Raw genomic sequence first — 60,948 nt, forward strand, 5'->3', positions numbered from 1 at the left:
GCAAAAAGTGAAAGCTTGACTTCATCTTTGCCAATTTTGATACCTTTGATTTCATTTTGTTGTCTGATGGCTGATGCTACAACTTCCAACACTGTGTTAAACAACAGCGGTGAGAGTGGACATCCCTGTCGTGTTCCTGATCTCAGGGGGAAAGCTCTCAGTTTTTCCCCATTGAGGATGATCTTAGCTGTGGGCTTTTCATAAACGGCTTTTATGATGTTTAAGTATGTTCCTTCTATCCCGACTTTCTCGAGGGTTTTTATTAAGAAAGGATGCTGAATTTTGTCAAATGCTTTTTCTGCATCGATTGACAGGATCATATGGTTCTTATCTTTTCTTTTACTAATGTGATGTATCACATTGATTGTTAAAATGTCAATACTACCCAAAACTATCTACACATTCAATGCAATCCCAATCAAAATTGCACCAGCATTCTTCTCGAAGCTAGAACAAGCAATCCTAAAATTTGTATGGAACCACAAAAGACCCTGAATAACCAAAGTAATTTTGAAGAAGAAGACCAAAGTGGGAAGCATCACAATCCCAGACTTTAGCCTCTACTACAAAGCTGTAATAATCAAGACAGCATGGTATTGGCACGAAAACAGACACATAGACCAATGGAATAGAATAGAAACCCCAGAATTAGACCCACAGAAGTATGGCCAACTAATCTTTGACAAAGCAGGAAAGAATATCCAATGGAAAAAAAGACAGTCTCTTTAACAAATGGTGCTGGGACAACTGGACAGCAATATGCAGAAGGATGAAACTAGACCACTTTCTCACACCATTCACAAAAATAAACTCAAAATGGATAAAGGACCTGAATGTGAGACAGGAAACTATCAAAACCCTAGAGGAGAAAGCAGGAAAAAACCTCTCTGACCTCAGCTGCAGCAATTTCTTACTTGACACATCCCCAAAGGCAAGGGAATTAAAAGCAAAAATGAACTATTGGGACCTCATGAAGATAAAAAGCTTCTGCACTGCAAAGGAAACAATCAACAACACTGAAAGGCAATCAATGGAATGGGAAAAGACATTTGCAAATGACATATCAGACAAAGAGCTAGTATCCAAAATCTATAAAGAGCTCACCAAACTCCACAACCGAAAAACAAATAATCCAGTGAAGAAATGGGCAGAAAACATGAATAGACACTTCTCTAAAGAAGACATCCAGATGGCCAACAGGCACATGAAAAGATGCTCAACGTTGCTCCTCATCAGGGAAATACAAATCAAAACCACACTGAGATATCACCTCACACCAGTCAGAGTGAATAAAATGAACCAATCAGGAGACTATAGATGCTGGCAAGGGTGTGGAGAAACGGGAACCCTCTTGCACTGCTGGTGGGAATGCAAACTGGTGCAGCCACTCTGGAAAACAGTGTGGAGGTTCCTCAAAAAATTAAAAATAGATCTACCCTATTACCCAGCAATAGCACTGCTAGGAATTGACCCAAGGGATACAGGAGTGCTGATGCATAGGGGCACTTGTACCCCAATGTTTATAGCAGCACTTTCAGCAATAGCCAAATTATGGAAAGAGACTAAATGTCCATCAACTGATGAATGGATAAAGAAATCGTGGTTTATATACACAATGGAATACTACTTGGCAATGAGAAAGAATGAAATATGGCCTTTTGTAGCAATGTGGATGGAAGTGGAGAGTGTTATGCTAAGTGAAATAAGTCATACAGAGAAAGACAGATACCATGTTTTCACTCTGATGTGGATCCTGAGAAACTTACCAGAAGACCATGGGGGAGAGGAAGGAAAAGAAAAGAAGAAAGGTTAGAGAGGGAAGGAGCCAAAGAGACTCTTAAAAAACTGAGAACAAACTGAGGGTTGATGGGGGGTGGGAGGGAGGGGAAAGTGGGTGATGGGCATTGAGGAAGGCACCTGTTGGGATGAGCACTGGGTGTTGGATGGAAACCAATTTGACAATAAATTCCATATTAAAAAAAAAAAAAAAGAAATGGTTCTAAATTATAATCTCATCAATAAGCATTTAACGAATGTCTAATATGCATCTACCTCTCTCTATTGTCCTCTCCATAACATTAATGGATTCTTACTCCAATCGCTAATGATTTCACGGAGGTTGTCAGGGCCTTTGTAACGGACACCAGTTTTCTAGAACTAGAAATTAGAGAAGTGGGAGAGGAGGAGGAATGAGAATCTATGCCATTGGTGTATCATAGTTTTTGGCCAACACTTTGTCATATGTCATCTCATGTGGTTCTTACAACACTGGGAATATTATTACCGTAAATATTTTCTTGTGACCAAGGAAGAAACCGAGTGTCTGACCGATACGGCTCCTCACCTGGCACCACGTGGCTAGTGAGTGGCAGAACAGACCTTCTACCAGGGTCTCTCTCCCTCTTCCTTGCGTAGTTTCTGTGGTGTGGGAAACACCTGGGCTGCTTTTGTTTCATTTGTCCCAACAAAATCAGAATACCTTTTTAATCATCTTTTCCCCACACTGAGGGCTGACCCCCAAATAACTCTAAGACATTGAAGAGAGAGAGAGAGGGAGAGAGAGAGAGAGAGAAGTGCTAGGGAGCTCTGGGATGTGTGTGGATATATGACAAAGGCCTATTTAAATGCATTTTTTTAAGTTTATTTATTTACTTTGAGAGAGAGAGAGAGAGAGAGAGAGAGAATCCCAGGCTGTCTCTGGGCTCCACGCTGAGCCCAATGCAGGGCTCGATGTCATGAATGTGAGATCACGACCAGAGCTGAAATCAAAAGTTGGGCGCTTAACCAACTGAGCCACCTAAGTGCCCCTAAATGCACTTAATTGGTAACTATTTGTTCAAGTCTCAATTGTGTGCCCACCATGGGACAAACAAGTCACAAAAGTGGGCTCCCTATTGCCCTCAGCTGCCTCAGTGAGTCCTGAGGCCTGTGTGTGACCCGCCCAAGGACAGACCCTGGTGACCACATGTCTGTCAGAGGACCAAGTCATGCCTGAGCTCCGCCAGGTTTCGGCCTGCCCTTGAGGCGCTCCTTGTCCTTTGCTAGCAGACGGATGGGCAGGTGGGCTGTGAACCCATCTGCCAACAAAGCAGTGTGAGCTCAGTGTGGTCAAGTTGCTGCCCAAGCTCAGAGGAAGGCTCTCAGGAATCTGCGAGTGGAGAAGGGGCAGAGGGTGGGGTCAGTATTGGGAGGAGAGCTGTATCACTGAGGAGGTGACATTTAAGCCACTCTGTGAAGGATGAAAGAAATTCACCAGGTGGGTGGAGGGCATTCCTGGCAAGGGAACAGCAGGAGCAAAGCTCAAAGGCTTGGGAGTACTTAGCACAGAGAGGATGGTATGGGTATGAAAGTCTGTGTGTGTGTGTGTGTGAGAGAGAGAGAGAGACAGAGACAGAGACAGAGACAGAGAGAGGCAGGCTCCTATTTGTGTCCACGTGTCTTTCCTTAGCCTCTGGCTTCTGGGACACCCTCCCTAGGGCTCTCGGCCTGGCCCTGAACTCCGTGGGCCTCTCTCTGTTCGCCTCTGGGCTCAGAGCTTCTGCTCTTCAGCCCCACAAGTGCTTCCCTGCTCCCTCAGGAGCTCCCCGCCTGGACTTTGTTCTTCCAAAGCCTGCCCTAGGCTTGGCCTCTAGAAGGACACTTGATCCCCTCTCATGGCTGGCAGTGGCGCACAGCCCTCGGAGCAGCTGCAAGGATGGCGTTGACTCCAGATGGAAAGTGTTTCGAGAATTCTGACCTGACATCATACCATCCTGACACTGAGCTGACAGTAACTGATCTGGGCGTGGCCAGGTGAAGCCATTCCCTTTGGCTCCCCTCAAGGGCTGGCTCAGATCAAAGAGCCGGGCTTGGGAGGTGGTAATCTAGAACTGAGGGGCCGCGTACACAGGGAGAGGCCTTCTGGGTGTCCAGACCGTCGCTGAGAGCAACCTGGAGGCAAAGAGTCTCCCTGCATCCGTCCCCTGTGACTTGAGCCCAGCAGAGGCCCCACACTCATGCCACTGTAGGCTCTCCTACCCCATCCTGGGGTTCAGGCAGGCCAGGCCTTTGCTCCCAGGGGGCCGCTGGAGCCCAGCCCGCGTGTGGCGTCTTGCAGCTCGGCCCTCCCAGCCCCGCTAAGCCCTGCTTAGCCAGGTGAAGAGCTGGGACTGCCCCAGCCGCACGCCGCAGGATGAAAGGGGAGTGCCCCTGCCACAGCTGACATCCGCACCCCGGGCTCAGACCCAGGACTTGTCTTCAAGGCACCATCTGTCGCCCGCCAGGGCTGAGCGGGGACAGCAGGCTGGCACTGGGGCTCAGAGGGCAGAGCTGGGAGGGGAAGTCACAGGGACCTGTGCTACAGGTTTTGAGGGCCCCCGGGTGAGAGAGCCCCCTCGCTGCCCCTTCTGCCAGCATTACCCACCGTACAGTTTGAACCCAGGGCTGGAGAATAAACGGGTTAGAAGGGGTCAGCCCCCATCTCGGGCTGGCTTCAGCTGCCATCTAAGAGCATTCCCTTCTGGGGAAGCCAGAGGGCACAGCCAGATGGTCTCCAGCACAGGCAAGCATCCAGTTCCAGGCATCAGAGCGGTCACCGTGGAATCATGAGACAGGCATCGGGCACTGGGCATCAGGCCACGGGATGGGCTGCCTGTGGTTGGTGCCCTGGCTGGCCCTCTGCCCCTCCCTGGGAGCGGGCCATCCTCAGAGAACAGAACTGGACATGGCGGGGAGTCCTCTGGACGGGGACAAAAACCCCTGCTGGGCAGGGCCCTCGGGACAGGGACACGTTCACAGGGACTGGGAAGAGAGAGGGCTGCCGACTCCTGCCCCTTTGGAAGGGGTCAGTAGGTTGGAGAGAAGACAGAAGAGGGGAAGGTGAGCGGATTGAAAGATCAGGAAGGAAAGGGAAAAGGAAGAGAAAAATGTGAGAGGGGAGAGGGGAAAGAAGGGGAGGAGAGGCGAAAGGAAGGGCTGGACTCCAGGTTACAGAGACCCGGAAATAAGAGTGGCTCAAGCAGAGTGGCAGTTTCTCTTACACAAAGCTGTAGGTGTTGGTCTAGGGCCAGCGTGGGAACCCAGGCTCCTTCCCTTTCCACCATTCCCCCCAGTGCAAGCCGCAGTGTAGAGGAGGGGTGGGGGAGGGCATGCCTGTCATTGTTGGACCCAAGTGGTTGTTGCACACATCGTTTCCCTCGCTGTGTCACTGATCAGAATGTAGTCACAGGGCTGCCTCTAGCTGCAAGAGAGGTTCTGGAAGGCAGTCTTTGTTTTGAGCATGATGTGTCCAGAGTAAGAAGCCCCACGAGAAAGGAGACAATGGGTGTTGGGACAGAGAGAAATAAAGAGGAAGAGAGGCTCTTGGAGGGAGGAGGAAGGAAACAAGAAGGAGGGAAAGACTCTTAGGAGCAACTTGTACCTATGGCCAGACCTGACCTCCCAGCACGCCTGGACCCATCCCCAGGGGTTTGTCATAGGCAGGCTCTGTTGGAATTGGGGGTGGTCTTCCCTTTCCCCAGAGATGGATTAACCACCTGCCACATGGGCCCAGACTTCATGTGGGTCGGGGATACCTTGGCAAGGGTCTCTGGAGAGGGTCTGCATCTAACAAAAGGGAAGAAGTTGAAGTGCAGGGTTTTACTTTCCTACTTAGGCAAGAAGAGGTTCCAAGGTGCACTCTGGTCATGAAGGAAGATGTGATGTCATACCGAGCAATATTCTTTCGGGATGTAAGGAAGGAACTTCTCCAGTTTTCTTCAAGATACATGAAAGTTCATAAAATTGGGATCATTTCACATATCAGTTAGGTCACTCGGGGCCACATGTAACAGAAAACTCGACCAAAATGCTCAATGAGAGCATTTCTTATCTCTCCGAACAAGAAGTCCGGAGGAGGGCTGTTCTGGAATTGATTAAGTCAAGACGATGTCTGGGTTCTAGTTCCATTTCCCGGAAATTCTCACAGCTTTTCCTTTTGGTTGTAACATGGTAGCTAGACGCCCAAGCATTATATTCTCCTAAATCTGCTTTCAAAGGAAGAAAGCATTCTCCTCACCAGGGCCATTTTACCCACAAGGGAAACCGTTTCCAAAACCTCTTCATCAGAATTGTTTGGAATCAGAATCCTTTCTTGGCTAGACTAGGTTACATCTCTATCTTTCAACCAACCATTGGCAAGAGTGAACAGGGTCACCCCTTCCCATGGGATGGTTGATTTAGGCCAATCATGGGTCATCATCGGGGGCCCACTTTCTCTCAGCACATTGTGGCTGGATCCTGAACAAAGACAGATTCTGTTATCAGAGAAATAGGGTGCCACGGCTGCTGGTTAGTCTCAGGGCAGATATTAGTAATCAATTATACCTCTTTTTCTTACACAGTCATTACCAACCAGACAAAGTTGGCACAGGAGATAAAGTATACATGTCATCTCAGCCTTAGATAACGGGAAGGAAGGAAGCCATAATTCAGGGCACCTTTAGTGACTCAGTCATCTTGTCATTGCTTCATGTGGGGTCTTTAAGTACGTCTAAAAATTCTTTTACAGTCCACCCTTCAAAGGGTGGCAGGTAGTTCCCTCCCTTTGACCACGATCTGGATCTGATAATTCATTTCTAGTGAATAGAAAATGGCAGAAGTGATGGTGTGTGAATACTGAATGGTGCTATGAAAGGCAATGTTGCTTTCCCCTTGCTCTTTCTTGGATCACGTATTCTGCGGAAGGCCAGCCACCATGTCATGAGGATGTTCCAGCAGCCCTACGGAGGGAAGTCCACACGGGAAGGAGCTGAGATTTTCTGCCAAAAGCCATGTAAGGAAGTCATTTCGGAAGTGGGTCTTCAGGCCCCAGTCAAGTCTTCCTATGACTGGAGTCCTTGCCGACATCTTGATGGCAACCTCAGGAACCACCCAAGCCAGAGCACCCCAGCAAAGCCACTTTCAAATTCCTGATCCCAGAAACCATGATATAATAAGTGTTTATTGTTTGAAGCTACCGACTTTTGGGGTAACCTGTGATGCAGCCAGGGCTGGGACTAGGGTGAAGTAAGTGAGGAACCCAGGGCACAAAACTTGAGGCCCAACCCTGAGAGTGAGCTTCTCCTTAAATTTTGTGCCCTGGGTTTCTCACTTGCTTCACCCTAGTCCCGACCTTGTGTCTAGCAGCACATAACCTTCCATGCCTCTTTCCATTTCCCAACATTCTTCAGCTTGCCCTTGGGGCTCCTTGGGTTTCTGAAGAAGCTGACTCCATCTCCGGTTCCAAGGGTGGAGTGTGTGACTAAGTCTGTCAGCACATTCCAGTACCCTTAGGTCTCAGCGACTGGATCAATCGGGGCACGTGACCTGGTCCTGTCCAATCAGAGGAGATATCAAGCCTTTTGCTAGGGATGCTGAGACAGATATGATTCCACTCTTGTCATTAAACAAGACACGTGTAACTGTGGGGGCTTCTGGCAGTCTTTTGGGGACCCCTGAGGACAGCCAGTTTGGGGATAACACTCCCGGCAGGATACAAAGAAGCTGAGTCCTTGGAGATACTGTTCAGCTGCTAGTGCTTACCTGAAGCCGGCCTCGTCTCTGGACTTTTTCAGCCCAGTGAGCTAGTAATGTCCTTTTAAAAAATTTAAACCAGTTTGAGTCTGGTGTTCTGTTACAGGCAAAGGAAAGCACAAATGTGATGTTAAACACACAGAGGAGACCCCACATCAGTGACTCTGGCAGATGCTGCCAGGGATCCAGCTGTTTCACACTGTGCAGAGTGAGTATCCAGATGTTCCGTGAAAGTGTTCTTGTTTCAGCCAGATGTTGAGTATCTCGTAGATGGAAGGTTAACATGATTTAATGCTTAAAAGCAAACTTCCTTCCCTTCCCCACCTCCAACCCCCCACCCCCACCCCGTCTGATGCCTGCTCCCTTACAGTCCTTCCAGATAGCCATGCCCTGCCTCCCCCGCACTCAGGGTGGTGCCCTGTTTTGTATCCTGGTACAACCTCCAGTCCACTTGTCCTCTTTTTCCACAGCTCTTTGGGCCAGAGATTGGTATGTAGACCAGAGAGCCAGTCTAGAAGCTGGACAACCTCCCACGTGTGGCCCGGCTTGAAGAGATGAGCTAGGGAAATCGATCTTTCTTTGCCTCTCCAAACTAAGACGGTCTGAAGAAGGGAGCAGTTACAGGCAGAGCCATGAAGCAGAGACAGGGCCGTGCAAGAATGATAGGCAAGCAAAAGTTATGTGGGAGCAGAAAAGAGGAGCAGGTAAAGCTACAAGGAAAGAACTACCCCAGAGTCCAGGGCAAGAAGAAGTCGGTTGGCAGGGAGAAGAGGGTGGAATTGATTCACAGAAAGAACAGACTCCCTGAGTGGGGAAGAGTGCTACTGAGAAGGAAAGAGAGAGCAGTTAGTCAGGATAGGCTAGACTCAGCTGTGGAAACAAACAGTCCCAGATGCCAGTGGCTGACCCGGCAAGAGTTTATTCTTGACCACACACTACCTGTCCATCGCAGGTGAGCCAGGAAGTCGCCGCACGTTCTCGTGCTGCAACTCAGACCTACAAGCACCTCCACGGTTGCAGAGGCAGCGGAAGGAAATTCAGCCAATTGCTCATCAGCTCTTAAGGCTTCTGCTCAGAGGTGACATGTGACCCTTCCGCTTACAATATGGCTGTGCCTAATTTTAAAGGTAGAAGAGTCATGTGATGCTCCCGTGCACACGAAAAGAGGAGAAACAAGAATGTCTGTGGCCAGCCTTATTGATGTCCAGGGAGAAGGGAGCTGGTCCCCAGAGCTGCTTCAGATTGCAGAGGTCCAGATTTCACAAGGCCCTGCCATACTGCGGTCCTGGTTTGTACTCACACGAGATCTTCATCCCCTTATTGCCCCATGCATGCCTTGCAAGGCCCACCACCCTCCACACACACATTGCTCATTTCTTTTAACCTAAGACCTCATTCCAGGGACTTCTTATTTCCTTTGAGTGCTCCTTTCTCCACTGGGCACTCCCCTCTCAAAAGCCTAAAGCCAGCACAAACCACCTTTGTGTCCCCGTTTTACAGCAAGATGGGGATCTACAGGCCTGCCTGCCTCAGGAGAGTCAGAGGAGACTGCTGGAAACTCTATTTGCACACACCAAAACTTTGTAGGTTCCCCTGGCAGGTAATAATACAAAGCCATAAAGTTTTCTAGTGCTTACTGTTAGCTAAGCACTGTGCTGAGAACTTCCTTTGAATTCCCTCATTTAAAATACTTTCAACCTCACTTTTCAGGTGAAGAAACTATGGCATGGAGAGGTGAGCAACTTCCTTGGGGTCTGATTTTTGTATCTGTGTCCCTCACATTATAGAACACACCCAAGAGAGATGGTGAGGAGGGCTTTGGGGCTGACGGGCCAGCCCTGGGGGACAGAGATCGATCTTTGGAGAGGGAAGAAAGACAGAGGCTTCCTCAGGTGGGTAGAGAGCTTACTTCCAAGGAGGAGACAGCCTGGGATTCGGGAGAAACACACTTAAGGGGGCAAGGTGTCATATCCTTCAGATGCCCTTGGGCCCAGACTCAAGGCCCTCTTGGAGAAGATTAAGAAACTCAAACAAAATAAGCTGTCTTTGAGCATATATAGTGATCACATTGTGGTCTCTAAACATCTTTTCTCACGAAAAAAACCAAGGCTTCTTGGAGAATTGGCTGTTTCCAGGTCTGGAGCAGGAAACATATAAAAGGAGCCCAGAACATCTTGTACCAGAAGCCAAGAAAGCTATCAAACACCACCGGAGTCATGTCAAAAGGACACAGGTGCCAACTTGAAGGAGCTCCTGCTGGACAGAAGGGGATCATTTGTGCATCAAAATCAAAGCTAAACAAACAAAAACCTTGCAGTGAATTGCAACATATCAAATATTTTAAAAATCTGTAAATTCAAAATGATAATAATAATAAAAAGACATTCCGCAGGATGTTTACAGAAAACTCACTCTTCTGAGAACTGATAAGTAAAGGGAAAGAAGTTCTGTAAAGCTAACTTTGGGGCCTCCCAATAATATAGTGAGCTTGAGGCCTAGTTGGAAGACTGCTCACGTATTCCCAAAACTCTCCCTCTGGCTTTCTCTGGGCCTGAATTTCCACCATTAGAGACTCATTTTCTTTGGGTTAAGAGATGTTCTGAGTCAAAGCCAAAATCCCCTTGGGAAAAGTTTGTTAACTTCTACCCTCATAGATTGTGATGGTCCTATGATTCCTGGGTCTGGACAGATAGGGGTACAGCTAGACAGGAGGGGCTGGGAGGGTCAGAGAACTTGGCCACATCATCTAGGGGAGGAATTCAACTTGAATGTGCACAAGAACCCCCTGAGCTGCCTCTCCAAAATTCAGCTCCTCAGTAGCCTAATCAGATGGCATCTGTTCCAGCAGGTGGAAAAGATGGCAGAAATGCATAGATTATTATATGTCACAGGTGATTTGGACACAGGTGGTTCTGTCACCATTTTCTGGGAGACACTAGACCAGGGGTCCTGGATCTCTTCTATTGGCCCATGTGACTTTCTGCTCCAGCAGTGCTGGTCTGTCTCAGCTGAGCACTTCCAGCCTCTGCAGACTTTAGCAGGCCCCTCTCCCTGGGACCTCTTTACTACTGCCAGGTCCCTCGAAGATGCCAGGCCTTTCCTTGTGTGGGGCAGCTGGCACCATGGAGAAGGGACCCAGTCACACGGGTCCCGGTGTGAGCTCTGAGCTCCCCTCTCTTGTGGTTTCCTGAGCTGTCCTGACATGCCCAGCATCTCATGTGACAGCCCACTCACTCCTGATGACACTTCTTAGGCTCTACTGGGCCTGGGACCCTGCATCTCAGCTGAGGGATTCCTCTCTCCTCTCTGGTGCCCTCATGGGACCCTTGTCCCTGGGTGGGAGGTTCTTTATAGCCCCGCTGATCAGCTCCGTGTCTCAGCGGGATTAATGGTTGATCTGCCGTCACTCTGGAGTCTGTTAACCACCTCTCGCTGTCGTCTTTCCCACCCTATCACCTCACCAGCCCCTTCCTATCCCTTGGACCTCTCTCAATCCCTCCCTCCTGCTTCACGGCCCTCCCCTCCTCAAAGGGGCATCTATATTCCAGGCCTGAGCCCATCCTTCTAGTGACGCCCCTTGGTCCACCTCTTCCCCAGGGACTGAGCACTCGATTTGAGATTGACCTTCTGAGTCCCCACGCCCCGGCCCTTGACTAATGGCCCCAGCTGAGGTCTCCTCTTTAGACACCTGGCCTTTGCCTGACCCCAGGGGCAGGCCTCGGCACCAGCCCTGGCCCTCCCTGGCTGGCCTGTCCCCCTGCCACCCAAGCCTGGGTTATGACATCTTTCCACCGAGCAGCTCCTATTCGAGAAGGCAAACACGGGGGTGCCCACAGGCATGTGCACACGCTAGCACACGCGCACACACACCCCCTCCTCGCCCTGATGCCTCACCCGTTGCCGTGAAAATCCGGCTGGCCGTGTTTATTTTTCTTCCTTTCATTTCCCCTTTAGAACAAACACCAGCCCTGTACCAGCGACCACCCTCTCCTCGCAGATCCGCAGCCTCCCCACCCTCGCCCTGTCCTCCCTCGCAGCTGTGAATGAGAACAGAGTGAGTCTTTTAGCAGGAGGCAGTGGCCTGAATGAATTGATCACAGCCTCCAAGCCAGCAGGGGAGGGGTGGCGAGCATGTGCGTTTGCTTCTTAGAAACTCTTTGCACATCCCGAAGCTCATATTTTTCCATGCGCCTCAGAGCAAACGCCTCCCCACCTCACCCTCCTCCTTTCAGATTTTAATTCATTTTTGGTCCCATGCATTTTGTTTTCTGTTTTCTACAAGGGAGCCTGAATCAGGGCCTCAGAAAAACAAGGCCGAGCTGCCAACTGGAAATGTTTGCTCTGGGGGCGAGTTCGGAGGCTGGCGTCAGGCGGGGCAAGATCCGTGCCAGTGGAATGTGATTTGGGGGGGAAGCTTCAGGTCACTCAATCGCTGGCAGCCTGCCCAGGAGCAACTGGATGCTTTCTGGGCTGTGTGTGTGTGTGTGTAGACTTTTCTCCCTCATGCAAACAGAGCCCTGGAGATGTGGAGACAGAAGCATTAGGAAGAAACTAGACAGGGGGTTGGAAAATCAGGCAACCAGGAGATTAGGTGGGTGGGGGTGGGAGGCTGGTGCCAGGATCTGTGCAGCCACTTTATCTAGCACCCATTGTGTTCCCAGCCCAGAGCTGGGGGCTCTCGGGAGGGAGGGGAGATGCAGACCACCCCGGCTCCCCATGACCCACTCATAGGCTCTTATGGGGAAACAAGTCTCCCAGTACAGAACACAGTCGGGCCAGCCTGGAAGTTCCCCAGAGTGGGATGCATGAATGACTGATGGTGTTCAGGGAAGGCTTCCCGGAGGAGGTTTCATAGGGTCTGAGCCCTGAAGCATGAAGTATTTCATTGAAAGGAGAGGAGAGGCGTTCAGGATACTGTTCGGGGTTACCATGTGCCGAGCCCCGGGCTAAGCGCTTTACGTTGACAATCCCCTTCAGTCTTCCCAGCAACCCTACAAGGGTCACCGATCTCTCTATTTGACTTGACAAACAAGGAACCTGAGGCCCAGAGAGATGAAGGAACTTTGCCAAGCTCCCAGCTTGTAAGTGGCAAGCTAGTGTTCAACTAAGAGTTGTCCCACTGTAAAGACCGATTTCTCCCCACCACAAGGAGGGGCCTTTTCCATTTAGCCAAGTTGCCCAGGTAAGGGCCTATTTTTGTTTGTTGATTTTTTTTTGCCCTGGAAAGAAAACTGTTAAATTCAAAAACAGGATCTAAGATGCCTCCCAGGGGCAGTGTGACAAGTGGATGGACACTGGAAAGGAATCTGCCTGGCCTCACCATCCTCGGGAGGTGGCAGTTGGGCCCCTTGGCAGGACTGCCAGGTTCCATACCAAGCCAGGCCTTTCCTGCAGCCCGAATCACCTTCCTAATGACCCATGTCCCCTCCTACAGCCCCCAGGATACCTCCTTCACATGCCAAGTTCTTTCCCACCCTAGATGTTCACTCTGGGAGTGCCCACTTTGGGGATCCTCAGCAGTTATCTATGCTACTCTAACTGGTGCCTGAAACTGAGGTGAACCAGACAGAATGGGTTTCTCAGGGCAACCAGCATGACTCTAGACTTGGAGTCAGGAGACCAAGAGCTGCCACGACTTCCTAGAGACGTTTAGCGAGTCCTTTCCCTGCTCAGGACTCAGTGTTCGTAGTTCGGAAGTGAGGAGCGGCCTGGATGAGCTGTCGCAGATGGAGGGGGAGAGTCTAACATGGCAGAGGTGATAGGCAGGTGTTGGGTGGGGGGCGAGATGAGCTTGTCTAAGGTGGCCAGCCCACCGCAGAGAGATTCTCTGGCAGAGGAAGCGGGGTCTTTCACAAGCTTGGGAGAGAAGGAGGAAATAAGCCAGGCATGGCAGGACAGGAGAAGATGGAGTGAGGGAGGTGGAATTATGCTCAGGATGGTCAGACCCAAGCTTGCCAGGTAGAGACCAGAGGGGACAGTAATCTATCTGACTAATTCCGATGACTCCACTGACCACCTGGGGACTTTATTGTCCTGAGGTCAAATAGTTGGTTAGTCTCACCCATTGGTTCTTTTTGACCTAACTGACCACTAATATTAGGTAAGCACCAGCTTGGGGTCACCTGCACCTGCCAGATCACCTTCATTGGTTGAACTGATTTGTCAATTCCACAAGAGAACTGATTTTACCAATTATTTCCAGGAAACAGGTAATTGAGTGAACTCACCAAACCCAGTAATTGTTCTGGATTTTCAGAGATAGTCTTTAGGTCCGGTATCTTTGGTTCTTAGACGCACTTAGGCTACCGGCTACTTACCAGCAACAGCCAGACTCCTGAGAAGGCTGGGGAAAAAAACCCTATGAACAATAAGCTTTGGAACTCAGTCTCTCCAACAATAAAATGGGAAGGTTGGGCTAGATCAGGAGTGGCAAACACACGGTGTGAATACTACCACTCTTCCCCTTTCATCCATGGCAGACATTGCTAATCAATTACAGCACTCATTCCCATGGGACCCAGATGAGGGTCTCAGAATCCTTTTCAACACAGGGCTTCAGGCAGCCCCTACCAATCAATTAGATTTGGCATGCATGATAAAAAGTGTTTGTCCTCTGGGCACTAGAGGATCTCGAAGCCTCCCTCCAGCTGTGCTGATCTAGGATTGCAACTGATTAGGTGTCTGAGGGCTCAGCCTGGAGACCACCAGATCGACAGCTGCCCCTGGGGCTTCCTAGGTCTGTGGAGCTGCCCTTGAGCTGGGCCATGGCTGAGCTGGTGCCTTATTAATTTTCCTCACTGCTAATAAATGTGCATTGCGTCAGCTCTGCTCTGCCCCCTCATGTTCTCCGGCTGCCGCCAGCAGCGGGGACTTTTTCAGAGAGCTGTAAAAATAGTTTTTTTTAAGAAGCCTGCACAGAAGAAGCAGTCAAGCCTTTTTTGTTTCCCTTCTTTTAGGAGGGAATGGGGGAGATGGGTAGGGAATACTTCACAATGAAGGAATGTGCTCCTTGGGGAATTTAAAGTTGTTTTCCTTAAAAAAAAAAAAAAAAAAGGAGTTATCACACTCTGGTTTCACATCTAGCCACAGAGCAAGTCTGTGAGGATTGGTAACCGCTCCCAGGAGATCACCGGCTTAAGCCGGGTCTCGTTAGGCTGTTGACAACTTGGTGCTGATGAGCAGAGCCCTAATGAGCCGCCTGCTTGCTCACTGCCTCCTCCCTGGCTGATCCAGCTTCAGCGTTCCAGTGGGCTCCATGGCTCCCTGAGACAGCTTTTCTTGTCTGCAGTGGAGGTTAGGCATGCAGGAGAGCTTTCTCTCCTAGGAGTGAATGTTGTACTTTTCCTTGCTGGCGTTATGACAAATGGAGAGATGCTGGGGATGGGGCGGGGGGTGGTTTCTCAGGAGAGGCAGGCTCCAGCTCCTCCTCACTCTTCCCATTTTACAGATGAAGACACTGAAGCTTGCCGCGGGGAGGAAGGGAGGGGAGGCAGGTGCCAAAGGGAAGGGTATTTGCTAATCCCGGGAAGAGAATGCATCTCTTGCTTCCCAGACCAGCAAGTCAAAGCTGCAGAACTCCGACAGCATCTAGCCCAGAGCTTCTTGGACCCGAGGAATATATGCCCTTGTCTGAAAGGACAACACATTGTCACAGAGCCCGATGACATAATTGTACTCTTACACTATGACATAAGTGCACTCAGTCTTATGTAACTAGAAACCAAAACAAGTTAATAAATTAATAGACAAAACCACAAAGGTGATCGAGCATTAGCGACATTAAGTTAGTACGACAGATAATATTGTTTTGCTGAAACAGAACCCATAGGGCATAGAAGAGGAGCAGAGGAGAAGCGACAGAAGACTCTGGGCCTTCCCCATCAGAGGCCGTTAGAATGAAGGAATCTGGAGGACAGTATGAAGTCAGGGTGAGGGAAGAGGACAGGAGAGGGCAGGGCCAAGTCAGATGTTGGTCAGAGGAAGCTGAGAGCTTGAAGACTTAGCTACTCCAGGGCAGTCCGCCTGTCCTCTGGGGGTGTATTTGCCCAGCACAGGCCTGGCTAGCAGTGTTTCTTCCTTGGGCAGGTCTCCAGGAGGCTCAGGTAATCCCCTTGCTTTTTAGCAAATTCTCGAAAGTCCGGGCAGTAGCACGTGACCATCCCCTCTCTCCTCTGCCATCTTGCCTGCCAATGGGAAGAATCCTTGCTGGGCTTTGCAAGGGAGCAGGTGTTGCTCCTTCCTGTCTCCTTTGGGTGAGAACACAGACCGTGAACATGGTGTGTTAGCAGCAGGAAAGTGCTGGCGGTTCAGTTGTAAGTGGGTGGTGAGGGGAGGCTGCAGTGAGGACGTGACATGACAGCGAGGAAGTGACATGGTGGGGAAGGCTCGAAGGAGGCGAGGGAGCGAACTGTGGGCCTTTGCCGGGGAGGCAGTCTGCCAGGCCAAGTCCGACCGTTCTCAAGCCTGATTTAAATGTCCCTTCCTCCAGGAAGTCTCCCAGAGCTGTTCTGCCACACTTGGAGTTCCCACAGCTTTTCCTGCAGCGTGCAGCACTTTGCGCGGTGTCTTGCAGCTCTCAACAGACTTGAGTTATCTTTCCACTGGGCTCGGGGCCCCTTGAGGTGGACATCACGTCTCTTCCCGCTGGAACGCCCACCCCCTGAGGTCAGGGGTGTTTGCTGTCTTCACTGCTGTATCCCCAGCCTCAGTTGGTGGTCTACAAATGCATACTGAATTGGCAGAGGTGGACCAGGGAGGGAGGGGATGGGAATGGTCTGCTGTTTGCACTTAAGCTCCTGATGTGGACACTTCATGTCTTTGCCCCAGTCCCACCATGAGACCTGAATGGGCGCAAGATTTGTCAAACGAATGGGTGACTGTTGATTAAAACCCACCATCCCCCACTCAGTTTATCAGCCTGGAGGCCAAAAGTCAGAGAAGAGAAACCGAATCTGACGTGACCGCCAGTTCTCAGTAGTGAGAGCAGCCATTCCTGTGATGTGATCAACTCTGTCTCTGGATCCACTGGTTCTTCTGTCAGAGCAGCTGAGCAAGCCCTGGTCCATACTGTGCAGTGGGCCTTTGCTCATTCAGTAAGTATTTTTGAGTGCCTACTGTGTACCAGGGATTGTTCTAGAGGCTGGGATGCAGCAGTGGACAAGGCAGGCAAAACTCCCTGCCCCCATGGAGCTGACATTCATATATATAATGACCGATATATATAATCTGACATATATATATAAAATGTCAGATGATGGTAAGTGCTTTAGAAATTAGAGCAGGTTAGGGGAGGGATATAAACTTTACATGGGTGCTCAGGGACAGCCTCACTAGGGTGACACAGAAACGCCACAAGGGGTGAGGGAATGAGCCATGGGGATACCTGGGAGCATTGCAAAGGGAACAGCCAGTGCAAAGGTCACTTGGATAGAGGAAGGTAGAAGGAAGACCAGAAAGTGAGGCCAAAGGAGCTTCCTGCCTGCATGACTCATCCCTGTCCTCTGGATCCAGCGTCCTGCTGATTAATGCTGGCCGTGTGGACCCTGTGCCGGAAGATAGGGAGGGGCTTTGGAGCCACCATGCTGACCGTATTCTACTTCATGCTCACTCCCCTGGGTGGTCCTATCTAGGGTTGCTTCGAGCACCGCTCCGGGTGCTCTAGGCATACACACCCTGTTTCCTTCTGGCCACCCAGTGTCCACTCTTCCTCCCTTTCTTGAATAGGTGACAGACACACCCAGTCTGGAACAATTGGAACAGCCAGAAATGAGGACTGCAGATTCAGGAATGTAGAATTTCATGTAGCAAGTGTCTAAGGTTCTATCCCATCCAGCTAAGAAGACAGCCATCATTGGACATCACCCTGCCAAGCTGTCTCCTGGTCGCCCATGGGTGTTGCGTGTGCACCAAGGGATTGCTGGGCAAGTTCCACTCAGTAATGATGGGAAGGCACCAGTGCTTGGACATCCAAAGATCTGAGGTCCAGAAGTGGCGCCCTGCCATCTAATCCTGACCTGGAAGGAGCTGGAGGCACACTGGGCTGGTCCAAGGAAGGTCAGTGGCTTCAGATGAGAGGTGGACAGCCAGAAGCTCACCCAGGCTGCCAGCACATGCAGGGACAGCCAGGATGCCAAAGCAGCCAGTACAATAGGAAGCCCAGCTACGCAACTCCCCAGATGTTAGTCACCGAGGTCTCAAGAGGCAGCAAACCACAGTGACTCAAAGCTTGGGTTTTTGGGTCAGTTGCCCTGGGTTCAAATCCCACTTCCGTTATTTCCTTTCTGTTGGCAAGTTTTTTCCCCCGGGAATAGTTTCCTTATCTGTAGAATGGGCTTACCTCCTTGGATTGTTATAGGGATTTAGTGAAATAGAGCCTCTGATCAATCCCTGCGTGGAGGTAATTATTGCTGCCTGACTGTCTAGTATTTGTCCCCAGGGGCCTAAGCCCTAAGCTCTTGCCTTCCTTTCCCTTCCTGGCTTCGTTCTTGTTACTTGGACCAGCCATCCAGGGGATGTGGCACCTCCCAATGGCACCATCGTGCTAGCCCGGGGTAACAACATCAAACAGTTGATTCAAGGAGGGATGTTTTTAATGTAGGGCATAGGTTTTCTGGAGTGCCTGCGTTGTGCCATCCCAAGCGGAGGGCGATACCACCTTGAGCCTCAAGAGCCTTTTTATCCTGGCAACTCTATGAATTCACAAAACGCATATGACTGTCACTGCAGAGCTACCACTCCGGGCGCCAAGATCAGCAAGTAGTTCCTCATAGGAGATGTGCAGTACAGGCAGCATCATACCACCAGGGGGCGCTGCCCAGCTGGTCTCTCTCCCCCATTTCTCAAGGAGGCTGATGGGAGGCAGAATGAGGAGCCCTGGATGCAGGTTTGCCCTTAGGCTGCGGTCCACGGGCAGCTAGTCTGCACCTTGAAGATCTGCCACCTGGTGGGCTGGGAATAGCAATAACAGGGACTCTTCACGTCATTGGGTCCTTCACAGTTTGCCTCCCGTTCCTGTACATGTATTCTATCTTATGACTAAGGGGATAAGCCCCAGATAATGAACTAAGGCTCAGAGAGGTAAAGTGGCTGCTTAAGGCCACACAGCTGGTAAATGGCAAAGCAAAGATCCCTCCTAGGCTTGCCTGCTGCCAACCCCGGGGCCCCAGTGTCTGACCAGAGGAGAGGCAGCATGGTGAGGGGGCAGGAGGGTGTCCTGGGAGACTGGAGCCAGGTCTGAGTCTTTCCCTTCCCATTCCTATCCATTCCCTTCCCCTCTTCCCACACTGTGGGATTTCAGCAAACCGCTCTATTTTGGGGAAAGATGGCAAGGGGCTCAGGCAGCACGATACTGAGAGCCCTCGATGCTCAGCCAAGATATGTGCTTTTCCTGGAGTGCAGCCTGGGCTCTCTAGGGATGATTTTCAGTCCTGCCAGAGACTTCCACACTAGCCACCCCAACTAGCCATCAACACTGCAGCCTGCAACTGCACCCCTAGTCTGGGGGCAGATGCCAGGATGCAAGGAGCCAAGGCAGCGTGCTAACAGAGGATGCTTGAGGCCACCATTCACTCTACATCATCACTATGCTCCATGCTGTACATGCAGCCTCATGACAGCCCTGTGAGGCACAATATTATGGTCTCCATTTTACAGGTGAGGAAACTGAGGCTCAGAGAGTACCTGAGCAACTCTGGAGAGGGGGAACTGGCTTTCCTCCCCTCTCTGCCACTGACTGACTAGATGCACGAGGAGTGGGCAAACACGGATCTTAGCCTCTGCTTGGGTTCTGGAGAAGGTGAAGAAGGGCATAAGGGCTGGTTGTCCTTCAGCAAAGGTTTCCTGAGCACCAACTCTTGGAGATAGGGAGGAAGGAGCCCGCAGGCTTCCAGGAGCTCACAAACCTAGGGAGTCAGCCAGGTCCTCAGTGAAGGATAAATTGCACCCATACCTGTGAGTGAGTATGTGCAGAGGACAGCAAGAGTGAGACAGGGGGCTCTGGTGGTCAGCCAAGGTTTACAGGAGGAGGGGGGACTGGAGCCAGTCATCAAAGGGTGAGGATGAACATGCTTTGACGCAGGGAGATGTGGGAGATCTATGAGCGAAAGCCAGGGCATTAGGGTCGTGGGCTGGGGCGGGGGAACAGCAGGTGAATGACGGCTCCTCTCTGGGGCACCCTCTTGGTCTTAGGAGAGAGATAAGGTGCAGGAAGACTCTGGGTGTCCATGAAGGGGGGTGCCCCAGGGAGCACATGCCTTATGGAGACCCATCTCAGTGGGAAGAAAAGTAGTTTGGGATTTGCTGTAGTCAGAAAATTTCATGCCTCCGTGTATGTGAACGTGTATGTGTGAGTGTATCTTTGAAGCCCTATGTCAAAGTAGTTTTGCCTCCGGAATCTCTTTTCCCTTTCCCAACTACCCTGAGAGGTTGGCTGGACAGAAATATCATCCTCAGGGACAGAGGAGCGAAAAGAACCCCAGTGGGATGATGTCTGGCCCACGGTCAGGGGGCTCAGTAGTTGAAAAGCCAAGGTCTATCATGGATGGGCTCCTGGCCCCAGCTCTATGCTTCTGCCCCAAAACTTTTGCCTAGACTGCTCTCCTATCTCCCAGGACCCTGCATGCCACAGGCCACCAAGCCACCTGCCTCCTCCTGCATTTTTACAGGAAAACCCCCAACCTGGTCTGGTAGGTATGGGGGCAGGAGTGAAGGAATGAAACCAGAAGATGAGGTACAGTGGCTGCAGAGGCCAGAGCCCAAGACCAGGGTTGAAGGTCCATCTTCTTCTCCCAAACTGTTTAAAGTGCCCACCACTGCCTTAAGGAGGAACTGCCATAAGAAAGGACCTGGGATGGGTAAAGCCCTGTGCTGGTCCTCCAGGGCAGACTTGGAGAAATGGTCCCCCTAGCTTGACCTCTCCTTTCCAAATCTCCAGTGGGATGGCACTGAGGACTGAAGGTCTGGGGGGAGCAGGGAGTCAACTTCTGTTTCCTGCCAGTAACTGTGGGCACTTGCAAAGCTCTCCCTTAGTGCCAGACACTGCTCTGAGTGCTGCACACACATTCTCAATCTTCACAACCACCTCGGCAGGAAGGTGTAATTATTACCTCCATTTTACAGGGAGGCATAGAGAGGTTCAGTGACTTGCCTAAGATCACTGTTTCTAAGTGGAAGAACTGGGGTTCAAACCCAGGAAATCCGCCTCTAGGAGCTACTCTGCCCCTGTTATTAATAACAATTATAAGCAAAGCCACCATTTGACTAGTACCTCCGGTGTGCCTGGGGCTCAGCTCCTCACAGCAAGGCTGGGACTTGGGCACTGATGGCCTGCACATTTCTCATTTCATAGATGAATAAATCCGGGCTCACAACCTCACAGATGCTAGGTCCACCTAAATCCGAAGTGTCCATTCTACTCAGCCTCTTTGGGGGCGTCTTTGACTCCCTGTGTGACACTGGGAAAGCACATTTCTTTTCAGAGCCTCAGTTTCCCTATGGCTTAGTCCCTGCTCCAGCGAGTGCCAGAGTGGGTGGGGTTGCGGTGCTGTGGGAGTGAGGGTCTCAACTGCTCAGGACCTTTTCCTTCCCCCACCTTGTGCTCCCCCTCCCCCCACAACGTCCCTCGCAGAAGTTGCCGATCCGTTTTTGCTTTTTTTTTTCTTTCTTTTTTTTTTTTTTTTCTCCAACGGTGAGTTGGGACGGAGAGCTGCTGGGTGCAGAAGGTCGCTGGTGCATCACCCAGAGGTCAGCTAGCCCGGGTAGAGAAGGCCCAGCTCAGATTTGGGGAAGGGCCCAAGGGCCCAGAAGCCACGTGCTCCGGGCAGTTCTGCTGGGAGCGGACCGTCCTCTGGGGAAAGAGAAGCGCCCCGGACTTGAGGAGGGGGCGGGGAGGGGGAGCCTGAGGAGGCAGGTTCTGGACAGAAGGGATGGGGGTGGGGGGAGGTAGAGAGGACGCGGACAAAGGAGGCGGCCGGCAGCCCAGCTGTTTTGAAAAATGCTTCCTGTTTCTTTAAAGGCGCTCGTGGCTCGGGCGGCCGGGGCTGGGGAGGCGGCGGCGGCGGGAGCTGCCTCCTCTCCGGGCGGCGGCGCTGACTGATCTCGCGAACTGGGCTTCTGTGTAAACTGAGGCTAAACAAACACAGATGGAGCGCAGCGGGCGTTCTCCAGAAATGCTGGCAAGGCGGCAGCGACTTCAGATGACACTCTGAGCGCTCCGGGAACGGACAGCCCGGCGGCTTCGCGGAGCCGGCGGCGCAGCTGCCCCGGGCGAGGGGGAGAGAGGGAGGGAGGAGGGCGGGCGCGAGAAGGGGGAGAGCCCGAGACTCCCAGGCGCTGAGCGCGGCGGCGGCCCGGGCAGAGCCGGCGCGCAGCGTGCAGAGCGAGCGCGGCGGGCGCGCGGCCCGGGCAGCCCCACGCCCCTGCCTCTCGCGCTGCCCGCGCCATGAAGCACATCCCGGTTCTCGAGGACGGGCCGTGGAAGACCGTGTGCGTGAAGGAGCTGAACGGCCTCAAGAAGCTCAAGCGGAAAGGCAAGGAGCCGGCGCGGCGCGCGAACGGCTATAAAACTTTCCGATTGGACTTGGAAGCGCCCGAGCACGGCGCCACCGCCACCAACGGGCTGCGCGACAGGACCCAGAGGCTGCAGCCGGTCGCGGCCCCGGTGCCAGCCCCGGCGGCGCCGGCGGTTCCTTCAGGTGGGGGTGCGGACCCAGCCGGGGAGCGCCGGGGCGCCCGAGCGCCGGAGGTCTCGGACGCGCGGAAACGCGGCTTCGCCTTGGGCGCAGTGGGGCCGGGACTCCCCACGCCGCCGCCGCCGCCGCCGCCGCCGCCGCCGCCGCCGCCGCCGCCGGTTCCAGCGTCCCAGGGCCAAGTACCTGGGGGTCCCGAGGCGCAGCCTTTCCGGGAACCCGGCCTGCGTCCCCGCATCTTGCTGTGCGCACCGCCTGCACGCCCCACGCCGTCGGCGCCCCCTGCGCCCCCGGAGTCTTCAGTGCGCCCGGCGCCCCCCACGCGCCCCGGGGAAAGTTCTTACTCGTCAATTTCACACGTAATTTACAATAACCACCCGGATTCCTCCGCGTCGCCTAGGAAACGGCCGGGCGAAGCGACCACCGCCGCTTCGGAGATCAAAGCCCTGCAGCAGACCCGGAGGCTCCTAGCGAACGCCAGGGAGCGGACGCGGGTGCACACGATCAGCGCAGCCTTCGAGGCGCTCAGGAAGCAGGTACCAGCTCCCAGCCGCACACCCTCACTGCGCCCGAGGGATGGTTGCGGGAGTGGGTGGGTGAGTGGCGGGGGGATTTTCGGTCAGATGAAGGTGTGTGTGAGGCGCATATTGTTCCCGCCCGGTCGGCCCCAGGGCCCAGACACATTTGAGCCCTTCTAGGGCAGTAACCTTTGTCACAGCGTTGGTACGGATCTTCGCTTGCAAAGTGAGGGCAAAGGTTCGAGATCTCTGGCCAGGCACGTCCCGGTTCTTCCCCCAGCCCCCCAGGGTGACCCTGTCTGCGCGTCTGACTTCAGCCCTCATAGTTCACTTTTATGGCAGCGAGTTATTTGTCTCCCCGGGTCCCTTGGGCGCGGTGGGGAGTGGAGAGAGGGAATGTGGGAATCTGTCTCCAGCGAGGAAGAGTGGGGAAGACCCTTTCCCTTCGGGCATTTAGTGTGGTCTGGGTCTTGGAAGGCCCAGATGCTGCGGAGGGGTGGACCTAGTTTTGCTAGCCCCTCTTCAGCCCCTACGTCCCAAAAGAGATACCGCTACACTCTGGCTGCTTCGGGGTTCTGCACCCTTTTCCCTAGTATCCTTAAGGATCTGGGTTATAAGCCTGCGTCCCCTCCCCAGGGGGCAGCCCCAGGAATTGGCTGTTGAGAGCCTTCCTACGGGACGCCCTCCGCTGCTCCCTTTCACCTCACGGTGAAGCAGGTAGGTCTACTGAGGGGACCGGATGGTTAGGGGATATTCAGAGCCTAGTTCTGAGGTGGGTCAGGGGCTTCTCAGTTTGGGGCTGGTGGGCACTGCCCTTACCAGCGTCCTCTGGGGGGGATGAGTGATGAAGAACATTTGTTAGAGAATTACCCTTAGAGGGGAGGGGCAGTTTGCAATTACACTTTAAACAAGACTGGGACTGCCCTGGCGTTCTAGACTTCTCATTTTCTTAGAAAGAATGGAGATCTTAGAAGAGGGTAGTAAGTGCCCCCTGCCCCTAACCCCCAGCCCCACAGGGCATGGGGAAGGATTAGGGGTGGATGGGACTGGTTTAGATGTTCAGGTTTTTTGCTTACCTTATAGCTGATTTCTTGTGTGACTCCAAGAAAGTAACTCAGCCTCTCTCTTTAGCCAACAACAAAGCGTCTTAGAAAACATGATCTTCTTTCTGGATCCCACTCTCTTCTTCCTCCTGCGGGCGGAGTAGACAGGGACATGTGTCCATCCATTGGAAGGGAATTGAGCTCCTGGGAGAAAAGAGGCTCTACGACTTGAGCCAAAGTGTCTTGCTTGGGCTTGGGTAAGATGCTTGGTCAGTGAGGTGGCCAGCCACACGGGTTGGGACCCTGGGCAGTGGGCCCAGTGGAACATTCAGGCTTATTCTTGGACAGCAGCTCTGTGTCTGAATGCCTGGGGAGGGTGGCAGCCTGTAGAGTGTCCTACAACCCACCCCAAGGATGGAAGGATGACAGAAGGGCAGAAAGATGCCTGTCCACTTGCTCCCCTTGTAACTAGGGAAACCTCCCAGACTGGGGAGGCCACGTGCCTAGAGCATCACAGCCGGTGAGTAGCAGGGCAGGGCTGTCACCTAGGTCCCTTTGGCTGCCAGTTCAAGGCCCTTTTGCCTCGTTCATTTCTGAGATCTGTGAGATGGTCTCTGTGTACTCAACTACATCTCATTCACCCAGTGGCTTTAACTTCTTTCAATAATATTCCATCTTGTTTGATCTTAACATCCTGGCAGGTTGAATTAGCCCATTCAATGGAATGGAAAACTGAGGCCTGGAGAAGGAAGGAAGGAGACTTGTCCAAGATCACCTAGTGGGTCAAGGCAGATGACAGCAGTTTCTGGAACGACTGCCTGGCCAAATGCTTTCCACCGTGCCATCTTTGTATCAGTGTCAAGTTTATTAACAATCAGAAGCTGGTTCACACGTGGCTGAGTCAGAGATGAGATTATTTAAGTCCTGGTCCCTTTTTGCTTCTACCCTTCTTATGGAGAAGTTCTACATAAAAAGGACAGATTCAGGGACACACCTATGGCTATGTCATGATCATTACACGTGCCTAAGAGCACACACAAATATACGGCCACAGAGGTGCCCGCTCCTGTTCGTTCTCTCCTTGCTCAGACCGTTCTGTCCCTTCCCCAGAATGCTGCTGCACCAATCTGCCTATTGTCTGGGAGGAAAGGAAGTATGGCAAGGGCACTCGTGGTCTCAGAGCCAGGGGCTGAGGCCACACCCACCATGGCATCCATCTGATGGAGAAAGTCCTGTGTCCCGAAGGAGCTCCTTCCTCCTCTGGGCCTCAGTCCCCCACCTGTAAAAGGTGCACACATCCACATCCCAATCCAGATACTCCAGTCCACACAAGCTGTCGCTCTGGTTTGACTGATTGAAATGGGCCCTTGGCAAAGGAGGGAAAGGAAGGAGGATGGTTTTGCCTGAAAGGAGGGCTTGGCCATCATAGCACCGAGATCAGTTCTGGGACTGTGGCTCTAATCTGGGCTCTTGTTTCCCTGAGCAGCTTCCTGGTATGGCTAAAAGAGCACTGGATGAGGAGTTCAGAGGCCTCCTCTGGGTTTGAATCATGCCTCTGCTGCATGCTTTCTGTGTGATCATGGAAAGTCACTTCCCCTCCCTGGGCTTTAGTCGCTAAAGCTGGAAAATGGTGATAAGGCTCCCCCCAACACCTCCCCATAGCTTCTTTGCAAAGAGCAAATGAAGAAAGGAATGGGGCTGTAGGAGGAATGAACAATCCTTGAGCATTTATAGTGTCCTCAGTGCCAAGCAAAGCCTTGAGAAATAAGTGGAAATAAATATTCTATAATCATTTTATTTTATTTAAAATTTTTAATGTTTATTCATTTTTGAGCGAGAGAGAGAGAGACTGAGACAGAGTGTGAGTGGGGGAGGGGCAGAGAGAGAGAGGGAGACACAGAATCTGAAGCAGGCTCCAGGCTCTGAGCTGTCAGCACAGAGCCTGATGTGGGGCTCGAACTCACGAACCACGGGATCATGACCTGAGCCGAAGTCAGACACTTAACCCACTGAGCCACCCGGATACCCCTATAATCATTTTAATAACAATGAGAGAAGCTACCATTTATCAGATGTTTGCTTTGGGTAGAGCACCAGGCTAAGCATATTATGTGTGTTAGTTCGTTTAATGAAATAGGTATATTATCCTCTCCCCATTTCACAGATAGTGAAACTGAGGTTCAGAGAGCTTATGTGAGTTGGCCGAGGTCGCAGCCTTTTGCCACCACGTGGGGCCTTGCGGGTTTTGTACTGCACATCTCCTTGGCGAACAGTGTTTAGATTTGTGTGTGTTGGTGCCTTCTTGGCATGGTGTAGGCACAGCCTGTGTAGCTGTGTTCCACTGTCACTGTAGGGCCGGGATTCAGATCAGAGTCAGTGAGTCACTCCAGTGCCCAGGCTTTTAAGAGCTCTGCTTCTCAGGCTTTTGAATGCCCCGGAGCTGTCCACCCTCAGCACCAGGAAGCCTCCTGTTTGGTCCAACGCACTCTGCTCTTAACCAGAAGGGGAAGTGGGGGCAGCTGCTTGGCCAAGGAAGTGCAGGTGGGGAGAGGCCCTCTGGTCTTGGTGGGGGGGTGTGCGGGGCAGATGGTCAGGCCACAGCACATGCCACCAGCCCAGCTGCGTAGGGCCCTCCCTGCCGCCTCATGTGAAGGCCATGTGTGCACAGCTGGGCCTGGCCCGTGTGCAGGGCTGCTCGGGGCCAGGTGGGAGGGGGTCAGAAGGAAAGCCTGGCCTTGCTGGGTGAGTGAGGGGAGAGGCCCGAGTTCTGGCCTCAGCCTTCTGGCAGAACACTGGGACATCTGGTGTGAGTGCTGATTTCCTCTCTCCCCTCAAAAGCCCCTCAGCCTCGATGGAGGAACGGTAACCTGACAGGGCAGAGGCCTGGGGTGGTGGTGAGGAGCCCTCAGGGCCTGCTGAGGTACCTCTTCATGAGCGGGGGTGGGGGCCAAGCAAGTTGGGCCTGGGGCCCCTACCCTGCTGTCTCCCAGGGGATCCTCACCGAGTGAACTCAGGGTGGACCATGAGGGGGCATTGGGATGGTGCCCCCAGCCCTATACCTCCCTTAGCCCCTACCCCATAGGATGCCGGGGGCTGTGACCCCACAGCAGCCAGTGCGTACCTCCTCAGGGAATGGGGGGCAGGCCAGCTTTGGGGACTCCATCCACATGGTTGAGGGGTGACAGAGGGCTTTACCACAGTCACCAGACTGTGACCACAGTCACCAGAGTGGCTGTTTATTGAGCCTCATTGCACTGGGTGAAGTGCCTTACCTGAGCCTGTCGCACATCTCTGCTGTCACCTTCCCATTTTACAGATGAGAACACTTACAGAGAGGTTAAGCGAGTGACCAGGACTTGTACCCAGGTCTGTCTTGCCCTGGGGTCATGGCTCTTAACTACTAAGAGCCAGGTTCTCAGGGTCCAGCCTCACGGCTGTGTGGAAAGGGGATTTTCGAGAACCTATTTCGGTAGAACTTGACAAGGACCTCGCACGGCCCTGCACCAAGTGGCTTCACCCCAGGCAGCCAGCACCCACTGAGCGATTAGAGAATAGTTTCAAATGCAGTCAGGGGCTCAGCTGTGTGCCATGACATGGTGATATTGGAGCTCGGTGGGTCCGGGAGTCCCGATGGGCTACCAGGAGGGAATCCTGGGCTGGGTCTGAAGAGGGGGAGGGCTTTGAGGACTTTCCCTCAAGGGCTGGTAGGTTCTGGACTTTGTTTCTCTGTAGCAACTTCCTATATTTGCCTGCTGGGCTCCCACTGTGAGGTAGTGGGTATTCTGATGATCATTTTGTTGGTGAGGAAACTGAGGTCCTTTACGGTTATGGAACTACCTAAGGTCACATTGGATGGCCAGGAATAGAGCCAGGTCCTCAGGCTCCCAGGCCAGTGCCCTTCCCACCGTCTCCTGCTTTCCAGAGCCAGGAGAGAGTCTGGCTTGGGGTAGCTGGGATGGAATGTTTGCGGGGCATAGGGGACCTTGTGAAAATCCCCACCCCTGGTCCTCTGAAGCTTGAAAATCCTGATGGGGTGAGTACAGGGCAGGTCCCTTACTTTGCTGGAAGTTGGGCAATCTGTCAGGAATTGAAGCCAAGTGACCTTGCTGTCTCCTGTGCCCTGTGTCCTCTGACCAGGGTCGCAGACAGCTGCTGAGGGGTTCCCCTGCAGGTGGTGGGGTCGCTGGTAATGCACAAAGGCTAAGGTCCCATGGGATTATCAGTCCAGAACTCTCCATCCCCAGCTCAGAAGGGCAGGCTGCCGGTGCCCTGACCTTTGGCTATAAAGGCTCATCCAAATCCTCAAGCAGTTGCTTCCAGCTCATTGGAAGGAGCCCAGCTGAGGCATCAAATGCTTCTCTGTAAAGTGGAAGTGATCATTTCTACCTCACTTTTTAAACATAAATATAGGCATTGTATTAAAACTATAGATAAATAAAGTTTAAAGATAAATATAGGCACTGTATCAAAAATACCCTTAGTAGGTCACAGTAAACAGCAAGAGGTGGCCCAGTCCCCACAATCATGTGGAGTCCCCAGGCATTGTCATCCCCACTCTCCGGGTGAGGGAACTGAGGCTCAGAGAGGTGAAGGCACTTGTCCAGAGTCACACTACTGATACGTGTCTGTGATTCAGACCAGCTCTTTCCACCCTACCTCCACCTTCCAGAACGAGGACCTGCTGCTAGACTCTTACTTTGTAGGAGCCAGGCCAGGCCAGGGTGCTTCTGAACGGGGCTCTGGGGCTTAAAAATTCCAGGAGGGTCTGGAATTAACCAGTGGGCTGAGGAACACCTCCCTCCAGGGGAGGGGAGGAGGAGGAGGAGTGAGCTGTCCCAAAGGTGCCCTTGGTGTCCCATATATGGCCACCTGTGGTGGAGGGATCCTGGGGAGCTCAGTGGCCATGTACCTTCCTTGGGTACTAGATAGACAAGCTCCTGGCTTAGCTTAAGCTCTTAGCTGAGTGAACTGTGGTCCAATACGTCACTCTTCTGTTTCTTCATGTGCAGATGGGATAACCATCTTTATTTGGGGGAGGGTTTTAAAGGGGGGACAAACAGCCTGTGAATTGCTCCCATAGTACCAGATATACAACTAGAGCTTGATGGATAGTTTCCTTGTCAGATGTGGATTTTGAAAGAAGCAATGGGACAGAGTGACAAAAGTGGCCCCAAGCCTGGCACAGGAGCCCCTAGGTTGGCCTTGACCTCATCTGTTGCTCTGTAATCCTGCAGTGACCCTGGATCCCCACATGCGGCTCCTTCCTGAGATCCCTACTCCCCACTGGCAGGAAAGCCCCTCTGTTCAGGGGCCAAGAGCTCAGTGAGCTGGGTGACTCCCCGCGTGGCTCCTGGGTGAAAACAGCAGCAGGGACCTGTGTCACAGAGCTGCGCTCAGTGCCCGAGGGCCTCTGCCGGATAGGCACTCCCTCCTGGGGTGCAGAGGAGCCAGAGGTGCTGGGCTGGCTTTTGAGATCCCCCCTCCCTGCCTCCCAGGATCCTTTCTGTCCCACAGACCTTGCTTATTTGTTCAGGCTGATAAAGCAGGATTCTCTGGACTCTGGCTGGGAACAGGCAAAGTGCATTGTTCTGCTGGCCTTTCTTGGCTTTTCTTGGATGGGTTTGGAGCCGCAGCCAGGGCTGGGCATGGGAGGTGGGAAGGGGGAGCGCACAGGAGTTGGCATGCTGTCTGTCACCAAGCGGGTCCTCCTTCAGTTTCCCAGCTTGGTGAGGGGCAACTCCTTGGCTGCTGGGGGATTTCAAAAGGAGACAGCAAACCTCGCTTCTGACGTGGGTGCCATTTCAGGACCCCAAGTAGTGGGGGAGCGGGGCGATGAGCCGGCATTGTGTCCTGGCTTCCGGCCTCTTGCTCCTCACCTGCTCTGGGGCCACTCTTTGGAGACATTCTGCAGTAATAACTCACCGACTTGTATCAGGCCTTACTCTGTGGAATGTACCCGTCATCTCACTTAACCCTACCGTGCTGCAAGGGCAGTCCCGGGAGCATCTGAAGAGGAAACCCAGGCTTGGAAAGGTGATGTCACTCACCCTGGTGAGAGCTAGAGTCAGGAGTTGAACCCAGATGACCAAAAGGTACGTGTGCTTCAGCTCTACCCTCAATAGCTAATCTTCATCCTCCGAGAGAGGGAAGGGTTTTGAACCCATTTCTAAACATTCTGGAGACACCTGGGGAACATGGAGGTAGATCAGTCATTTATTTATTCATTCATTCCCTCATTCAACAAATGCCCTTGTTTATGGCCTTGGCCTGTGCTAGGTCCTGCAGACATGGCCCTTCCTCCAACGGCTCACAGGAAGACGGGCCATTAAATTAGTTGCGATGATTGTGAATTAAGGACAGTTGGGGGGCTACTAGAGCACTGTTAAGGGCAGGTGCCCCCTCCTGCACTCTGCCCCTTGCCCCCTGGCTTAGGGTTGGGTGGGGAAGGTCAGAGAGAGCTCCTGGGCAAGGTGAGGTTTCAAGTGAGATCAAAATAGATGATGCATTTAGAGTCCCCATCTGAGGGACTGTCTTCTTCATGCTTTCTCCATCTCTGCACCAGTGACAGTTTGGGCCAGGCAATTCTGTGTGGTGGGGGCCTTTTAGGCCCCTGTGCACTGCAGGCTGTTTAGCAGCAACCCTGGCCTCTCCCCAGTGGGAGCCAGTTGCACCTCCCCTCCATTGCTCCCCAAGATGGACAGTTAGGCGTGTCTTGCAGATATTGCGAACAGTCCCCCGAGGGACGGAATCATCCCCTGTTGAGAACCATTGGCCCAGAACAGTGCCTGGCAGATGGGGGATACTCACCAAAGACTTGCTGAATGGATGTGCTGGGGTGACGCAGTCTATGGCATGGGGTTGATCAGTACCAGCGGCGATGGTAGGGATGGATGCTGGGTATAGATCCTGGAGAGCCAGAGGGCAGAGGAGACCAGAGCCCTGGTTGCTGGGTCAGCACGTTTCAGCCATTTAGGTGAACGGTGTGCATCAGAGGGGCAGTCGGCTGTACCGGTTAGCACCGGTCACATGGGCCTTGTAGTATCGCCTGCACGTCACCGCGCAGAACTCAGCTGTAGTCTGCGTTGCCTTTTGCTCACACAGGACAATGTTAAAAAGGTAGAGGCTCCATCGCTTCACGCCGTACACACCCGTGTGCAATTAGTGTGTACTTGGCGATGAGTCACTGACAAGCATGTCTGGTTGGGGCTGTATTTATTGTGTACCTGTTGTATGCCCAGCAGCACTTAGGGTCCAGAGGGCATCAAGAAAAAGAGAAAAGAAAAAGAAAACCATGCATATGTGTGCCCTCCCAGCTAAGCACTTGCGTTTGACCCAGGACCCTGGGTACCTAATTCCATTATGACATTGTAACGTAACTCTTGAGCGTGAGTTCTCCGAAGCCAGGAATCAAGTTATTGTTCAGAGTTGGACCCCCAAGTGCCCAGCAAAACAAGTGTCACTGCGTGAGTGAGTGAATGAATGGAACGTGGGAGCTGACAAATGTGTTCGTTCTCTCTGAGAGACTCCTTAGGGAGGGTGGGGGACAGAGCTCTGTCATGGCGGGAGCTCATATGCTTCATTCCTATTGCCTCGTGGGCATGAGCTGAGCCTCAGTTTCTTCCACTACAAAGTGGGAATGTGGATGCCTCCCGGAGTTTGTGAGTGGATGAGTTGAGATGTATGTGTGGAAAACAGCAGGTGCTTCGAAAATAAACTCTGTGTTAGGGGATTAGACAGGCCACCTCTGTTGCCCAGCCGTCCCCTCTCAGGCGGTGGGATGTCACTGTGAGGGGCCCCACGCCGGCCTGGCCGGGGTGTCCTGCTGGGCCTAGCTCAGCACAGAGACCCCCGGCAGCCCCTCCTGATGGCTTCTCAACCCACAGGTGCCGTGTTACTCATATGGGCAGAAGCTGTCCAAACTGGCCATCCTGAGGATTGCCTGTAACTACATCCTGTCCCTGGCGCGGCTGGCTGACCTTGACTACAGTGCCGACCACAGCAACCTCAGCTTCTCCGAGTGTGTGCAGCGCTGCACCCGCACCCTGCAGGCCGAGGGACGTGCCAAGAAGCGTAAGGTATGTGCCAGCCACTCGGGCAGCAGCCTCCGGAGGGGGATGGGAGAGGTGGGAAGAGAAATCGGGGCACCCCACGCTCACCGAGGCTTCTAAGGGGACCAGCGAGATCAGCCTCTTAGAGGTTTGCTGGGGGTTGCTCCGCCTTCGGAGCTTCTCACGCCCCTGGGATTATGGGGGTGACTCTACTGGTCATGGGCCTGGTGGGTACCTTGGACAGTCACCCTGGGCCTCTGGGCCTGGGTTTGCTCATTTGCTCACTTACTGCGGAAGATGGTGTGTCTGAAGCTCTTTCTGGTTTTATGTATTCTGGTGCTGGTTTGCTCACGTGGCCCCTAATAAATTTATATTAGAATGAGATCCTCTGAGCAGGGTGACAGCCCAGGAGAGCCCTTTGGCACGTTTTGGGAGTGTGACTTGGCCTGTGGATTACCTGAGGCCGTATATTAAGGCGGGTGATATTTGTAATTCATTTATTCATTGTGGAGAGATTTGCCGACCCCACCCACGTACAAAGTGTGCTGGGCAGGGGCTATAAAAGTGACAGGCATGTGGCCCCAGGCCCCATGAAGCTCACAGCATGGTCAGAGTGACCCTTCTGCCAGTAGATATGGATGGTACAGGGTGGTCTCAGAGGTCTCTGCTGAGGGCCGTGGAAGGCCAGGCAGAGGAGGGACAGGTTACCTCCCCGCCCAACGTGGTTTGAAAGGGCATCTTAGTGTAAGTGGTATTTGATCTGGGACCAGAAGGATAACCAAGAGTTCGCCAGGAAGATGAAACATGGAAGAGCATCCGAGACCGAGGGAACAGCCTGTACAGAGCTTGATGTGTTTAGAGAAATATGTGCAGGAGGAAAGGTGGTGGGCACAGCTGTGGTCCCTGAATGGCCTGTGCTTCCAGCCTTTCCATTTGGGGGTCAGTGCCAGGCAGTGCCGGGCAAAGCTGTGGCAACCCTCTGGATGCCTGTTCCTGGGAGGCTAGGGGAAGAGACACAGAGGGTGGGACCCAGGCTGTGTCCATGAGGAGGGTGGAGGCTGTGAGAGACGCCTGGCTCCCCTGGGCATCCAGGGATGGGGAAGGTGGGGGAACCCGGTGGCTGGCATCCTCCCTCCTTCCTGCTGCCTCCTTCTTCCTTCCTGACCTGCCTCTCCCTCTTGTCCCTGACATTCCTCCTCCGGCCCCCCTTTCCATCAGGCTCCTCTCTGGGTTCTCCCAGCGGCCTCTGGGCCCTGAGCCAGGGAGGCCCCCCCTAGACTCTCCTGCCTCCACCAAGGAGGGCCAGGCACGTCCTCACCGCCAGCCACTGCTGCAGTAATTGTACGTTGCATTCCTGGGAGTGATTTAACATGGACCAATTAGATGAAATCCTCATCAAGTGGGTGAGAGAGGAAGCGCCACTGGCTGCTGGCAGGGCGGCTTTCCTCTGGAAAGTGACACGGGTAAATTAAGGGCGTGATTGATGGCTCCATGCAGGGCTCTGTGACAAAGGAGGTTTGTAAACTCTGGGTGAACTTCCCGTGGCATTCGGGCGGTCCCGAGGTGTGGATGGGCAGGGTGGTCAGGCGCCATTTGCTCCAAATCCACCCCTCATCCCCTCACCTGCCCCCCAAAGTCCCCCCATGCAGCAAGACAGTGCTGAGGCCCCCTCTCTTCCCTATTCCTTGATTGGAGCAGACCACGTCCTGGGCTGGGGAGGACAGCAGGGGAGTGGGGTCAAGATGAGTCCCAGCAGAGATGAGCTTTTGGCTTCCCCTAAAATCACTTCAAATCTAAGACACCTTAGAGGCCATCTGGTCCAACTTCCCATTGTCCAGATTGGGAGACTGAGGTGGCAGACGGCAGTTCAGAGCAACAAAGAACCGAGTTCACAGTCACCTAACAGCTGTGTCTGTGTCATCTTGGACCCATTTCTTAACCTCTTCGAGCCTCAGTTCTCTCACTGATAAATGGGCACAGTGGGAGCATCATCAGTGATTTCTCAGGCCCTTTCCAGCCTGTGTGTCCACGCAGAGGTCTTGCCTCACCTCAGAAGGGCATGGGGCTGCTCGCAACCCACATCACATCCTCCTAACTGTCCCCGGGCTGCTATCTCCCAAGGGCTATGCCTACACAGTCAGCTCTGCTGAGAGGACTTAGACGGATAGGGTCCTGGAGTTGCCGGGACATCTGAGGACTTCTCCAGCCCCAGCATTCTGCCCTGGCAGGTAGGGGGTTCACAGCACCACCCCATTTCTGTGACCTGTGCTTCCCTGCCTCTCTGTCACCAGGCAGGTGAGGTGACTTCTGAGATGTCCTTCCTCAGGGATGGTCTCTAGTGACCTGCCCAGTGGCCCTGAGTGGCTGGGGCAGGCCACCTTTTTGTTAACCAGAATGAAGGAGACCTGTATCCCTGGAAATTCACTTGATCATTCACTCATTCATTCATTCATTCATTCACTCAATGTTCATTGAGCATGTGCAGTGAGTTCCATCCACACTGAGACTTGACCCTCCATAGTCCCTGTACACAGAGTATATGGATTTGGGGCTCAGATCAAGCCTCTGTACCCCTCCCCTGTGGCCACTGAGGATTTGGGGATGGGGGTGAGCCAAGCTTAAATCCTAATGAGAGAGATAAAAAGTAAAGAAGGGAACAAACTAGAAAACATGTGCCAATGTAAGTGGCTCAAAGGAAGTCCTCTATAAACAGCTGCTGTGATGGCAGTGACCCTCACCGGTATGACTGATAGCATCTTTAGCCAGCTGTCCCACTTGATGGCTCCCTCACACAGTTCATGTGTCCCCAAGAGGCCGGGCGACCCCTTCTCAGGACGCCTCCTTGAGAGATTGTACACCGTGTCATCTGAGATCCCTTGTAGCGCTAATGAGCTGCCTTGCCCACCCGCCAGACCTGTGTTAAGAATGGGATTGAATCTGAATTCAGTGCTCCCCACCCCAAGTCCCAGGTGCATCCTTTTGCCTCACCTCAGCCCTTCCCTACCAGGGGTGGGAGATCGGTGTCCCTTGACCGGTGGGTCTTCTGTCTCTGGTCTTCATGGGACACAACTCTGAGGTTTCGGAGCCTCGTTTGGAAGCCCCTGTTGTGCGGTGAGGCCTGTGTCAGCCGGTGAGGCCGCCCAGCCCAGAGATGGTGGGGAGGAGTGGATGGGCCCTGGAGAACGCAGTTCTGACTCTGGCTGTAGCTGGAGATAATGCACGTTAAGCACCTGGCTTTGGGCCATGTTTCTGCAGCTCCTGTTTTTAAAGCAGCAACTCCTGGGAGCTTTGGAGGAGGAGGGGGAGGGGGAGGGGGAGGAGGAGGAGGAGGAGGAGGAGGAGGAAGAAGAGCAGCAAGACTGTTTCACACCTGGGCCGGGTGGGCCTTGCCAGACCTGCAGAATAGGAAAGGACCAATTTCCCACAATCGAGGACGCCCCTTACCAGCGCCTTTAACCTACTGAGTAATAATAATAATGGTAATAACAACAGCTACTAACACTGAAGGCATAGTTTAAACGCTAGTGCTAAATGGCCAGTAAGTCCGTGCCCTCAAGTTGCTTGCAGGCTATTTGGGGATGGGGAGAGAGAAAACGTCATGATGCACCGAGTTAAGCGCTGTCCCAGAAGCCTGGGCAGCGGTTAGGGACCCCCAGGACTGTGCCAGATGGAGGGAGGCTGGCTCTGCAAGACTGGAGGTTGCTCCTAACGCGTTGGGTGATCTGGGCCGGAGGAAGCCCTGAAGCTGATGCAGCTCCATCACGCTTATGTCTTCCCTCTTTTCCTGCTGCTTTTTAGGCGGGGGAGGCTTTTCTTGGTGATGGCAGGTCCCGGGGTGACCTGCTCCTTTTCGGAAGAACATCTTGTGTGCAGACTTCTGTAGCTTTGGTGCTGGGGACAAGCGGAGGTGGTACGTTGGTTTTGGGTTGGGGGTCCATGGGAGCCAAGGGTGTTTTGAGGGGCCCTTTACCGACTGGCTGAGCCCAGAGCCTTATGTGGACTGTACCCAAGCCCCGGAGCATGTGGCCCAGTCTTAAGAGCTCCTGCTCTGGCTGGACCCAACTGCTGGTGTGCCTGGCCTCCTGTGTCCCTAGAGTATCCGCCAAGGGGCACAGCCCTGGCTCCGTCCCCATTGCATGTACATAGTCATCTGCACTGGGGCCTCAGTGTCCACTTCTCTGAGGCGAGTTGTCACCAGAAGTGATTTCTGAGGCCCTTTCTGGTTGGGCTTTCTGAGCTGAGGTCACCTCAGCCCCTTTTTCTGTCTGAATGACTAAACGTGGTACTCTTACTTTCCCTGTGCCCTGCATCTTACACAGACCTGAAAGTTTCTCACAGGGACTGCTGGGTCTCCAGTGCATTGTGTCCCGGGAACACCGGTAATACCTGATGTTCTTAGAGCCTGGACTACGTGTCGGGCGTGGTGCTTAGATCTTGTGATGTATCGACTCGTGACTCTTTCTGCCAAGCCTACGAGGGAGGTACTGATGCTGTCCCATTACACAGATAATGAAGCTGAGGTCCAGAGACCTAAGGAACTTGACCAAGGTCCCTTAGCCAGTCAGAGAGGGGTGCAGCGGCCCTACCCTTCCCTGTTCTGCCTCCCACATGGAAGTGGGTGTGTGAGAGGAGGTTCTATTTCCAAATCCTACCGGCCAAGTTACTGAGTTAAATACCATTTGCCTTCAAAGCCCATAGAGTCCATCTATGCTGGGAAAAAAGGGGGGTGGGTGGGAAACCACCATCAAATTCCCTTCTAGTCATAAAAATGGATGCAATTTATTTTTTCTGGCATTCCAATTACATAGACGTTTGTCGCCAGCTGTTTGCTCTAACAGAGTGTTCTCTCAGCTGCCGTTTCTCCTCTCACATTTGACATCATTAGTCCACAAGTCTGGCAGGGACTGGGTTGGAGGGATCATTGGCTGGGGAGCCTCACAGGTGAGCTCAGAGCCAGCTTTCCCCGGAAGGAAGGCAGAAGTCGGCCCTCCGATGTTCCCCGGGTGGTCCCAGGGTGGGGTGGAGGCTGGCGCTGCTTTACTCTCTGCTTTCACGCACTCTTCGCCCGCCTCCTGTCCCCTTTTCCAAATAGCTCTGCTCCTGACATGCACCCTTCTCCCCAGCATGCTGTCCACGAGCGAAAACTTGGCATCTTGGGCACAGCGGGAAAGAACCAACCACTCATGCTCAGAAGGTCACAGAGACATGGGAAGACCCCGCTGAGGCTCTAACGGATCACCCTTGGGAATGTAGAGACCCTCCCGAGAACCCCCCTCCCATCCTCCCGCCAGCTGCTCTTTGAGCCGGGGTGTCCCTCTGGAAATCTCTGCAGAAGCTCAATGACCCTTGGTCCAAGACACTGGAGAAAGGGTGTCTGTGTAGGTTGGGGGAGGGGTAGGTTGAACCCTACAGTTCTCTTCAGTTCTCTCTGGTGCTGTTGTGTAACTTTAAGACATATGAAAGCAGAACAGGGAGACCTTCAGGAAGACTGTGAAGTAGGCCAAGAATAGAGTTTTGTGGGGGAGAGTCCTGACATGGGCAAGACCCAGCTGTGTGGCCTTAGGCATGTCACTTAACCTCTCTGATCCCCCATTCCCTCATCTATACAGTGAGAGCCCACATGCCTTCCTTGCCGCCTTGCTGGAAGGATTCAACAGGTTGCCATATGAGAAGGGGCTGGCATTTTCTCCGGGAGTGCCAGAAAGGAAATCTCCGGAATTTATAGCAGTCAGGTAACAACTTCATATGGAACCCCAGGAAGGACTATCTCTGGAAGGGGCGGTGCCTGGGGTGGACGAAAGACTGACCAACCAAAAGGCAGATAAGAATGAATAGTTCTGAATGGGGGACCCCTCCCCTCTCCAGCACTTCAGCCCAAACCCCTGGTGTCACACCCATAAGGTGAACGTGCAGCCAACTCAGAAATCCCCTGGCTTTTCAAGTTCATGGACTCATACCAAAAAACATGCATAATGTTTGGTTGTGCACAAGTAATAGTGCTAATAAGCTGCCCCCTACGGTCATGCCAACCATGAGTGCCCATTGTCTGCCAGGCACCTCACATACGTTGTCTCTACCTCACGTTACACTAACCGCACAAGTTAGGACCTCCTTCCCCCTTGCACAGAGGGGAAACCGAGGCCAAGAGGAGGGCACTTGCCCAAGGCCACATGGCTAGCAAGCGGTGGAGCCGTTTCCAGCCTGTGTCTCTTTGGTTCCAAACTCCATGCCCTCCCTTCAACTCTGGAGGCCTGCCGGGCCCCCAGGCTCACCCACTGCCCATTGGGGTGGCCTGCGCCCAGAGGGCCCCCAGCAAATGCCGGGTGCAGCGCCTTGCCCCGAGCAGCAGCTCTTATGTAAGCGGCCGGGCCGCAGCACGTGGAGGCTGCATTTAGCTGCAGGGAGCCAATAGCCCGCCGGTGGTGGCGCTGGGGGTGGCGCGGGGTGGGGTAGGCTGGGGGTGTCATCAGCCCCGCGCACCCCCAGCGCTGCACCGCCAGCGAGGCTTGACACCGGGTTAAGTCGCCTGGCGGCCTCTGGCTGCAGCTGGGAGCACGCCTGGTTCCCATTCGGGGCGCTGTGGTTTTGATTAGCTGTTCTGCGAGGCGGGCCTGGTGGCGAGTCCATGGGAGCTTCGCTGGAACAGAGGGTCCCCCGCTCGGCCGCCGCGGCCCCCCCTCCTGGCAGCCCCAGACTCCAGATGTTCCGAGCGCTCGCTGGGAAGGCCTGCTGGCGCCACGGAGGGCAGAGGGCAGGGAAAGCACGCGAGCTGGAAGCCCAAGCACTCAGTCACCGCAGGCCTTGGCAGCCCGCCCAGCCCTCTGCTGGCACATTCCCCAGCTCTCCCCTGGCCATCTGTTCCCAAAAAACCCTTTCAGAGCCTCATCATCACTCAGGATACAACAGCGCGAGCAGCTGGTTTGGAGGCAGAAGGGAAAACCGTGCAAAAGGTCCTTTGTGAGAGAGGAAACTCACTTATGAATAACAGGGCTGGACGCCGTAAAAGTTGGCGGCTGGAATTCTTGTTTCTCAGGCGCCGCCGTTTTCTCTTGACTTTTTATCTCTGGTTTTTATTTTGTTTCCCCTCGTTTTCTTTTTATGTTGTTTCTTCCTCTTCTTACACCACTTATGACTTTTCTTCTTCCTCCAAGGTGCCTGAAGACCACCTAATTAGTTCTCCTGGATGCTGCCAGAATCCTTTCCTTCTCAAAACTGTTAGAGTTGGAGGGAGTTGGAAGTGACTGTTTTCATAAAACCTGGGCGGGGGGGGGGGTGGTGCAGGGGGGGTAGGGAAGGACAGACGGGAAAGAAGGTGCCTGGGAGGGCGCGCTATGGGCAAGGCCCAGGCCATCAATGCTCAGGTCTTGGACGAGAGGCAGAAAGTCATAAACCCAGGCACAAAAGATGCCAGCGACGTCAGTGGGGCAGAGATAACGCAGAGACCCTCGTCGGCTCATCAGAGAGCAACGTGGAGATGCTTTGGGAGAACAGTGGCATTCATAAACACCCTTGTGCTTGGGCCCCTCAGCTGATTGCAGTATGACATGAAGGCTTTTTAAAGAACTGGCTGTCCCAGAAGCTTCTGGGAGATGTGTGCCTGGAATCTGGGCACCTCTTGGGAGCAGTCACCCTGTGGTCTGTCCGGAGGCCACGGGTGCTGGGGCAGGGCCGGCAGCTGCGACACCAGCTTCCGGGAGGAAGCAAGATGGCAAGGCGTGGCCCGCCTTCCTCATACCCCTTGGAGCACCGATGTGGAGCTGAGACTCGGGCCCCAGGCTGCCAGGTGGAGGTGGGAAGAGGGATGCCTTCCAAGTGTCAGAGGGTGCTGATTTGATATGGAGGGGGGGGGACACAGGTCAGGGCCAAGGGACTGGGGTCTCCCCTTTCCTTTCTCAATTCCCTGCACCCCTTTCCCACTGTCTGCCCCCACACAGCCCCAGCAGACCTGGAAGCTCCGGAACCCCTCACCGCAGCAGTGGGAAAAGTCTGTTGTCCCGTGGCTGTGGGTGGCTGGCTTCTTACAAGCCAAGGACTGTGGATGTTGGAGGGCATCTGTGTGTCTCATCTACACTGTACCCAGGCCCCTGCATTTCATTCCTTTGCCCTCCTTTTCTCTCTCCTCCCCTCCCAGTTTTAGTTGGAGAGAGACAGCTCCAGAAGGACCAAATATTTATGTTTATCACAATTTCAGGGCCATTAATCTCCCCATCTGAAGGGCTCAGAGGGGGCTGAGATCTACCCTCCCTGCTTGGTGTCAGTGGGCAGGTGTCTGGGCCCCCGACTCTGAAGCCAGCCTCAGCTCTGCCCCAGGGCTGTGTGACTGGGTGGCCGTGTTCAAGTGTCCCGTCTGGAAGATGCCTAGCCTGCCTTCCGGATCTACTCAAGGATTGATGCACAAAGTACGCGAAGCTGTTTCGTGAACTCCCTCCTCTCTCCCATGTCCTCTGCCTGAGAAATTGGTCTTTGTGGGGCCAAAGGTGCGGGGGGGGGGGGCGGGGGGCCGGGCAAGGAGGAGTGACTGCTGGCCCCAGGCCCCTGGTTATAATGTAGAGTCAGCCCAATGACCAGAAGTTGCTTTCCAGCCCTGAGGCTTCCCTGCTCCCTGCTCAGCCTTGAACACTGTACCCAGCACAGCAGAAGGCCCAGATCAGAGGGGTGGCTGCAGGCCCCCGTTCCTCGCCTGTCCTTGAACTGGTTCTCCCCTTTTATCTGCCCTAGCACACCAGAAAGCTGGTTCTAGGGGAAGATATCAATCCCTGCCTTCCTTGAGCTCCTAGTAAAAATATTTCTGGAGGGAGAAGTAGGGAGCCATTCCTTCCTTCAAGACCTTCCTGCCCTCCACCCAGAATTCACAGCCACCTGGGACCTGGCCCAGCTGCCCAACTGCTCTGGCTCTGTGGGCCCCCACCTGAGCCCCTCCTAGCAGCTCAGCCAGAAGCCAGGTCTGACCACCTCACTCCCTGCTCGGGACCCTCAGGGGCTCCCCACAGGCCAAGAGTAGAGGCCACACCCCCTCGTAGGACACCTGACTCTCCCCCAAGTGACCTGGCTCCAGCCGGTCACTCCCTGTGTCCCAATTTACACTCTAGCAACAAGGAACTCCTCGCCCAAAGGGGCTATTTTTGGCCTCTGTGCTCATGTTGTTCCTTCTGCCTGGAATGCCCTTCTCCCCTGTCTGGCTGGCTAACTCCTGCTCATTCTGGAAGGCTCAGTTCCTCCTGGAAGACCTCCCTGACCCCTACCCCAGCCTCCTCCTCAGGGCCTCATAGCATGGCCACTCTACTTGCCTTTACCACAGGGGTGTATATAGTCTAATTCAGGAGAGTGTCCTATGATATACTGTGAAGTAACGATGTAAGATGTTCTGTTATGTGACGTGCTGGAGCCCATGTTATATTGTTACACTTTTAGCTGGTGTGTTACAGGATATATTATGTGATATTATAATCCCCACACTACACTACCTCACGGCATACAGTGTTTATTTAGTGCCTGCTTCTCCAATCAGACTGGGTGCCCTTTCATTTTTGCATCCCAGTTTCTGGTGCATAGTAGGCCCCCAAATAATGACACACCATTCCTTCAACTAATATCCACACAGCTGGGGCTGAGTATTCCTAGGCTGAAGGCAGAGACTTCTTTCTGTCTTCATCTCATGGCTACATAGTGGCTGCCACAGCACTGAGCACTTCATCCTCATGTTACATCCAAAGGCAGAACAGGGGCTTTGCTGGAGAGAGCCTTTCTCCTCATCAGTTCAGTCGTCCTGCCCAGACATCCCCTACCTGTCCTAGAAGAAGGGGTGCTCCCCCTGAAAGTGAGAAAGACATCAGGATCTCTCAGTTGGGAGTGCAGCGGGCTCGTGACATGCAGCTACGTGACATCCCTGGAGCATTGGCCCTGATTTGTGACAGGGTGGTTTTCTTCTCAGTGGGGCTAACCGGTGTCCTAACCTTAACCACAGTGCCAGAACCCCACCTCCGTGAGCTTGCTCCCTCTTCGCCGTGGCTCCGCAAAGTGAGTGCCAATAGCTCCATTTTCAGTTGACGACACTAAGGTTCAAAGAACCTGGGTGACCAGGCTAGGCCACTAGTGACCATGTACCTCTCTGTGCTGTGCTTCACACTTTGCAGAGTCCTCTCATGCCTGTTACTCACTTAACTCCTATAGCAACCTCTGGAGACGCACATTTCTTCCTTCCTTCCTTCCTTCCTTCCTTCCTTCCTTCCTTCCTTCCTTCCTTCCATCCATCCATCCATCCATCCAAGAGAGTGGGGGAGGGGCAGCGACAAGGAAACAGAGGATCTGCAGCAGGCTCTGCGCCCACAGCAGAGAGCATGATGTGGGGCTCAAACTCACCAACCCGCGAGATCATGACTTGAGCCAAAGTCGGATGCCTAACTGACTGAGCCACCCAGACCTCCCCGAGACACATATTCCTAACCATGGCAGCTAGATGGGGAGACTGGGACCCAGAGGTGAAGTCACCCAGGTCACACAGCTGGGCAGGCCAGGTGGGGTAAGGCAGGCTCCTCAGCCCCATGACACAGGTGCTCCTGAATCTCGACCGTCTCTGTCCTCTGCTGCTCCCAAGGTGGGTATGAGCTGCAGAGAGTGTCTGGCAGTGAAAGGCCCAGGACTGGGAGATGTGGGTCTGAGTCTCAGCCCAGCCACTCATGGGCTTTGTGACCTCAGGGTCTTGCCTTCTCTATGCTTTGCTCCTCCTAAAACACGGATGGAAATGGCCACAGGTGAGCAGGCTTCAAGGAGACAATGGCTGAGAAAGGGCTTTGTCAGCTGGAAATGCTGTGTGGTCAGAGAGGTTCCACGTCCATCAGGGCACTGGGCAGAGGGGCCCCAGTGTCCCCTCCCCACCCAGTGATTTAGAGAATGGATATCAGACTGGGCTGGCCACAGAGGACTTGATTGCATCGCCGCGCAGAGGACACCCCGTCCATCCTGCGCGCACACACACGCACGGGTGTCCCGCTGGGTCTCTAGGCACCGTCTGTCAGGACCAGATGGGGGGCCTCCTACATGGTAGGTTGAGTTCCTGTCCAGGTGGGTAGAGGTGTTGCTGAGAATCACCCCACCCAGTCCGTGGCAGTGGTGCTCTCCTGCCCCCCGCAGCCCCACCTGCATGCACACATGGGACATGGGTGGGCGGCCGGTGTGGTTACTGGCAAAGGTTGGCCCACTTTGGCCCACTCACCCCCTCAGCCTATCCACACAGTGATTCTTACTTGTTCAGTCTCTTGAGTTAACAGGAGCAGTAAAAGATGAAGAAAGCGTAAGGGTCCTGCACATTTGTTTAAGAATAAATACTTTTGGGGGCGCCTGGGTGGCGCAGTCGGTTAAGCGTCCGACTTCAGCCAGGTCACGATCTCACGGTCCGTGAGTTCGAGCCCCGCGTCGGGCTCTGGGCTGATGGCTCGGAGCCTGGAGCCTATTTCCGATTCTGTGTCTCCCTCTCTCTCTGCCCCTCCCCTGTTCATGCTCTGTCTCTCTCTGTCCCAAAAATAAATAAACGTTGAAAAAAAAGAATAAATACTTTGGAATGTCCACTGTGCGGCAGACATTGTTCTGGGTGCCGGGTCATGTTGGAGAACAAAACAAACAAAGGCCCCACCCCTTGGAGGGCAGGGCTAAATGACACAAGGGCCAAGCATAAAAGCTCATAGGGGAGCCCTGGAGGGGCCTTCTTCAGAGCCCACGGCCCTTAATCTGTGCACAGTTCTGACAAGCTGGACTCCCCGGTGTCTCAGATCAGAGCAGCTGAGCAGAAATAACCTATTGAAGTGGTAACCTGGAGCAGGTGCAGGGACAGCGCCCAGAGTCACGGCCAGCGGTCTGATGGTGTGGGAGGAAACAGAAAAACAAAGAGAGCAGTGCCAGAGGCTCAGAAGAGCCAAGAGGCTTGGAGCCGTTTAGTGTCTGGGTAAAGGGCCCCCGAGGCCTCGGGGACCTGTGGAGTCTTCTCTGGCCCGATGTTTCTGGGCTTGACCTTGGGTTGTCAAGAGGAAGCTAAAGTACATCCAGTAACGTCGGGCTGAGAATGCAGGGAAGTGCATCAATTATTAGGAAAGGACCTGTCCAAGCTGTTTTGGCACAGAAAACACGAGGCTTCCTTTCTCTGGGGAAGTCTGCTTCTGTGCAAGAGCTGGTTCTAGGATGTCAGTGCGGGGAGGGCAGGGCTCCGTGTCTGTTTTGCTGTTTGCAGCATCCCCAGTGCCTCAAAGGGAGCCTGGCATGGTCTAAACGCTCCGTAGATGTTTGCCGAAAGAACGGACGAGTGGAAGCCATAGGAAAGGAGGGGTTTCCAGTTGTCTTCCCCAGGATCTAATAGGCAGCTCCTCTGTGCCCAGTACTGGGTGGGACCCTGGCAGTCTGAGGTGGAGACACAGTCCTGCCTTGAGGAGCTAATGGGCCAATGGAAGGGAGACTCAGATGCACACACGTGTGCTCTGGCACGTGACTGCCTAGTGCCGAGTGCTTCGCGGGGCCGCCACTGTGCTCTTGAGTCCTCCCTACAACCTCCTGCAGTAGATTACTATTATTACCATTTTATAGGGGAAGAAACTGAGGTACAGAGAGGTTAAGGAACGTGCCCAAGGTCACACAGCTTGTAGAATGAGGAAGTCAGGATTCAAACAGAGGCCGTGTGGTGCCACGGCTGGCACATTCAGCCACCGCGCCGTGTTGCCTGTCAGTAGGTGTGCGTGTGCACACGCATGTGGGTAAAATAATCGTTTCTCGTCCAGTCTCGGCCTTTCCCTTATGCGGCTGGGAGCTACTTTTGTGGTGTCACTGATGGACAGGGTGGCAGTGAGTAAAGAGCCCTGATCAAAGATGTCCCCCACCGTGCCTCCAGAATCTGGCTGTGAGAGGCCCAGGGATGATGAGAAGGGGTAGGGGTGGTGTTTTTCTCACCTTAAAACTGCATTTGCACGCTGTTTTTGTGGAAGTCATTTGATTGTTTGGGCTCTCCAGGGGCTCCATGACCACATGTTATTGCCCCGCTGGTCCTGAAATATCCGCAGCTAGACTCCTTCCTGGAGGTCTCCTGGAGAGATACATCGTGATCTTTGCAAAGGCGCGCTGGCCAGCATTTGGGCGTGAATTGGCTTGTCTGCTTGGTTCCCCATCACCCCTGCTGTCAGTTGCAGTAAGGATCAGGGGGGGAGGCACTGAAAGATGCAGGGCAGTGATGGCCAGCAATCCCCAGCTGGGGAAGAAGCAGGTCTGACAGGGATCTGTCAGCACTGCGGTTAGGTGTGTGTGTGTGTATGTGCATAGCGGGGGTGGGGGTGGGGGTGGGGTGAGGGGCATGGGTCAGGGCCCACCGGGAAGCTGCCAGGGAGCAGGGCCTTCCTCACCTGGCTGGGCCACCTGTCTGCCCAGCTGTCTGCTCCCCTCCAGCCTGAGTGCCTCCCCTGGCTATGGGGCAAGGTCACGGGCTCCTTGAGCTCCTGGGGTCTGGAAGAGCAGTGTGTAGCCGAGTGGAATTGGCTGGACAACATCACAGAATGGGAAGCAGATGGGAAGCTGCAGCAGCTGGGCCTCAGGCCTCTCTCGGGCCAGCTCGACCCTCCCAGTGCTCTGTGCTCTGGGTGGGGTGGGGTGGGGGCCAAGAAAGACAGACAGGCTGATGGACGGGGAGATATAAACAAAGGAGAGGCCAAAAGAAAGTTGGCACAGAGACACATAGGCAAAGCATGGAGAAAGAAAGTGAGAGACTGGCAGCCAGAGAGAGCGGCCTGTAGCCCAAGAAGGCGTCAGCGTGGCGGGGGCCGCGGCTCTCCCTGGCCATCCCCTGCAGGCTCAGTGGGCTCCTTCTGGGTTCTGGCCCTGGCTCTGGGAATGCCAGGCCTCCCACTGCCAGCCACCTTTCCCTTAGGCTCAAAGGACAAAGACGGAGATTTTCTTAGAACCAAGGCAGGTGGCAGCTGGGTGGATGGCTTGGGGACTCACCAGCCCGCTTGCCAGTGAAGAAGCTGAGCTGTCCAGAGGTCAGGGGGTCTGCCTTGCTCTGCTGCATCTTAGCAGCGTGACCCAGGCCGGTCAGGAAACCGGACCGGCCTCCATTTCCTCATCTGCAAAATGGGAGCAGAGATGGCCACCTCCCAGGGAGTGTGTAAGACAGCACATGCAAAGGAGGGCAGCGTGGTGCCCGGCACGAGGCAGTAGATGGTAGCTCTGAGCGCCGATTCACTCACTTCTGGCCTTAGGCCTGGGAGGACAGCGGTGGACAGGACGACGCGACCCCCTCCTTCCCTCGGGAGCTCGCACTCGAGGTATGTGGGGTGAGCGAGGGGATGATGATGGCAATCGTACCAACAATAATTCGTGGCACGGAGGGGTGTGGGAGTCCACATACGGTGCCTCGGGAGTGCAGAGGAGAGGCATGTTTTTCTCAGCCTGCAGTGGAGGTGGGGCCTGGGGTGTGAAGAGACTGGACTCGAGTTAGCCCCGATTATCCTGGACCGGGAGACAGCAGGGACCCAGCCACAAAACCCTGCCCTCCTGGAGTTTATGGTCCAGCCGGCGGGCGTAACTCCAAGTAAAGCTTCAGGGCAGCGTGGGGTGTGTGGACTGTGCTCTCGCAATGCTTGCCCAGCATACCTGGACCCGGTTCTGCGGCTGGCGTCTTAGCACAGGAGGGGGCCCCAGGGTTACCTGCTCTCATCCTCAACGTTGTCTGATGAGGGGGTTCATTCTTCCCGGTAGGGCAGTTCTTCTGTATGTCACTGACTGACTGAAGTTTGGTCGTCTCCACTGGCCTCAGTCAATGGGGGGCTTAGACTGCTGGACCCACCCGTGCTCCCACCTGGGGGGCTGGGGCCCGCAGGGCAGGGGAGCCCCTTAGCTGCCCAGGCAGCTGTCTGCACACTAGCCTAGAGCCCCTGGCCACCTCAGCCGCTCCTCTAGTGAGGAGCGAACACAAGGGGGACCGGGCGAGTCAATGGCATGTACCAGCAGCAGTGGTTTTCAGTCTCACCCTGGAGTTACATCGTCAGCTGCCCCAGGGCAGGGACTCTAACCCCGTGCCTGTCACAGAGCTGGCACCCAGTAGGGACTGAGTACATCTTTGATGAGTAAATGAATTCTCCCAATTCATGGTCCCCAGGCGGATTCTCCTGGCCTACAAGGGGCTCTGGCCGTACCTTTGCAAATCTTAGATGGCTGGGACCTCAGAGGGCCCTCCCAGCCCGGACACAGTGGGATCCTTGATTCACACCATGTTCCCGCCCTCAGAAAATAGCAGCCAACTCCAACTGCTCATAAATTTCCTGCCTGTCACCCCTGGCGCCCAGGCCAGGCGGGGCGGGAGGCGCTGGGGGTGGGCTGGTCCATACCTGCTTCCAGTTCCCTGGGAAGTTGGGAGGCCAGAAGCCCAGGCCTGTGCTTGTGCCCAGAATAACCTCAGCACAGCCTGGCCCGTGGAGATGTGAAAACACATCTGCCAAATGCAAAGGTGTACAGGCTGGGGTGTTGGAGAAAACACAAACACCCGCAGTTTACACAACATAACTCCACTTTCATAAACTACTATATAGGTGCCAAGCATACTTAAATAATAAAAATCTTAAAATACAAGTAAACAAATAAATACCCAGACAAACAAAAAAAAAAATACTATATAGGTAGGTCTAAGCATAAAAATATATGGAACAATAAGTCACCCAAGGCTATCAGTGGTTTGCTCCTAGTGGGGAGACTGAGGTGATTGAAATGTTGTTTCTTCTGTTCCTTCTTCTGTATTTTCTAGTTTTCCTATAATTAACATGTCCCTGTGTAATGTTTTTAAAAACTTAACTGCTTTATTGAGATCGTATATAGTTCACCTGTTTAAAGTGTCCACTTCAGGGTCGCGTGGGTGGCTCAGTTGGTTAAGCGTCCCACCTTGCTTTTGGCTCAGGTCATGATCTCACAGTCGGGAGTTTGAGCCCCGCATCAGGCTCTGTGCTGATGGTGTGGAGCCTGCTTGGGATTCTCTCTCTTTCCCTCTCTCTCTGCCCCTCCCCTGCTTTGTGTGCACGCTCACATGCTCTCTCTCTCTCTCAAAATAAATAAATAAATTTAACAACAAAAAAAATTACTTAAAAAAAAATATGTCCACTTCAGTGGTTTTTAGTATTTTCACACCTATGTGCAGCCATTACCACAATTTTAGAACTTTTGTATCAGGCAAAAAAAAAAAAAAAAAATACCCTGTATGCTTTAGCTATTTCTTCCTACCCCACGGTCTTCGCTGTCCCTCAGTCCTAGCCTACTCTGTGGATTTTCCCATTCTGGACAGTTCGTGTAAATGGAATCTTGTGACACATGGTCTTCGGTGCCTGGCTTCTTTCACTCAGTGTACTCTTCTCAGTGTTCATCCATGTTCTGGAAATGTGTTAGAGCTTCATTTCTTTTTGTGGCTGAATAATATTCCCTGGCATGGATACACCACACTTTGGTTATCCATTCATGAGGCAAGAGACATGCCTTATGTGATTTTAGAAGTTGTGTCTACATTTTTAAAAACAATCCATTGAAAGCAAATTGGTCGAGATGACATAAACTTACTTTGAGACTTTTCAGCCTGTGATGCCTTTTTATGTTTCTAAACACCCATTAGTCAAACCGAGGACTCAGCTTTTTCCAGGAACGTGAGCCAGCACCTTCCAGTGTTCCCACTGTGTGCCAGGCCCTGCTGGGGGGGCGGGGGGGGGGCACCGCTCCATTGTCTCATTGGTTCTTGGCAACTGGAAGGTGAGTACTGTTACTAGGTTCACTATAAAGATGAGGAAACTGAGGCATAGAGAGATGAACTCACTTGCCCAGAGCCCCATAGCCTGCTGACTTTGGGGCCAAGGTGAACGCCAACATTCTGCATTTAGAACCAAACACAGAACCCCCTTTCCAGCCCAAACATGGATGTACTTAAAAGTGAAAGAAAAAATAATACCTAATAGCATGGGTCTTGAAAAATACTTTTCCCACGTCCTCTCTGCTTGTCTTTTGTATTTAAAAAAAATTTTTTTTTAAATGTTTATTCATTTGAGAGAGAGAGAGAGAGACAGTGCGATCAGGGGCGGGACAGGGAGAGAGGGAGACACAGAGTCCGAAGCAAGCTCCAGGCTCTGAGCCATTAGCACAGGGCCTGACACGGGGCTCGAACTCATGAACTGTGAGATCATGACCTGAGCCAAAGTCGGACGCTCAGCCAACCAACTGAGCCACCCAGGTGCCCCTTGTGTTTTTGTTTTAAACTAACATCTGAAACCTGACTATTCTTTTTAGGACAAACTAATGCAAAAAAAGGGATTTCCGTTCCATTAGATGTCTTTTTCTGCATGTAGAAGGCTGTATCCAAATTGCTAAAATGTAAAAAAAAAAAAAAAAAAAAGTATAATTTAAAAATAATGAAAAATGGTTAAGTAGGTAACATGGACTGAAAATGAATTTAAAAGGTAAAATACCTTAGAAAGCAGACACAGTCATTTTTAAATGCCCCTAAAATGGTAAAATTGCCCTGCAACACACAGAAGTGATCAAAAGAGGAAACCAATCCACCTAAAGCCGGAGACAGACTTGGTAAGCAGAGGACATAGAGTCAGAATAAAAAACTGGAGGTGAACAAAAGCAAAAAATGATGCAGAATTGTTCCAGGATTCACAACAATTACCCCAAGTTTCCATAAAGCATAGGCATATTTTCAAAAATGCGAAGTTACATTTGAAACAGGAAACATACTCCATGGTATATAAAAGCTATGGTGAATAAAATGCCTGTGACGGGAAATATTTATTCACGTGTTCAACAAATATTTATCAAGATGCTAGTATGTGTCCAGACTGTTCTAGGCTCTCGGGCTACGTCAGGGAACAAAACAGACCATGTCCCTGTCCTTGTGGAGCTGATGTTCTGACCACAAATGATGTTCTGACCACAAATGAACAGATTAAGAAAAATGATTTCTAAATGTGATAGACTCAGCCACTTTGCCACTCTGACCAAATCACCTCCATCGGACTCAGCACGTCAGACCGTGGAAAGGGACCTGGGAGGCCATCTTGCCTAGTCGTGTTCAAAGTTTATTTTCACTGCAGAACCTGTTTAAAGGGCATCTTCTGTGGTAAGGGGCTGGGATGTAGGAGACTTCTGTGAGCAGTGAGCCAAGAGCCTTTCCCCTCTGTACCCAGAGCCTTGGCCCAAAGAGGAAACACCACCTATAAATCCCAGAGCTGGATGGGGTTCGGGAGGCCCTCTCAGGCTGTGCTTCTATATGAGGTGACATAGGATGTTGCCACCAGTTTCATGAGAAGGGGTCTGTAGTACGGTTGCCAAAGTTGGGGGTATTTGCCAGCCCTCTCTGTCACATTTGTAATTATGTGCCTGTAATTAATACACACACACATACACCCTGCCCCTTCTGAAGGGGCATCCATGGGTTTGTCTCCTAACCCTGCAGCCACAGCTGATCTGTGGAGGAAATCTGATTGAGGCTGGACCACCGGCTGCCTCCACTGGGACATTTGAGTTGGGGCGCTGAGAGACTGGGCCAGCTGGTAGGCAGGAAGGAAGCAGATACTTGATGTGGCCGAGTGCTGCTTCTGGGAGGCACCTAGAGGGAAGGGCCACAGATTGACTCAGGGTGCAGTTGTGATCACAGGATCATAGGAGTTCAGAAAATAACGAGTAAATAAAGTCTTGTGAATTTCTTCATTGCAGGACTTTTCAGTCCTTTAATACGCTAATACATGTAGTGACTTTCCAAGGTGGGGTCAAGGTCTAAAATGTTTCCCAGACTCCCAGATGGGATAACCTCACCTGCCTAATGTTCGTACCCTTTGGGGGGCGTGCAAATCCATGTGTGTGCTGTACAAGTGAAGGAATTAAGCACAGAGAGGGAGAGTGAGTTCCCCAAAGTCACAAAGCTGGTTAATCACAGAGGAGGTCCTGGCACCCAAGGCCTCCTGGTGTTCTTCCCACCACGCCCCATTTGACATAAGACTTCCATGTATGGATGATACGTGTGCTGGGATTCCTGTACCGAGGTGGGCGGTGGGAACACAGGTCCAGTGTAGACACCAGGGAAAGGGTGGGAGCAAGAACTGAAGGTCAGGCTTTGGCAAGAAGAACCTGGCTTCCTTGCTCTTGGGTGGTAGTCACGGCTTCCGCAGGGCCTGAGGGCCAGTAGCGAGCCCGGGCAGGGCCCTGGTGCCTTGACCGAGTAGCTAGTGGGACACCTCCGGCCCGCCTGCCCAGCCAGCTTTCTGCGCCGAACCCCCAGACCGCAGGCCGGCTGGACAGAGAGGAACTCTGGGCCCTTCTCCGCAGGGCCCGCCCAGGCAGCCAGCGACTGGCTGACGCGGGCTGTAAATCACCCCGTGGACCACAGACCCTGTGCCATCCCCACGGGTTTCCTTTCCGCCTCTTAATCCTCCTCCTCAGACTCGGTAACAAAAAGCAGATTCCTGCTGGGGCCAGCCACGCACCGCACTGTGGGCTCGGAGGATGTGAGCCGGGACCCACCCCATCAAGATGCTCCCTCTTCTTTCCTTTCTCCCTTCTCAGCCTCTGTTAGCTAGGGGACGCCCCCTCCTCCTGGCCCAGCTCTCGCCCTCCTCGGACCCCACTTCCAGCCTTACCCCAGCCTCGCACCCTGGCCGCTGGCCAAGCCCGGCGCCCCAGGCCTGCGAGGCTCACCGGGGCCTGTGGTTGGCAGGCCCTCCAGGCTGTGGTTTGGCCCCATCCCGGCTCCCCAAGCCTCCGGTTCAGCAGAAGCAGCTTCTCTGTGGTAGAACAAACATTGTCGATCCGCATTCGAATCCTGATGGCCGCCAGCTTCCAGCGCCCCCTCTCCACCGGCGATGGCTCACCTCTGAGATGAGGGTGCGGAGAAAGCCCCCCTGGCATGGTGGAGGTGCCTGACAGATGTTTTGCTTCAAAAACGAGTACTTAGCTGTTTGTTCAGGGTTGTTGCAAGAATCCCAGAGAAGCGGTATTTGGAGCTGCTTTCGTAGGAGTGTGCTGTGCCAGGTTAGGGCACTGCTGTTGCTCTTTGGCGTGTTTGGGTAGACTTGGAGGCCTCGCAGGACCCCCCCCCCCCACAGTGCTGACCTCCCCCCAGAACCTGAAGTCCCAGCAGCCCCTGTGACCTTTCCCTGTCTCCTGTCCCTGGTAGCAAGTCACACCCTGCGGTCAGTTTTCTCATGAGCGACACCACGTTCAGCTGCTGAGTGAGGGTTCCAAAGGTCGGGACTGCGAGGCGCGCACGATGGACGGTGCAACCTAGTGGTTTTCAAACTAGGCTCCTGCGCACCCTGGGTTCTCAGAGATGTCCCCGGCCTCCCGTTGGAGGGAATGCACCCTGTGACCCCCTCTCCCTGTGTCCTCCCTACCCTGTTACTGCAAACACACCAGACCGTGTTTATCTGTTTTCTGTGTTAGGGTTTCACGGGTTAGACTTCATTTCTGCTGCTTAAAAGAAAGTCTGAAAATTATTGACCTGCTCTAGCTGTGTCAGGAGAACACTGAGGCCCAGAGGAGTTAAGTGACTTGTCTCAGGTCACCCACCTGGTGGGGTGGATGGACAGCACGTAGAGGAGGCCCCTGGACTCCTGGTATAGTGCTCTTGTCTGAACAGCATAGGGAAAAGGGGCTGCGGGTGGTCATTCCTGTGGGGGGGGGGGCAGACCTGACTCACATGCCTCAGAGGTGTGACCCGGAGGACTGTGTTATCAGCACCAGGTGTCCCTGAGCCCCCCTCTAACCCCTGCAGCCCTGCCCATATCCCCAAAGCGACCAAGTCAGCAATGGCTCTGAAATGCAGAGTGAGGAGTAAGGGGACAGTGTGGGCTCTGGAGGCAGCCAGTTCTGGGTCCAGATGCCGGCTCCATCACTTACTGAACCCCTCAGGATGCAGTCCCCTGCCTGAGCCACACAGGTCCCTCCCGGGGCAGGAGCCAGCAAGGATCAAGAGAGAGGAGGTGCTGGGGTGCCAGCTCCTGGGATCAGCTGGCCTTTAGGAAAGAGTCAGGAGAGTCAAGTTTTTCTGATGGTTGGTTGTTTCTTTCAGGAGTGACTGGCCCCGGTCTAGACCAAGGATGCTTCCGTGGGCCCTCGTTCTGGTCAAGCCCGAGGAGAAGGTGAGCTCTCCAAGTCCAGCCTTGTCTTCTCCAGGATTCCACCAGACGCTCAGACCACTGCCTCTCAGGGTGGGGCAGGGGCACACCTGCCTCCCTCTTGCCCTCCTGTCCCCCCTCAGCCACTCTGGTGACTCTGCACTTTGCCCTCGGCCTGGTAGGGAGGGGAGAGCAAAACCTCCCCCTTGCCCAGGGCCTGAGGCCCCTGTCTGGCTGCAGAAATTCGTTGCCAAAGATTCCACAGAGACACTGAAGAAATGGTGGTGACAAAACCCCACGGCAAAAAGCCACCCCATTGCTCTAGGACTTTTGCTCCTCCTGTTGCCCGAGTTCCATCTCAAGCCAAAGACGAGTCAGCGATCCCACAGGAAACTCATGGAAGGGATGGACATTTGGTGACCATTGGAAGCACTCAACCCTCTGACCTGGCACTCTCTTTCTACGCTGGGTCCTGAGCTGGCTGGGTACAAGATAAGCCTTCTGGGGGCTGTGAGAGGGGGCTGGGGGTGCTTATATGGAGTGGGATGTGAGATCCTGGCTCTCTTCTCTCCTTCCCACTGGCTGCCTAGGCCTCTGACCCTGATTGTCAGTGTTCTGGTCCAGGCTTCTTGGGCCCTGAGCATCATGGCAAGGGAGTAAGGGGGAAAAGAAACCAATTTGACCACTCCGTACCCCACCCCAGGGTCTTGTCCCCCAAGGTGACCAGCCTAAAGGGTCTTTGCTCCCCAGCCAGCCCAGCCAGCCACTCCTTGCCCATGACCCACCCTCCTGGCTGGGAAAACAAGATGGTGCCCTGCATGAAGGCCAGTAGTCTGTGCCCGGTTATGCAGGGGGTGGGCAGAGGGAAGGAAGGGACCAGGGAAATGGGCCAGTAAGGTGGCGAGGGGCATGTTCAAAGCCAAGGCCTATTCCTTCCTTGTGCTCAAAAGGCCAAAGCTGTTCACATCTGTGCTCAACCATCTGCTTCAAATTGAAGTAAAAGCCCAAACATGTAAAGAAAACACTTGCTCGTGTTGAATGGACTCTGTGGGCGACCAGGACTTTGGCTGGTCAGTTAAGGGGGAGTTGTGGGAGGAGGGGAGAGGCTGGTGTTGGCCTAGAAGTTGAGCATGTGAGTGTGTGTGTGTGTGCGCGTGTGTGTGTGTGTGTGTCAGGGTGTAGGGAGCCCTCACCATGACCTCAAATCTGGACTAGTGACCAGGAGGCCTGGTCAGAAACATGTGAGGAGCTCTTTCCACTTCATACCTCACTTAATCCATTCCACAAGTTTATGAGGTGGGAACTGTCATTTTAATCCCATTTTACAGATGAAGAAATAAGGCCCCAAGGAGACAGTGATGGATCTGGCCCTCAAATCAGGGTGATCTCACGCCAAATCCTGTGCTCTCACCCCCTTTCTGGCCCCCTAGTCCAGTCCCAGCCCAAAGTCTTTGTGTGGCCTTGTCACATCACTTCACCTCAGTGGGCATTTGGGGGTGGGGAAGAGATCATAAGATAAGAATGGGGAGAGGACTCTCAGGGGCAGGGCTGCCCAGGGAGATGGGAGGTGATGAGGAAAGGAGCTATGCTCCTGCAGGGTGCACATTTGTCCCTTGGTTCAGCCCAGCCACGCCGTGTCGGTCTGCTCCCTCGGATCCTGGACTGGGTCCTGAATGTCTGCAGGTGCAGCTGACTGACAGGAGCCTCCTCCCCCTGCACTAGTGTTTCCCAGGCACGGCCCTTTGCCAAGAACCAGGTTGTTGGACAGGTCCTGGATCTGGGACAGAAGTAGGGGACCCAGACTGCTCAGAGCACTCCTCAGAGCAAAGGTGCCCTGCAAGACAGAATGGGCTTGGGATGGGGGCTACAAGGGGATGGTCACTGGGGTGCCCAGGTGTCTCAGTCGATTGAGCATCCAGCTCTGGATTTCAGCTCAGGTCATGATCTCATGGTGGGGAGATCAAGCTCTGCGTTAGGCTCGGCACTGACAGCATGGAGCCTGCTTGGGATTCTCTCTCTCCGCCCCCCTCTCTCTCTCTCACTGCCCCTTTCCACTCTCTCTCAAAATAAACATTAAAAAAAAAAAAGGTTGGTCACCTAGGGCTCCAGGCACAAGGCATATCCCCACTCACTTGTCTCCCTGACTTTCTGAGTATTGCTGGTGACACTTCCTAGGGAAGCAGGAAATGTGGACCAAACAGCATGAAACTTATTGACATAAGAGGACCCTTTCTGTTACTAAAAGGTGGGGAGGTACCCTCATTCTGCTGCCAGGGGACCAGACCCCATGGCCTTACCACCCAGAAACAACCTGTGGCTTCCGCTCCCACCCCTTTCTTATTCCTGGCCTTTGTAACATACTTCCCTTTCGTTCTGAAGCATCTATTGGTCATTAGCTGCATTATCAGACATTAAGCTGGGTGTTCACAATGGAGGAATGGATCTCACACAGCACCTGTCTTCACGGAGCTCATGGACCTGTACAGGCAGATAAGCAAATAATTATGATACAGTCAGATGACTAAGATGTCGTTGGGAATTTCAGGCAATTCCTCCAAAGAGGCCTTGGGAGTTGGGTCTTGAAGGATGAACAGAAGTTTTCTCTGTGCAGAGGAATGGGAGAAGGGCTTTTAGGAATACCTAGCCCTGGCGGGACATTGGAATCACCTAAGGAGATTATGATTATTGATATGAAATATTTATGCCAAAGTCCCATCTCCAGAAATTCCGATGTATTGGTCTGGAGTGTGACTTGGGCATTGGGATTTTTTAATGTTTAATTTTGAGAGAGAGAGAGAGAGGTAGGGGCAGAGAGAGAGGGAGACACAGAATCCAAAGCAGGCTTCAGGCTCTGAGCTGTCAGCACAGAGCCCAACACAGAGCTTGAACCCATGAACTGTGAGATCATGACCTGAGCCAAAGTCGGTGCTCAACCAACTGAGCCACCCAAGCGTCCCTGACATTGGGATTTTTAAAAGCTCCCTAAGTGATTCCAAAGTGCTGGCAAGATTGAGAGCTACTGGTTTAAGTGGGCTCAGGTTTTTGACAAAAAAGTGATTTAGAATCACTGATGTGGGATACAGGCCGGGCCAAAAATGTGGATGGGTGGACGTGGGTGTGTGTGTATAGCTCTGTGTGCACATGCGTGCACATATGTGTGTGAACGATTGAAAGTTCATGCTTTTCTTTCTTTTTCCAGCTTCTCCCCCAGTACAGCAGCTTGTGTTTGTGCATACACACACACACACACACACACACACACAAATGTACACTCCTTCTTGTGTACACATGCACATCTGTATACACGCTTGCAGATACTCCCAGGGAAGGGAGATCCATTTGAGGTAGATTGAGATTGCCAATTTTCACTGGCAGCCTTTCAGGCCATTTTATGGAAGCAGCCAGGCAAGAAGACCCTCGACAGGATAAAAATTATGAAGAGCCACCCCCCTCACGTCCCAGTCCAGCGGAGGGTTTGTGATCACAGAGCCCTGCAGGTTTGTTTGCGGCACAGCCTCCTGCTTTGTTGTTTGCTCTGCGTCCTGAGCCCACGTGCCGGTGATGGCTCATCAATCACCAGCCACAGAGGGACCCAGGGGAGCTGCGAGTGACACATATGTCTGTGTGTGTACCTCTGAGTGCCTGCCTGGTTCCTGCAGCATGCATGCTTCCTGCTCTCCGCAGGACACAAACCACAAAGAACTGCTCCAGGACTCGGAGTTCCCAGCTCCACCCAGCTTTATAAAACTTCAAAAACTCTGTGCACATCAGCTGCACTGCTTCCTGGTTCCGGCCCCACATCATCCCAGAAGAGAGGCTTAAGTTCTGGGGAGGGCGGTCCATGAGTCCCTGGGCCCCTTTCTGGGCTCACAGCTGGGCCAGGGTCCCAGGTGGATTCCGTCTCCCCACACAGTGACTCCTTCCTGTCCCCATCACCATCACTCTGGCCTGAGACATCCTCCTACCCTCCCTCTACCAACCTGAGTCCTCCAAGGGCCCCGGGCTGTCCTTTTTTCTCCGACCCACCCTCACCCCTCTCCCCTTTCTCACCAGCCTGCGAGGAGGAGGGGCAGGTCCCAGGGGCCAGAACAGGTAACAGCATGCAGGGACTGTGCTGGGAGCTGGAGGAACCCACAGAGCCCCTCATGCCCGTGATCCAGGGCGGAGATGTGGGCAAGTGCTGTGCTGTGGTCAGCCATGGTAGGCCAGCTGGGAGGCTGGAGCTGGCACTGCACTTGCCTCCCTCTGTCCATGCTGTTTTCTAAGCAGCAAGGTAGTCATCACCAGTAGCCCAGTGACAGTCTGGCCTTCTCAGAGCAAGACTTGGACATCTCCAAGTGTTTCCTTCAGGGGGACTTGTAATGCCATTGTCACTCCGACCTCTTGCTGCCGCCAATCCTGCACAGCTGTGTTCTGTTTCCAGGCTCCAGGAGCACAGGGAGGCATGGAGGGGGACCTGCCTGGGAGGTGGGGTGGGGGTGGGGGGCTAGAGGAAGGGCAGCTGGCTTTTCCTTTGCTACCGCCCCCCCCATCCTGGTTCTCACCTCGGCACACTCCTCCCCTCTGATACCCCAGACCCCAGACAAGCTCTGTTTGCCTTCCTGAAGCCGGGCACCCCCAAAGAACTTGTATTTATAAATAACGACCTGGTTTTACAGATATTTGGGCACATGTCTAATCTCCAGATGAGCTATGAATTCCTAGAAGGCAAAGATTGGGTCTAATTCATCTCCAAATCCTCGAAAAGGCCTTGCAAAATGTATATATTGGTTTCTTTGTTAAATGAATAAAAAAGTGGAAAATATGGTGATTCCCGCATTTACTTTCTTCCTTCCACAAATAGCTACCACGCAGCTAATTTGTTCAAGATCCCGAGAGAGTGGGACACAGGCGTTTTCCAAAACCTCAAAGAGGCTCCAAGGGAGAAGGGCCAGAGCAGAGGGGAGCCTGGGCTGTGGGCACTTTTGCTCTTTCTGCAGCTGAGCCTTTTGAGACCCTGCGAAGAGGACAGCTTCAGAGCACACGGGCCAGGCACGGAGGAGGTAAACTGCTGCGGACCGGGTGTGGATGAATGAATGAGCGCTGCCACACCCCCTGACCGCCTGCCTCAGACATCACCAATCAGCGGTGGCTCTCCTTCCCGGGCTCTGCGGTCGGAGTTCCTGACCGCGCTCCGGGCAGTCACTGTTAATCAATCGAAGAGATGCGCTCTCTCTGCCTTCCTGGAGCAAGTTTCGGTAGGAACACCCTCAGACCAGCCTGCTGGGTGCACCGCCAGGAAGACAGGACTGAGGCTAGGTTAGAAGGCCTGCCTTCGCTATTGCTCATGGGGCTGTGTGGCGCACCCTGGCTGGCCTTTGATCTGTTCCCGGCCGACCCTTCCTCCGCTGTGGCTGATAGTGGTTTATTTCTGAAGTCCCTCCCCTGGGCCCATCTCCGCCGGGGCAAAGTCCAGGTTCCTTAGCTGCCCAACAGATCTGTGGCCAGTGGTCCTCGCTGTTTTCCAGCGTCTCCAACATCCCCCCCAGTCTCTATGACCCCCAGTTTGGCATCCTGGGGTGCTGGCCGAATTCCAGGTTCCTTTTCTCTGGCTGCCCCTGAAACAACATGCTTTCTGAACCCTAGTGTTTGCTGCAGTGGAAACGGTTCCTTTTCAATCTAACTTTCCTCTGCATCGGATCCACCTAGGCCCCCTGGTTCCTCCCAGAACTGGAGTTCTCCCAGTCCCGAACCTGGGCACCCAGAGGGACCCTGCTTTACCCAACATCAGTGGCCTAGGTCCTAAGGGTTCCTCTCTCCTGTTGAGATATAAATAAAAACATCTCCACCTCCATCCTGTCTTCACAGAAGGCCAGCATCGTTCCAGATCTCTGAGGATTCTCAGGGGCCTTATATCCCCATGGTTATCTCAGCTTTGACTTCTTGGGTCCAGTGAATTCATAATCTCTCTGCCAATTGCCTCCTATGGCTGATGCTGTCTCTCTAACCTGCTTCAGCTCAAGGGAACACAGCCACATTTCCTCAATTTCCCCCAAACATCACTCACATATGGCAGTTGTATGTAGAGGAATTATTTTTCTCTTTCTTGATGATTTTTAAAGAAATGTTTATACTCACACACAAAAAACAAACAAGGCCTTGCCTTTTTCTTCCCAATTTATTTAGCTGATTTCATATATTTTTGACAGGTTCATCATGTTTCCGGCAGTTATAAATATTTTCCCCTCTGGCTTCACTCCCTGACACTACATTTCTGGGCTGTGACTCACCCTAAGTCGTCCCACAGCTGGGGCTTGAATCCAGCCTTTTTTCTTCAATCTAATATCCCCCTTAACCAACCCCAGGTCCCCACCAAACCCAGGCCAGACAACATGAGACTATAAAATATGATGTCCAGTGGAAAGGTCACGAGCAAATAGGGCGGCTGGCTGGGGCTCTCACCCACCCTCAGCTGAGCAGTATCCAAGGCCCTGCTTCTGGGGCAGAGATACATGGGGATGCATGCCCTGGGGCAGCCACATTTCTCCCTTCCCTTACAGGAAAGCCTGTCCCTCCTAAAACAGCTGACTGATGACACCACCAGGAACAGGGGACAGGACAAAGCCTGCCCCTCCCCCAGGAAGCAGACAGAGCCCTGAACTTAGCCCTGTGCCAGCCCCATACCCCAAACCACCTTCAAAGCCATCTGGCCCACAGACAACAAGCATTCATCCTCTGGGGTTTCATTTTCAGCTCCACACCAGAAGTTTCTAGAGAATTTCCCTCTTGCACACACATACATGCATGCAACACACAATTTTTTTTTTTTTTAAGTAAAGAACTCAAAATGTTTCCAAGTTCCAAGAAAGAAATCTCCATTTTTGGGGAAGAAAATAAAACAAAAAGCAAGTTTTTTGGCACACTTTGGGATAGCTATGTTGACCTTTATTTTCTAAATAAAAACCCGGATTTGAAAAAGATTTTGGTGCCTCTTTCAGGTGTGAGAGGCAGCCTAGGAAGCCAAATTTGTAATTTGGGGAAGAGCTCTAAGATGAACAGGACTGGGCCTTCTAAGAACAAAGGGTTCAATGGTCCTCTCCATTGGGAGCCTCAGCGTAATATACTCCTCTGAAAAGTCCTGCAGTAGGAAAACATTTAACTTTGAGAAATGAGTGCCTCTCCAACTTAGTTCAGCACTTATTCTCTTTTAAAAAAATGCTGGGACACCTGGGTAGCTCAGTCAGTTAAGCATCTGACTTCAGCTCAGGTCATGAGCTCACGGTTCGTTCGTGAGTTCAAGCCCTGCATCAGGCTCTGTGCTGACAGCTCAGAGCCTGGAGCCTGCTTCAGATTCTGTGTCTCCCTCCCTCTCTGTCCCTCCCCTGCTGGCGCTGTGTCTCTCTCTCTCTCAAAAATAAACATTAAAAAAATGTTTTTACTGTGGAAAAATGTATGTAGCATAATATTTGTCATTTTAACCATTTTTAGTGTCACAATTCAGTGGCATTAAATATGTGCACAATGTCGTATAACCATCACCACTATCTATACCCCAAACTTTGTTCTCACCCCCGTAAAAACCCTTCCCACCTCCCCATGGCCCCTGGTAGCCTCTATTCTACTTTCTGTCTCTATGAATTTGCCTATTCTAGGTAACACGTGTAAGTGAAATTTTGTACCATAATTTGTCCTTCTCTATTAGCCTTAATGCACTAAGTATAATGCTTTTAATAAGGTCTGTTCATGTTGTAGCCTGTGTCAGAACTTTATTCCTTTTTGTGGCTGAATAATATTCTGTTGTATGTATATGCTACATTTTGCTTATTCATTCTTCTATTGATGGAGCACACTTAATCTTTATTTCATACCCCTGTCTCTCATGGGACACTAAGAGGGTTCCCTGGAGCACAGTTTGAAGACTGCTAGTGTGTGAAGCCACTAGAATGTTTGGAGTTTGAATGGGCCAGGATTTTCTTACCCACGTGCTTGCCCCAGGCACTGCCGGAAGTGCTCTGGTCAGCTCACTCTCCAAA

General features: G+C 53.1%; 1 protein-coding gene across 1 annotated transcript; it reads left to right on the forward strand.

The window, feature by feature from the left end:
- Positions 1 to 21,494: 21,494 nt before the first annotated feature.
- ATOH8 (atonal bHLH transcription factor 8) lies at positions 21,495 to 57,740 on the forward strand. Its single transcript, XM_011281182.3, has 3 exons — positions 21,495 to 22,750; positions 31,659 to 31,850; positions 52,891 to 57,740. The coding sequence occupies exons 1-3, from the start codon at positions 21,968 to 21,970 to the stop codon at positions 52,894 to 52,896; spliced, it is 981 nt and encodes a 326-aa protein (XP_011279484.2). The 5' UTR covers positions 21,495 to 21,967; the 3' UTR covers positions 52,897 to 57,740.
- The last annotated feature ends 3,208 nt before the right edge of the window (positions 57,741 to 60,948 follow it).

This window comes from Felis catus, chromosome A3 (assembly GCF_018350175.1).
Source record: "Felis catus isolate Fca126 chromosome A3, F.catus_Fca126_mat1.0, whole genome shotgun sequence".
Lineage (NCBI taxonomy): Eukaryota > Metazoa > Chordata > Mammalia > Carnivora > Felidae > Felis > Felis catus.

Coding starts and splice junctions, on each gene's coding strand:
- ATOH8 (XM_011281182.3), top strand. CDS start 21,968: ATGAAGCACATCCCGGTTCTCGAGGACGGGCCGTGGAAGACCGTGTGC. Junction 22,751..31,658: donor TCGAGGCGCTCAGGAAGCAG/GTACCAGCTCCC, acceptor CTCAACCCACAG/GTGCCGTGTTACTCATATGG.